The following is a 70,938-nucleotide window of genomic DNA, read 5'->3' on the forward strand; positions in this document are numbered from 1 at the left end:
TACATTGCAACAGACCAGCCCTCTGACCAATACAGAAGATGGGATTTGGGCAAGCTGGACTCTGCTGCCAGCTCCTCCTCGGCAGTGCCAGACATGGTCCTTTGATACCTGTGGTTTCAGAGGAGTGTGGGATATCACTCAGGACATCTGCTGTTTGAGCCACCTCATTGTTCTCTCTTAAAGTGGAGTTGCTAACACTTCTTTAGCTGAAGGAGAAAAAATAGCTTTGTAAGTCCTTTCAGAGGGCAAAGCTGTAAAAATACTCTGGATAATTAACAAATGTCATCTGGAAACTGAGCAATTAGATAAATACTTCCTTTTCGTTTTCTTATATAATAAAGCATAGGCCAAAAGCCAGAACTGCCTTTTTCATATGTGGGCCAAATTCTGCTTCTGCCTCTGCAATGCAGAGCTTGTCTGCAGCAGACAAGTCTGTTGTGCAGGACTGTCTGTCTTTCAGATGGCAAGTTCTCTCACTCAGGAATTGTTTTCCTCAGCATTTGTACATGCCAAACAAAAGCTATGGCTGGCTAATTAAGAGGTACAGTAATTCATTCTGATTTAACACTGTGCAAGTGGTTTGGGGAAGGACTCTGTGACCTATCATTATCATTCCCTAAGTATCTGTGGCTGCCTCCTGGGGATAAGATACTCTTCACATGAAAATGTGGCTTAAGCATAGGCATTATAAGAGTCAGAACTGTCAGCATCAGTTCTGGGACTAGAGCTATGGGGAGTCCAGCTGAGTACAAAAAAATCCTTTTCTTCTGCCTTTAATGAAGAACTCCACTAACCAGACTCTATTTTCTTAACCTGATTTTAACCCTTCTCTAAAAAAATGCCCAGAATAAAAGGCAAAAAATCAGATTAAATTCTGCCAGGTCTGTTGGAACACACTATGCACATAAAGGTAACATCAGTGGGACTGCAGACAAAGTGTACAAGGTAAAAGCACAAATCTTAAAAAGACTGGGGCTAGAGTATACTGATGTCTCTGCAGTTTTCTTTAAATAACCAGAAGACCAAATAAGAAAAGAACCATTTGGACACTGAAGTGACTGTGTTACAGAGCAGCAGTGTGAACTTTGCAGCTCAGCTGCAGAGCAGCAGCAGTAGTGGCAAAGAACTCTTTCTGAAAGCAAAGCTTAGACTTGTGCTACATGGCAATTAGGAAGTGAGTGTTGCATGGCACTGCTTTCTGAAAAGAGACAATTTTTACTTATCTCTGTTCCACACCTGATATTTTATGTATTTTTGGAAAGATGGAATAATTTGAGCAAAGCAAAGGCTAGACACTTGCCTTTAAAGTGTTATTTGGAGGTTAAAGTTGAGGGCATGAGTGTTCTCTGCAACCTACTGGCATTTGTGCTTTCAACTTAATGTTTTTAAAGACATATGACTGACTCCTTTGCTGCTGAGAGGTGATGGCTAGGACTTGGCTTAATTACCTGAAGCAGTATTATCTTTCCCAGAATAATGGACATTGAAAGATTTATAGTTATGATGGCATTGAAAGGTTTACAGATTGCTTTTTCTAAGATCCCACTGTTGTTTTTAGGGATCAGTCCTGGTTTCAGCTGGGATAGAGTTAATTTTCATCCTAGTAGCTGGTACAGAGCTGTGCTTTGGATTTAGGATGAGAACAATGTTGATAACACACTAATGTTTTTAGTTGTTTCTAAATAGTGTTTACACTATTGTCAAGGACTTTTCAGCTTCTCATACCCTGCCAGCAAGAAGCTGGGGGTGGGGGGGGAACACAGCTGGGACAGCTGATCCCAGCTGGCCACAGATTATTCCATACCAAATGGCACCATCCTCAGTAAATCAGCTGAGGAATAGCTGACCAGAAAACAGCTTGGGAACTGTCTGGGCATCAGTCAGTAAGTGGTGAAAAATTGCATTGTGTATCACTGGGTTTGTACAGATTATCATCATTATTATTATTTTATTTTCTGTCACAATAAACTGTCTTTATCTCGACCCACAAGTTTGAGTCTTCCAGTTCTCTCTCCTGCCCTGCTCGAGAGGGGAGTGAGCCAGCAGCTTTGTGGGGCCTAGTTGCTGGCTGGGGTTAAACTACAGGTTTCAAGGAGCATTTTCTAGGACCCCCAAATTTGCAGTTGCAGCTCTGAAATTCCAAATGCCTAGAAAGAATACGGAGAAAAAGAACTTGCTCTGAAATAACTCTCTCAATTAATGTTTGTAAGTGAAGTTGTGCAGCACATTCTGCTTTGAAGGTCATCCGTGATACAAACTGAAGAAATCATCACTGCATCATTGGGTAGGTGATGTTTTCATACATGTAGGTATGTGTATGCTTTTATACGTATATAAAAATAAATTAGCCAATATAAAGCAACAATCTGATCTAACATCAAAGTTAGCCTGGCTATGAGTAGGGGATTGGACTACATAATTTACTGAGGCCCCTTCCAACCTGAAGTATTCAGTAATTCTAACTTGCTTTTCTATTGTTATGGTTAAGATGTTACTTCAGGAGAGGTCCCAATGCTTATTTTAGCTGAGCTGCTATAGCAAATACAACTGCTTTCACTTAGCAGCTTGTCTGCTAAGGTATTTTTTCAATTTCCTTTTCATTAAATAAAATGGCATTTATGCCGTACTCTGGATTCCAAAAAGCTTTGTGTTCCACTGAAAAACTGCTGGTCCCAGCACTGAAATGCAGTCCAGATTTTTGATGCCCAGCAACATTTTCACTTTTTTTTAAAATCCAATCAAAGTAAGGAATGAAGTCCCAGCAGGTGTGAAGTGAAGCTGTTATTAACATTACTGGATTGACTCTTGCATGGCATGTGGGTGCAGAGGATTTTGACATAATGTGCAGGGGTTGGTTATAGAGAATGAGATGCTGTTTACTTAAGGGAGAAGATTCTATTTTTCATTACTTGTGCACTGGATTCTGCAAAAAGGAGAGGCATTTTCGTAACCAGCTCTCTGAAGACTGCTGGGGTGAAGAATCCCTCCTGTAAAGCAGCTGCTCAGGGCTGTGGGTTTAGATAGTGCCATGGAATGTCTGACATGAGATCCCTTGTTAACATACTCACGTTTAAATAAGTAGAGAAAAAAAAAAATCCAGATTGAAACAATTTATAGACGCATGCCTGAAATGATCTTGTGTGAAATCACAGAATCAGGTTGGAAAACACTTCTGAGATCATGGAGTCCAGCCCATGGCCCAACACCACCTTGTGAACCCCACCACGGCATGAGTGCCACGTCCAGGGACGGTGACTCCACCACCTCCCGGGCCGTCCGCTCCAGTGTCTGATCGCCCTTCCCGTGAAGAAATTCTTCCTAATGTCCACCCTAATGTCCCCTGGCGCCGAGTGCACTAATACCGCAGCATTATGTCCTATATCCAGCCGCTCGGAGCTTTTCGCACCGTCAGTGGATCGCGGGCTTTCGGCGGCGCGGGTGGGAACGCGGCAGCAGCACGAGGGCGAGGGAAGGCGGCGAGATGGCTCCCGCGTCACCTGCTGGTCCCGGTGGCTGCCGCGATCGCCCGCTGGCCCCCGGCCCATCCCGAGCGGCAGCGCAGGGCCCGCAGGGCCCACAGGAGCCGCGGCCCCCGCGGGGCTGGGCCGGCCCCGCCGCCCGGGGCTGCCCCGATCCCGCCCCGCCGCCGCCGCCGGGCCCCGCCCGCCGCCGCCATCTTTGTTGATGTGTCAGCGCGCCGGGCCGCGCGGCCGGCGGGGAGCGGGACCGCGCTGCGCCCGCCATGGCCGCGCTGCCGCCGCTCCTGCAGCCCGAGTAGCGACCGGGTGAGGGCTGAGCCGCAGCAAGAGCGGGCGGGCGATTGAGTGGGTGGGTGGATGCTCGGAGCCGGCGCCTTGGCACTGCCGGCGTCCCCCAGCCGTACGGGCACTGCCGGGCTCCTCGAGGGACCGGCGCGGAGCGGCCGAGGGCGCCGGCGCTGGACGGGACGGGACGGGACGGGACGGGCGCTGCCCGGCGGGCCCGGGAGGGGCCGCGGGGCCGCTGATCCGCTTCGCTGTCAGCGGGAGATAAACGCTGGGGGACGCGGCCGCGGGGGCGGAGGAAGGACGGGAGGGAGGCAGAATTCCCCCGGGTGGCGAGGGGCGCTCTCTGTGCAGGTGGGGGCGCTGGGCTGGCAGAGGTCGCGCCAGGGCCGTGGGCGAGGCGCAGGAGGAGGGAACGAGGTGACAGCAGGGCCGGGGGTGAGGTCCTGCCATAGCAACACCTTCCCGGTCAGGACCTCCGAGCCGGTAGCGCAGGCTCCTGTGCTGGCTCGCAGTCTCTTTGTTTCTGTACAGCTTTCTTTTCCGTGGTATTAATTAGATTGTGCTGTTTCATTGGCTGCGTGTTGGCTTTGCTGTATGGGTAAATAGTTCAAAAGCAAAGCCCAGCAGCTGTTATGAAGGTTATTTTTTAGAGCCGGCTGTGGTGTTGCGGTAGGGTACGTGTCCTTGTTTTTGCAGATGGTATTTGTAAAAGCTGCCTGCCCTTCTAGGTTTGAAAGAAAGACTTCAGCAAAATGATTATGATGTAGGCTTGTAGATTTTGGCTCTTGTCCCGGAAAATAGTCTGCACAGGTGAGTCTGATACATGTATACTTCCAGTGAGACTCTGTGCAGACCAAAGAGCATTTCTTAGGGAATTGAAATCTGTGAAGATGAGAAGTATGGCATTCCAGCTTTAGTGCTGCTTTGCTTTATCTTCTTGCAGAACTGCTTTTCAGAAGTTAAAACATTGCAAACAGAATACACTAAAAATCCAGGTATGGCCGCTGTCCCAGTATGTTTTGTTTTATAAAGAAATGGGTGAAACTGTGAGCCGCAGCTGTGTATCTCTGTGAACAAGGAAATGTAACCACTGGCTGCTATGAATGCTTATGTTACGCTTTACTTTAGGGAGGAGATGGTTAAGCTCTGGAGATACCAGAAACTGAAAGTATGAAGATGTTTCAGGAGGCTGTTAGATGACATTTGAAATGTCATTTGTTTTATTTAAAAAAATGAACTAGTTGTATATTGCCTTGAGCTCTTTCTGAAAATCTTCAATCATCTGTTCTTGTCTGATTTTAAAACAGTATTTTTCTGTCATTTTATAAGACTTGATTTGGAGTTGTTGGCAGATGTTTGTTGGCATTGTGAGGTTCACTGTTTCAAACTGTTGAGAAAAGGACCGAAGAACCAAATACAGAGAGCGGTTAATTTGGTCCTAATTAGCAGCTCTGTTGCTTAATGCTATCTGAAGCTAATACTGAATTTCCTGGAGCTATGAAACATATGCAACATGTTTCTGAATTTAATCATGTTATTAGGCATGTTAAATTAGTAGATGTGGGCTCCAGGAAGCAATATCCTGTACTTAGTTCTGGGCTGACTTGTTCTGAACTTACTTTCCAATTTCCAAAGACAATATTGGATAGCCTCATGGATAATACTTACCTTTGTGTTATAGTCCAAGAGCTGCTGCCTCAAATTGAGGGTGAAAAAAAAATCTCATCAGAAAGAAATCAATGTCAGAATAGAGGGGAAAATCATGACCCTAATTTCAAGAAGTACATGGAATACTGATACTGTAATAATATTGTCTATAGCACTACCTCTTAGATTAATTAACAGAAGTCAGTCTTCTGTAGAGCTCACACTTGTCTTTTTCGCATCCTAAAGGATTGAAGTGTTTACTTATTTGTTTTCAGGGATACTGGAGAAACTCTAAGAAAGGCAGGTTTGAAAACAGTAGAACTCTGCTATCCCCCCAAAATGGTGTTTTTCAGTATGTAGTGACCATACAGACAGTAATTCCGTTGCTGGAATTTTACAGCTTTTTGCATGTTCTGGAAAGAACATTTGAAAAGAGCTGTTGAAAGCAAGCATGCTGCAATCTCCAGTGCCAAATATGCCAAGATCCGCATCTTACCAATGCCATGACGCTACAGGTTTGTAAGAAGGTCTGCTAGAGCTCTGGCTTCTGTAGTGTGAACAAGAGTTATGGCTCTGTTATAGGTGTAGAAGAGCTGTCACAGAACGTGTGCTTTGTCCAGGTTGTGTACTCAGTCATAAACTTCATTTCTTCCCCTCCCTTATGACATTCTTCTTTGCACAGGTGATGTTATCAGTGTCAGAAGGTGAGTGCAAACAGGGTTCTAGTAAGGACAGAGCTGCTCCTGGCCTTGTTGTAAGCATAGCTAAAGGCAGGGTGCTAAAGCCTGAAAGGTGACAGTAGTGCTGTTGCTGGCATTGCATTCATTGGTTGCTGAAGTAGAGACTCATTTTATTGACTTGGAGGAATAAGAGTTATTCTGTGCTGAAGACACACAGAAGATTGCAAGTCTGTGTGTAAACCCTGAAGCATCCAAGCCTCATGTGATGCTCACGGTAAAAGGATGCTGTTGCCAATGTGTTGTTTTCCCCTGATACATGAGCTTCCAGTGTTGGTGCTCCTATGACAAAAAATAACACTCTCAAGGTGTACCCCATGACTTGTGTTATGGTGGGAGCAAATCCAGCCTCACTTGTTAAACCTTTACTGATGAACTTTATTTTGGAGTTGTGCTGTTGACTCCAGACATGTAGTTAAATTGACCATAATATTAACCACGTGCACGAGTTCCACAGAAAACCTGCTGCTGCCTTGAAGGAATGGCACATTTCTGTTCAATTATCTAACTTGTGATGTAAGTAACGGAAAGCAAATATAAAGTTTGAGTAAACCTTGTCTTCTAAAGTACTTGTCTCCTGTTCAAAGAATTGATAGAAATGCTGAGCTTTGCACCTTGGCACTGCCATTGGTGTTTAATGAAGTCATATTAAAAACCTGAGAAGAATAATTGAGTTGAAGTGTTAAACTGATAAAAGCAAGGAAATCCTGCAAGTACCCACTGTGTATAGTCACTGTTCCACCCCTTCCCTTCAAGCACATGCATCAAAGCATTTGTGTGAGTTGAGTCAGAAGCTGTGTCAAGTTCTGCCTGGGCTGAGGCAGCCCCTCCTGGGCTGGAGGACTCCATGTCCCAGTGTACAGCCAGCTTTTCACTTCTATTTGATCTTGGGCAAAAGTGAATTAATATTGGGACACCTAGTGTGGGTGGGGCTCTGGTATGTTTCTTTTGCTTCCTATTTGTGCTGTCTTTAAATACAGGATGGCTGTGAGTGTGTGAGACTTCGTAGCCATCCTCTTTTTTGTATAGAGCACAAGTAGTGGTGATCAGCATCATCTCTTCTTCAGCTTAAGAATTCTGTCTCTTACCTCAGTGTAATAGGTTGGAAATTGAATTAAAATGGCAACTGATTCTAACAGATGTCTGGCTCTTAATGGTTACTTTAATATCTCTGGCTTAGGAAAATATCTTTAAAGCTAATAGAAAATACTTTATTTTTCTGTTGTGATTCATCTAAGATTGTGTTTCTAATGGAATATTGTATAGCTTGATAGCTAAAGGAGACAGAGAGACCTTTGTGGAACAAACTGTTCAAGCAAGTTTTGTTCTTTCTAATAAATGCTGGGGCATTTGTGAAGGTTTTTTACATTGGGTTGCTGGTTGCTTCATATGTGTGTGACTTGTCAAGAAAACTCTACAAATCATTATTCTTTTCAGTATTCTTCAGCCAGTAAATCCTAGTTAAGTCTTTGAAATACAAAGTCCATCTCTGGTGTTAGACTGGATTATACTGCATCTCACATTAACTCTTGAATTTGCAATTGAACTGGCTAAAGCACTTGTACGCTCTCTTTTTGTTGCTCAGGAACGTGCAAGAGGGAAGTGGGTCTGTAACTGAACTGTGCAAATGGTGCTCATGTGCAGCTTTTGCTTTTACTGGGCTTTTCTGATGAGCATCAGAGTTTTATCATGAAAGTCTTTTGATTGTTGACATTTCAGTCATATGGCACTTCATTTCATGGATGCATGAGTGGAAATGTAAGGCAGTATAAAAAATCTCTTTAGCAGAGCCTTTAGTCTGTACTGCAGTGATTGGGAAGAGAACCAACCTATTACTGCACTATAAATGATAAATGTGCTTTTGGTAAAGTTATGTATTTATATTTGCTTCATGAGCTTCAGTAGCTGCTTACATGAAGAGAGGTGCTTCCAGGATGGGATTCTTGAGTGTAATGAACCATGTATAAAAATCAATCTGTGGATTGGAATTTAATATTATGTATTAATTAATGTGAATGAGTAGGAGGCAGAGTAGTTTAAATGGTGGAGTATATATTGATTCTGGGTTGGCATGTACACTAGCCTCCTTTTTAAAATCATAATTCTTGTTGAATAACAACTTCAAGGGTTAAATGTAAAACTGCTATCTCAGGATAGGTTTAGGGCATTGTTGATCCTTATAAGAATTTTTGAAAATCATGTCAGAAAAAAGGTATATTTTGAAACAGTGCTCAGTATTACTGAATAAAAGGCAGTCCTTGCTTGCATGTGAAGTAAATGTTAGATTCCATTCCAGCAGAAGAGCTGAAGTCTCAGCTCATCTCCAAGTTGTTGCTAAGATGGGGAACTACTTGTGCTCGGTACTTTTACAGGTCAAGACACAGAACACTGTAAGACATAGTGGATCTTTTATTTGTAGCTGAGTCCAGTCCATGGGTGTGTCTGGGCAGGTTGCTGAGAGCTTTAACTCTGGATGGCTGGAGTAATGGGAGGGTGATTTACAATGAGACTTGAGGTGTAAGTATGAATCTTCAAAATAGCTGTAAAATGCACATAACTTCCTCTTGCAAATTCACATGACTGCATTTTAATTTGCTATTGGATGATACAGGAAAAAAAGTCAGTATTTTCTTTGCAGTTAAAATTTTATGAGGATAATGCTTTTCATTGTAAAAAAAAAAAAAAAAATCTGTTTTCCAGACCTCCCAGTTCTAGATATAGCTGGTAGTTTGGAGTTTTTAGTAGCCTTTTGGTGTGTGTAAGGCTTTTTAACCTTTATTATTTTATTATTGCATAATCTTTGAAAGATTGTACAGCTAAGTTAAAAGTATTTCTTTTTTCTGATATCACGTGTATCAATGAACAGGCCTCTTGACTGGAGGGCTGTTAGAAAGCCAGAGTAATAAAAGTGAACAGTTCCTGGTATCTCTTTAGACCAGCTAGAGTTTCAGGTGCTTCAGTGCTCTACTTTGGTTTCTGAAGTATTGCAGGTGAACAAACAGGGCAGTCATTGTGAAAGCATTACATTTCTACCTGGTTTTGCTGGGCTGTAGAATTTGCTGTTAGTCTAGTACTGGGCTGTGCAGAGAGAAACCTCACAACTTTCTATACATGTAGGCAAGCTGTATGTCTGCTTTCCTAAATTCAATTTTGCTAAAACTGGAGTGATTCACAGATGTCTGCATCCAGCACCTTCAGTATCAAAATGGAGCTATTTTTACCCTTCTTGCTCCCACAACATTGGGATCAGCTAGCAAACAAAAATCTCTGTAAACCCATTAACAGGCATTTTTGGTTCAGTTGGAGAGAAGGATGCAGAAGAGCAGAGGTGTTTGTAAAATCAGTTAGAATGTGTTTCAGAGAGCAGTAACAGTGTCTGGGACAGACAGCTGGTTATTTGAGCTGTGTGTTGCTGTCCAGTCTTTTGGTGTGGTATTAGGAAAAAGAAGTCTTTATTTGCTCTCACTGGGGAGCCTGAGAATGTTAAGAATAAACCCCTTTTCTAGCTGTCTCCATAAGAAACTCTCCAAAGGACAAGCATCCCTTCTCCTGGTTGCTGCCATTGGACACTACACCTGAACTGCAGAGTTCAGAAACCAGAGCCAATATGGAAGGATAGTGAGTGTTACAGAGCATTTAAAGGGACTGCTGCTTAAGGATGTTTGCTTGGATTTTTATGATGAATTTCCAGTGGAACTTATCTTCAGAATGTACCATCTTGTAAAACAAAATAAAGAGTAACAGCAGCAATTTTATGACTTATCATCCAGTTCTTGACAAAGAACCAGGAAGTGTGGATCACAAATTACAGCATGAAGAGAATTTCTCTGAAGCAATTTCAAAGGCCTTATTTTCAAGATAGGTTTTTCTTGTAAGTACATGGACTTTGTTTAGAAGTGTGCAGTGATTCCTTTGCAAGTTTACAGCACACACTGCAACTCTAAGTCCTGAGGTGACATCAGTATAAGAGCAGTAAGGACTTCTGGGAACTTGGGCTGTTTGTGTTGGTCTCACCAGGTTTTTTTGTCACTGAGCTGCTTGCCCGGCCATGGTACTTTGGACACTGCTGAGTGTTGGAGTCGTTTGCCTGTGACTGCTGGAGCCCTGCATCACTCCTTTTCTTGTCCCCCACCTGCTCTCTGAAATGCATCACAACTCTGTGGCAGCTCTGAGTAGTTTTGATACTCTAGTCCATTACTAAAGGTAATTCGAGTACTCTCTTGTGGCTGATATGAAATGGAAAGAGGAAAGCTACTTGTACTTCTGTTTAAAAATTAGCTTATTTCATATCTTATTAAAACTGTCGGGATGCTTTTTACAAATCCAGAGGTAAAGAGCATATGTGGTCTGAGCTGGTGTGGAAATGCTTTTTCACAATTCTGTGGATTGCATGTCTACTTTTTTTGGAGAGTAGATGATTCCCAAGCACAGCCAGGGGTGGAAAACATCTGCCCAAAGATGATGCAAAACCCTTTCTTGTTGAAAGGAGTTAAAATAATTGACTGCTACTGGCCATTATGTTATGTAGTGTCTAGTGTCCAGTAAACTGCATTTGCTGTATTAAGTTTTTATTTCTCCACTTTGAGTAGGTTTTGTGCCTCAGAATTACTTATCTCAATGCTCTTCATTTCAAGCCTGGGTTGAACAAGGTTTTGTATATGCACACACCTGTGGAGCATTATTCCTTCCTGCTCTTTTTTGCCTCTCTCTCTGCAGTATTTTTAGGCATTGAGGTGTAAATATATACATTTTTTCTCTTGAAGCAGTGATTTTTGTTTTTCAGGACCTTGACCTTAAGTTTGCTTACAGAACCACCTCAGGCACATACATCTGTCATTCTTTAATCTGTTTGTTGTAAGGAATCCCATTGTGATAGTTACTAGGTGATAAGGCACACTTCCTTTTTTTCCCTTGTTGTTAGTGAAGTCTTCTAGACAGCCACACCTCAGTGAAAGTTTTCTATAGTTATAATTTAATGTGTTTCTCTAGCTTTCATCTCACATATGTTTTGAAATTGGCTGAAACAAAGTAATTTCCTCCTTCTTGAATATTTACAATGTAAGTATTAAGAGTTTGGGTCAAATTCTATCCATTTTATGAAATTAAATTCTTGCTTTAGTAGTGCATCTGCTTAGGAAAGGCCTTTGTAGTCAGGGATTTGAGAGAATCACGTTTACATTCAGTAGGAGGATTGAAAAGACAAGCAGTTTGAAATGGCATAATATTGAATTAAAACATACCAGAGCCTCAGCACGTGCCTGTACTCATTGGATAGCAGGCTAGAGCTGGGAAAGGTGGTGTTCCTAATTAGAATTAGCAGTACTGCCATGGTAGGAAGGATTTTCAACCAGTACAGTGGATGAACGTCCAAGGGTTGCCAACAGCTTCCTTAAAAAGTTAGGAGTGTAAGTACTTGCAGGAGAGAAAAGAGGAGGACTGAGTGTTGCAGAAACTGCTTTTCTCTGTGCCAGTGGATGGACTCTGAAGTGAGAATTTGCTGTTACAGCATAAGCTTCTCTGGACTGCTGCTGAAGTTAGCTGCAGGAAATTTTTTTCTTCCTTTTGTTGGCATGTTACAGGAGTGTGTATTGAGATTTTTGATGTTCTCCCAGGATAATCAATACTTACATTGTGTCAGATACTTCCTTGAAGAGCTTAAATGACTCATTGTTGTATTTGTTCTTATTTTTATCATTTGATTAGCAGTTAATAGAAGATACTTCTGTTGTGTAACAGAAAGTGAAATAAACAATTGCTGTTTCCTGAGTCTTTGTATTCCCTGCTGTACCTGGGAGACATTTGTGTTCAAAAGCTGATGTGCTGTTCACACACTCCATTGGCAGGCTCTCTGCTCCCTGCCTCTGATTCCAGTCAGTTTTGCTGTCAGCAATTTAGCAGATAAGCACATCTTAGTTTAAGTAGTGTGATAAATGGTTGTAACCCTTGCCAGTATTCAATGTTGCGTGTCCTGTGCCAGCTGTTTAACTGCTTACTCATTTTAGATGTTACACTGGAACTTGGAGATCATCTGTGCTGATGCAGATTTAAACTTAGTTTTGTGAATAATAATGAAAAGTATGTATGCTCTTTGCATCTTTGAAGAACACGTCTGTGATGAGAAAAAACAATGGCTGTTTAAAAAAAAAAAGGTAGTTTTGGTTTCGAAGGGTACAACTTGTCTTTATTCTCATGTATAGGGAGATGTTTTGCAAATGTGGCGGAGCTGTGCTCCTGTTCCTCATTCCTGCTGCTCTCATCACCAGGATCTGAACTGATGTATTTCCACTTGCATGTCTTTATGTCACTGTGTTGGGGGAAAACACAGCCAGCTGCCTCCTCTGCTGTGGAGCAGGAGCATGGGAAAGATGTGTTTGAGTGTCAGACTAATTGTGAGCTGTAAAACAGGAGGACAGCTGGTCAGACCAGTTACACGAGTCCTGTCACAGCATCAGAAAGTGTCACAGGGCAGTGACAGCTTTTCACATGCTGCCCTGGATGGATGGCAGTCAGTCATGGCATGTGGGCAAGCAGGCTTGGGCTGGGCCACTCTGCTGCTTTGAGAAGATCCTGTGGTAGAGGCACTGACACTTTGGGGTGAGGCAAACATCACACTTCTGCCCTGTTGACAAGATGATCATCGGGCCTAAAGGAAGGAGCAGAGCAGGTGCTTGAAGGTAGAAACTTTGCAAAACAGTGCAAGAGCCCAGCACTTTGCTGTCACTCAACACACTGTGTTCTTGTTTGATGTTTAAGCATATCATTACATAAACCAGTTCACTTACTTCAATCAAGATTTGCCTTTTTTGATTGTTTTTGATGCTTTCTGAAAACATCGTAAGAGGCACTAAACCATTTTGTTTCCTTAATGCAGTGTACATAACCTTAGTACATCCCTGATTTTGAAAAAGTAATTTTTAAGGATGAGTAGGGTAATACAAGATGGATATTAAACCTGGGAAGGCATGGAGCTCCTATCAGGTAGTGTCCAAATATTATCTGGAGTTTGATGAATTTGTATGTTTGATGTAAAACAGTCAAATATTAGCATGTTTCATCTCAACTGGCTACTGCTAGACTGATTGATTCTTTTGTCATAGAAAATGTTTTGCCTACAAACCATGAGCATTTTCTTTAGTGACATCACTGCAGTTTTCTGTCTCTGGCATTATATAGGAAGTAGCTGTTATATTCAGTTGCCTGAGGTAGGCAGAACAAACTTTGAATATTCAAGAGATATTTGACTATCAGTATGAATTTGCATTGACAGCTGCTCCAGATGAGTTCTTTGTCTGCACATTTCTGGTGTGAAAATAAACTGTGATCCTGTGATCAATTATTTAATTCCTGTTTAAGAGTTAGTAATTAGAATGTAAAAACTAATATTATTAATTGACAGTAGGGGGAAAAAAATCTATGTATGTTATGAACAGGTGCAGGTAGATTTGGGCAGATAAGGCTAAAGCCAGCGTATTGGAATCATAAAGACTGTGAATTTAATGTGGTAAATTATATTCTAGGTACCACTGAAAATAAAAGTACGACTGTAGGGAACACTGAATCATCATAATTTACTTTTCATGCTTTAACTGATTTGTATAATGATTACTCAGATTTCCTCATGTGTTTGGAAAAAAAACCTACACTTTATTTATGGTTAATAATAACTACGTTATTATGGATATGGAGTCAGTGGCTTTTTTTTCTCTGTGACTGTGTTGTGCAAATAATTGTATTTCTGCTTCCACGTAGTCTTTGTAATACTAATTCACAGTATTATTTACAGAAGGAAATAACACAATAAAAAGAAAACTTAGTGACCTTCCTAATGTACTCTCTTAACAGGGCTGTATTTTTCACTTGTTGCTTCCATATGGAGATAAATACCCTCCAGTTTGCTGACTGGACTGGAAATTTTATGTGTAACAGCCAACATGGAAGTTCATTTATCCAATTTTACCACTCCCTTTCTTGTAGTAAAGGTGAACTGCATCAGTAGGGCAGTCACAAACAGGTTTGAGGCAGTAGTATATCAAACAACTGCACATTTTGGGATGTTCCATAATGCTTCAGAAGGTACTTTAAAAAAGGCTTAAAATGAGGTAAAAAACCCACTCTGATCATTGCAGAGAAAGCATCATCAAGAACTTTGACTAGAGTAATTACTAGAGAGAAAACCATTTCCTCAGCTTTATGCTAATACAGTATCTTTTACAGCTGAGTGTGTGGATTATAAACTTCTTTTGACAAGAGGAAACAGATACTAGAAGGTGAATTTTTCTTCTGTCTTAACTGCATAATTGGCAAATTATCTTACAATTATTGATTGTTTAAAGTGCACTAGTCTGAAAGCATTGGTTTTTAACAGCATTTTAATTAAGTAGGAACTAATGTGTTCTGCAGCTATCAAACTGAATACCTTTTCTTGCAGTTATGTTCAGTTTTTCTTTCACATTAAGACTGTCAGTTGGGTTTGGTTTTTTTGAGAATAATAGTAGTACATTGTGAACTTTCCTTACTAGCAGAAGTTATCAAAGGATAGATGGGTTCCAGTAGAGCATTTGTTTGGATTGCACAAACCAAGTGGTGGGATTTGCTGGTTCCAGTGCTGACTTAAACATAAATCTTTGGAAGCAAAGGGTAATCAGGAATTTTAGTAATACCAGAGAACATGTTTGTAGAATGGGCAATCCTTGTCACATTGTACAGACTCTCTCATTCCCTATCTCTCTGCTTGTTTGTGCCCCTCCCTTCCCACTTGTGTTCTGGTTCCTGCTGATTTGTACTGGGTTAGAGGCTGTAGCATTGGGGTTTGTTTTTTTTTTGTTTGTTTTTTGTTTTTTTTTTTTTTTTTTTTTTTGTTTGTTTGTTTGTTTGTTTTTTCTTGGAAACCAGAAAAAGAAAAGTTGTTTGCTTGTTACTTAAAAAATGTGTGATTCTCATTTGCTGATTTGTGACTCTTGTGCAGTTGTGATATGTTCCCTTCCATACTCTCAGCTGAATGCTCAATTTTCCATGTGCTTCTCTTGTTGATTAAATGCCAATTGTAACCCAGCTGTAGGTTTCAGGTGCTTGTAGGAGGTGTTTTGTGGGATGGTATTTCCTGGTAGAAAGAGCTGGGCTGGAGCTGCTTTTTGTGTCTAGCAGTGAAAAGTGCCAGTGATAGCAATTGGTGACAGGCCTAATGGCATTCATAAACCTTTCTGTTTTAACAGTGTGAGCCTCGGTAGGAAGTGTTGGTTAATAAGGCAGCACTCTGGGGCAGTGGAGTGAAGCCAAACAGCATGAAGGGTTTCCTTTCAGGCTGAGGCAAAGGAAGGAGCATGGAGCAAGTACCTGAGGGGCTCAGACGGTCTGGCTGTGTAAGGGAGAGCTGAACAAGTCAGAAAGCAAGGATGGAAACAAGTTTGATGTGGCAAGTAAGCATTTCCTTTGAGATAGCTCTTGGAATAGCAGAGTTGAATTTATAAATGAAAAGTTTGCCTTGTTTATAAATAGCCTAAATTATCCAGTGTAGGAGGATAGGGTTGCATATAAAAGTTAAGACTGCTGCAATAAATTTCTCCTAATGGAAATAAGGGCTTCCTGTGCTTCCTAAAAATACCAGTAGTCTTTTCAGATATTGGACCATCTGGGATTCCTGAAAAAGTATTATAAGTAAAAAAGTATTATACCAAGGCTCTTCCATAATTATTCTGGCTATTTGGATCTCACTGTGGTGTCCTTCTAGAGAGCTTCTACAGAGTTTTTCAAGTCCTTGCTCTGCAGGCTACTGTTTGAGAGAGCAGATCTGCCACAGAGCATCTGTGCTCTTCCACAGGGGATTTTGGTTGCTTGAAAACAGATGGGAAAAGAGAATCTCACCCCTATCCACCCCCAGCCCCTTCCCTTAGCTTCCTACAGATGCATTTTGCTTTATGGATACTCAGTGAGGATGTGACACTGAGGAAATGGGATATTCTGGCTGGAGCAGGGAGTCACCCTATGTTGTAAAATGAGTAAGTCAAGACATATTGTTGCTTTCAAATCATGTATAGGGAAGTGAAAGCTGCAAGACCCTGGATGCTTAATCTTTTTAGGTTATTTATTGTCATTAAGTATTTTTTAGAAGTGATTACTTGGAATTTTTGTGGCTTTAAATGGTAGAATTATTAATTCTAAAAAGTTCTGGTTTTTTATTGTCTTGGCATTTACTGTCTCTCTGCTTCCTGTTTGCCATCCCTGATTTCTCACCTTCTCTTAGAAAAACTTGTATTGGAGCATTACTTAAAGGTTGGGCTGAAAGATCAACAAACTCTGTATAACATGTATCTAAATATTTTTGCACTTTGAATTTTACTTTCTAGTAGCCTTTATTTCCCCTATCTGTCTCTTTTGATATTGTATATAATATGTTGTAATATGAATTCTCCATCTAGATTTCCAAAGGAAGATTATGGAGGAATATTTACCAGAAATGCAGAGCACACTGGAGCCAGTCAATCTATCAGACGATGCCTCTTTCAAGTCCCCAGATAATGAGAAGGCTGATAAAACACCTGGAGTGGAGGAGTGCCCAAGCATCAGTTGCACTGGAAGTGATGCTGGTGTCTTGGAGAGGAACTTGAGTTCCTTGCCCTCGGATCAGGATGCAGCAGCTGTCAGCACCAGCAGCAGGGGGGCCCCAGCAGAAGGACAGCAGCAGTGTGGAGGGGCAGACTCCTCTGCCAGTGCCTACTGTGAAACAAAGGCAGAAGGCTCCACAAAACCAGAACATCTACCTAGTGAAGAACTTGAACGACCCGATCCAAAAGCTAACCAGACAGAGCAATCATTAATGGAAATATTACAGGATCTAAGGGAGGAGTCTGACTTTGTGAAAAAATCAAGTGATAAAATCTATTCAGAAAGCCCTTATGACACAGACTGCACAAAGAAACTTATTTCCACAATACATCAGACTTCCTCACAGGAGGATTTACTAAAGGAAATAGAGTCTGAACTGTTATCTACAGATTTTTCAAAAGAACCAAAGCTCCCCAATGGTGTGCAGAAGGGTGAACATGCCTTGGCTGTGTTTGAAAAATGTGTACAAGATAAATATCTACAGCAAGAACAAACTATTACAAAGTGAGTATTTGTGTATGTGCTTCACACTTGGAGGTTTGTACTGACCAATTTTGGCTGCATCTTGTGTGCACCTGCATACAACATTTTGGTATGAAGCAAGTTGTCTCAAGGTGATATGAGAATAGTTAATGAGATTTTTTTACATTGTTTTTAAGGAAGGAATAATTTTTAGTTGTGGTATGTACTTGTAAATAAAATTGTGTGCTTAGATGTCTGAATTCTTGCAGGATTTGGCAGGAACTGAATAGCCAACTGTGTCATTGAATAGCTTGCCAGTGTCTAGAATTACTTAAATACTGCAGCAGTAATGGTGATTTAAAAATAGTCCGGGATTCATTCAGTCCATATGTGTCTGTGGAGAAACGAATCTTCGCAAGTACTAACTCCCACAATGGGCATTTTATTTATGTTCAGAATTGCTTGTTTCTTTTTCCAGTAGTATTCAATCTCCTGTCATCATCCAGCAAAGTTGTTAATCAGATGAGAGTATTGTTTGAGTTGGAAGTAGCATATAAACTACTCTGCACATTTTATAGGAGGACTTCTGAAATGCATGGCTTATAAGTGTTGTTATAATTAACTGGGCTTAATAGTTCTACCAGGCAGTATTCAACATGAATATTTCTGTTCATCAAAAGCCAGTTCATTGCTTGATTTCATGATTCCTTACTTGGTGTTTAATACTCTGTTGCCTCTTTAGAAATGTTTTTTGCTAACAAAATGTAGCTTCTAACTTAATATTTATTCCTTTTTGCAGAACTGGAAATGAGAGTCCTGCTTTTCATATAAGGCTCTCCAATACCATGATATAGGAGGACATCAAAGGAAGGGAAACAAGACAGGGGGAGAGAGTCCCAGTAGGGAAAGTATTCTCTTTCACTTCACCAGTTAACCTCTGACAGCAACCATCCATGTGAGGAAAGTCAGCTGATGACAGGAAAGCTGGAGAATGCACAGTTAGACATTCAGAATGTACAGAGGAGGAGTGGGAATCTGAAGTAATGGGTGTGTAGAGCGAAGTAATTCCAGGAGATCATGAGGTAAAGAGCTTTACTTATCCAGGCAGAGGCATGGCAGTGTTTTCAGCCATGGACCAATTAGTTCCTTAGACCCAAATGTTTTTATATGTGTGTATGTTATATATACATACAGAAGACTTTATGTAAAAACATGTCTATTTCTTTTGGCCAGCTGCACACATTTGACACTTGGGAACTCACCTCAAGAGTGTCAAACTGCTGTGGAACATTTTATGTTTGGTCCAAAGGGTATTCTGGGTTGTGTTTGTTTTGTCCCTTACTTTATGATGAGCAGAATTTCTTGGAACATCATTCTGGAAATAGCCCAGTTGTCTCCTGTGATCCGATCTAAATATATATGTCAGCAGCTGTGGCATGAATTAAGCATTTGTAATCCTGGAATATTCATTAATAGATTAAAAAGCAGATCACAAGCACTAAGCTCTCTGTAACTGATGGTTTTGAATTCATTTTAGTTTAGGAGAATAGTTTGTTCAGAGTTGTTTTTTTTCAGCAAAGGAGAGGGGATAAAGGGATAATTAAGTATCTTTTTCATGTAAATGCTTGCCTCCCACAAATTCATGCATTTAGTGGCCTAAAATACCCACCATGTAATAGTATCTGCAAACATGTAAATACATGTGAGACTGTTCATTCAGCAGTTCTGACAGTGTAACTTTGGAATTTTATGTTAGAATGTCAAACTAGGTCTGAGTTGGTTTCAAACAGCTGAACTGGAACTATTGCTAAAAATTGAACTATATAAGGAGCATGGGCACGGATACTTGTTACCTAGTTAGGACTTAAAAAATCAGGATTGTGTTTCTTTCCAGGTTGTGAACTTCATGGGTACTCTCAGAAATCCATGAAATTAATAAAATACCTGTGTTTTCAGACAAATGACTGGTGAGACTATCTGACTGGAAGTTACTGTATTCCAATACCTTAAAATTACTAGCATTTACAGTTTCATAGTTTCATAAGGTTACCAAATGTCCCATGTAATTATGGACCACAACAACCCTAAAATGCTGGAAACAAACTCTTTCCTCACAAGGAGGTTGCTGCTTGCTGTTTTGGACTAACTTCACATGTACAACAGTCTTCTTTTTTTTTTTTTTTTTTTTTCTTATAAGGCTTTCATGGATTTTTTTTTTAAGGTTTCTGGCTTCCAATAAAACTTGCAGATCGAAGACCAAAAACCATGTCTTGAGATTGAAAGCAAGCGATACTGTACCTTGTTTTTAAATTGTTTGGGTTTTTTTTTTTTTTACAGATTGATTAAAGAAAATAAAAAGCATCAGGAACTGATTTTGGAAATTTGCTCAGAAAAGGACAACTTAAAAGATGAATTGAAAAAACGAACAGAAACAGAAAAGCAGCACCTCAGCATTATTAAACAGGTAGAGATAACAAAACAGAACTGCTCATTAGTATTTCATTTGTGCATAATGCCACTGTTGCCACTGTTGATTCTGTGTCACTGTTGATGCTTATTATCCTAAGCTTTTTAAGAGGATATATCTACTCTTGTATTCCAAGAAATTGTCTAAGAGCCTTTAGTGAATTTGGATAAACCTACTTTCTGGATTCCCATTCCTTAAGTGTTCTGTATCTGGAAGTCTGCTGTGGTAGTAGCAGGTACTAAATAGAGGCTTTTTCTCAGGGGTTTGTTAGAACCACAGCAGGCCAAGGAGGACCATGGTGTGTGCATGGTGGAGGCTGGTTTTTAGTGTGGGAGGAAAAGGTTTCACATCAGGCGTCACTGCTTGGCCGTAATCAGCTATCTGCTGATGTCCCTGCAGCTGGCTGGCCAGCTTTACAAACTGATTACAGGTTATAGCTTGGAAATCTGGCAAAAGAAACATTTAAAATATTAATTTCTGTTTATCCAAGTGCTGGTGAGAATTCTGGTTGTCAGGTTTCTTTGTTGGTGTCTGCATCACACAAAAATCTGTTCACAGAGTGGGGTGTCAGGCTTGAAGTGTTCTAGAGGAATATATTCATGTAATATATTCATATATTCACGGTTGATTTCAGAGAATATTTGCAAATGCATGATGTGATTGAAAAGTGTTATTTTTAGGCTACAAATTGGAATTGCTTGTGCCTGAATAACCAGTATGAGCAGCTCCCTCATTCTTTCTTGTCTGTGTTTCCATGATGGCTCTGTCATGAGTCATGTATGATTTCATGAAGCTCTATCATGCAGTAATTGCTTTATTCCATTCTGAAAAAAAGTATTTGTGAGGGTATTTGTGATACTACATGCTTGCAAGTGATTTCAGAAAATATTCTTTTGGACTATAATAGTTTTATATGGCTGTTGATAGCACCTGAGCTGTAAGAGACATTGCAGTGAAACACTTGTATTTTTTCATTTGTGAAGATTGTGTTTTATTGTTGGAATTTCTATATTAGTGCTTTATGGTTACTTTTATGTAAATGAAAGCTTGGCTGTACTCACAGCTCCAAACTGTACCTGCCTGCTTGTACATGTGAAGCTTTTTCTTTGACAAATGATCCATTTGCAGAACTGAATAAAGTGTGGTCAAGTAATGGTGTGGTAACAAAAGCAAATTAGGTGGTTCTTGTCTCTTACACAGCAGCTTGGGACTGCACAGAATTTACAGTACTGATCCTAGCATCCTGCCACTTCTCCCACAAAGCAAACAAACAAAAACAAAACCCCCAACCTGGGTGGCTTGGCTTTCCCTTGGGACAAGAGGAGAGTCATGAGGCACAATTTGAACGACGTTCAGGCAGTGTCACAGCCTTTGCAGCCACCATGCTGCTCCTCCTGGACTTGCATGACTTGGCAGGGAGCACATTCTGGGAAGTGTTCCAGTTAACACTGGGGATTATTCTTCAGCTGGATCAGGTCTCTGACTTGTTTCACTAGATGGCTAAAAAAAGTGCCAGCATGATGACTAAGCTCATCTTTATTTGCTGAGTGATTTTTTTCAATGAATTAATTCCCAGTCCATTTCAGTATGGATGCATGGCTGCTTTGCTGGCATGGTGAAGGATATGGCACCAAGGATAGGAACAAAAGGATGGAAGGTAGCTCTTCTCTAGCAGCTCTCTGACTCACTGTCAGTCTTTTATTTTGTGTAGTAAATTACTGTGCCTACTGTTTTACTTGACTTGAAGCATCTTCACTCTCAATGAAGATATGAATTGACATCTTTCATGCTTTTTCTAGTCATGCAAAGCTAGATGTTGATATAGGTGGTTGCAGCTTGACAAGTGTAAAATACAGGTAAATATCTGTTGAAGCATCTAATTTTGTGTGAAATATGCCTGCCTGTATAAAACATGATCAAAGAGTTATTTTCCTTTTAATTATATCATGATGTTGTATTTTAGCTGGAAGCAAGAATAGAAGAGCTTAATAAAGAAGTGAAAGCTAGCAAAGACAGACTTGTAACTCAAGATGCAGCAGCCAAAAATACTATTCAGCAGTTGCATAAAGAGATGGCCTTTCGAATGGAACAGGTAATATGGAAAAACTTAAACTATTGAACATCTACATTATTGAACAAACTTGGTTCTTGTAGGAAACATATTTGATCACGAGGTAAGACAGAATTTTCCAGAATTGGAACTCCTAGTGTGCAGTTATATATGCATTTTGAATATTTCATTTGGAAATTCAGCAGTGAATTTCCAAATAGCTGTTAACAATTCAGAGTGCCTGATAACTCTTCTAAAAAATACCTATTTTTATATATATTGAATTAAGCCCTTAAGGAAATCGCATTTTCTTTACCTGTAAGCTGAACTTGATTCAGAAGGAGCTAAAAGCTGGCAGTAGCTTTTTTCAGATGGGCTGTCACAAAAATAATATTTTTCTGAATTCCAGCACAAAGCTCTTATTTTGTCTTTATGTGTTACTGAAATCTGGGATTTTTTTTTCCTTTTTAATATCATATTATGCCAAGTATTTTCTCTGTTGCATGTACTCTAAAGCTCAGTGTCTGATTTTACTTTTTTCTAATTTGAAGCAGAACTTGTTAGTGCTGGGGTGGGGAGAACCTGTAAAAGTAAGCCACTGGAAGTGATCCAACTGAAAAATAAGCCACTGCATAATGATTGTGCAGTTGGCATGAGGATGAAGGAAGACAGAGTACCAGTACTGAGTATTTGCAAAATTATTTTGTTCCTAAACGTTATGCTTCTTTCCTTCTAAAAACCAAATTACTCATGTATTGATAACTCACTTGAGACGTTCAGCTGTGAAGATGCAGCTGTTAAAATATTTATTGTTAGAAGTAGGAGTAATTTCAGAGCTTAAGAGGAATTGAATGTTAGTCTTTGTCAAACTGGAGCTTTTGGGCCCTGCCTTGTTATGCTGCTCTACTGCAATACTAAAAATATCTGGTTAATTGTGAAATACAAGGTTTGATTAATTGTGTTTTGATATTTTTCAAGGCAAACAAGAAATGTGAGGAAGCTCGCCATGAGAAGGAGACGATGGTGATGAAATACGTCCGAGGGGAGAAGGAGTCGCTTGACCTCCGAAAGGAAAAGGAGGGCCTTGAGAGAAGACTGAGAGATGCAAACAAAGAAATAGAAAAGCTTACAAATAAAATCAAACAACTTTCTCAGGAAAAAGGAAGATTGCATCAGCTCTATGAAACAAAGGTACTCCAAGTACTGCTGTGTGACTTGATGAAAAGCACTGTCAGAACAACCTTATCACTTGTTTGCTGTTGTACTTGGTAAAAGAAACCTGTTCTCATTTAGTTTCTGCTGCACAGCTGTGAAAGTGTCTTCCTTCCAAGGGAAGGGGAAAAAGTTACTCAGTTCTCATTGCAATCTTTTTGAAGTTCCTTTTAATATTTCCCTGAATATTAATTTGTGAAACATTAGGAATTTTTTTTTTTTTTTACAAAATTGAGAGGACATCTTGTTTCAGTTGTCTAGATTTTGAAGAAATGTCTAGCTTCAGATTTTTCTAAAATGCTGCAGTGACATTAAATTATTGCAGTCTTTTTTTGTTGTTTTTCTGTGTTTTCACTCTGCATTTCCTCTTCTGTACTACTGAAATTGTTAATCGATAGAATTTTTCATCCAAAATTTTGCTACTCATTTTTAGAAAGCAGTAGGATTATTATTAAATGATCCAAGTCTTTTTGTAGTCCTTCACAGCTGTGTTTTACAATACTATTTCATGTGGAAGATCCAAAAACTATTAAATTACTAAAAACTACACTTCTGAAACAAAAATTGCTTCTGTGGTGCTTTGTCTTTTCACAGATATATAACATTAACATATACTAACAGTAATGCAACCTTACCTTGCTATTCAAACCACAACACTAATGGGTTTTTTTTTCCCCACTGGATTAAAGCATTATTGGCCATTCTGAAATATGTGCATGATTTTGCAAAACCGAGACATTAAGAAAAAAATAACTTGATAAGTGGACAGGAGTTCTGTTCTAGAAACACTAGATCATTTAATTCTATAAAAAACCTATGAAATTTTTCTCAGGATGGTGAAGCCACTCGACTCAACAGAGAAATAGAAAAATTGAAAGAAGAAATCAATTCTCATGTTATAAAAGTAAAATGGGCTCAGAACAAATTGAAAACAGAAATGGATTCGCACAAGGTGGGTGAAGTGATGCTGATATCGTTACATGAAAATATAGTCAGAGTAATGTGGTTGTTATAGTATTTACTTTTTATGTACTGTTCCTAATGTGGTGTTTCTGTTTAATTTGAATACCTGCAGCAAAAGTCAGAATAGTGCTCTCAAACAGTGATACAGAAATGGAAATGTTGAAAGGATGTGAAGGGAGGATGTACTGGAGGATTCTCTTTAATTTGGTCATCAAATTTTAATTTGTCGTTAAATTTGTGTTTTGGGAGGGGGCTTATTTGTTTGAAATAAGTGTTATCTTAGTTTTTAAGTGATAGAGTTAAATCTGCTGTCTGAAAATGTGCATGGCACATAAACAAGAGATCCTTTTGTTGTGCCTTCAGTGGTGGGTCAAATGGAATTACATAAATTAACAGATGAATGGAAGCAAGAGGAAAAATAGTATTGGATTTTTTGTGTTGTTAATTCTTTTCAGACTGAAAGGGGATTTTTATTATGAGAAAATGTGCTTGTCAGATGAAGTTAAGTAAATGGATTTTACTAGGTTTAACCCATTCTTTTAATTACTGTTTTTGTAGGAAACCAAAGAACGCCTCAAAGATGCAATGACAAAATTAACTGAAGCAAAAGAAGAAGGAGATCAGATAAGGAAAAACTGTCAAGAAATGATAAAATCATATCAAGTAGGCACATTTTCTCAAGATGTCAAATTATTGTTTATTGCCTCAGTCTTCTTTTTCATTTCTTTCTAGCTTCAGCTGTAGCAGGAAAGAATTATCCTGTGGAAGCTCTAAAGCTGAGTTGAATGCTGACTGGTTTTTTACTTTACTGAGAAGTTGTTAAATAAAAGAGAAAAAGTTTATCTTGATTGGCATGCAGTGTGGGGGTCTTTCTTGGCATGGTCAGGATTATCAGAGGTGTACTTACAGAAAAGACTCAGTGATGTGAAAAGCTGTCTGTACACTCATAGAATGGAATGGGAAACATAAAACTCTAAAACTCCACTTATATTTCTTCAATCCCTTTAGGAGTCAGAAGAAATCAAATCAAATGAATTGGATGCAAAATTCCGAGTAACTAAAGGAGAACTAGAGAAACAAATTCAGGAGAAATCTGATAACCTGGAGGTAAATATGTGGTGTGTGGAGTCCACTTTGTGGTTAAGAATTCCATGAGATAATAATTTTGAGAATCTTATTTTAAGCTTCTTACAGTTATGCCACATTCTTTGGGTTTTTGCCTTTTTTGGTGGTCTGATGCTAAATCCCAGGTGTCTGCCCTGCCATTATTGCTTTTTTTGGAGGATGTCTTCAGGTGCTACCTTGCATTCACTTTTTAAAAACAAAGTTAGGGGAAAAATATGATATAGTGAAGGTGAAATAACTTCTCATTTGTTCATAAGCATGAGTGTAATTAAAAGCACAAATTCAGTTGAGTCAGGCCTTTCTCTGACCAGTATTATGCCAAGATGCCTGGCAAGGAGAGAAAAGGACCAGCCTCTGTTCTTTAATGATGTGTCTGCTCACAGCCGTCTGTGCACACGCCATCTTCAGAGGTGACCAAGTGCCAGTTTGCTCAGAGCTTTCCTAGGGCCTGTTGTGCCATAGATTTGTGTACCTAAAACCAGAGTGTGCAGGCTCACTTTTCTTCAGTTCTCCTGAGAATAAAGAAGCTTTGAGGTTTTGTTTTCCTTTCTGAAGAAGTAAACTAAGCCTTTGGGGTACCTGTTCTGCCTCAAGCCCTCTCAGCTGTTGTGGTGACTTGTATTGGCCTAGATTTTTTTGGGTTTTTTGGGGGTTTTTTGGGTTTTTTTTGAGGTGCCACTGTACGTTTAGTTTTCTTCATGTGCATTTTACCCTCTAAAAAGGTCCATCATGCAAAGATAAAAGAACTGGAAGACGTGAAGAGAACATTTAAGGAAGGCATGGATGAGCTTCGAACACTGAGAACAAAGGTAAATTGTGCTGAGTTGGATTGGAGTGGGGCTGAAAGCACAGTGCTGGGTTTTTGGAGCAAGAATACATTCCATACCTAATTGTACTTTTAGTTCTTCAGATCTGACTTCAGATTGATTAGAGATTGGTTGGCATGAGACTAGAAAGAATACCAAATTGTTGACTCTGGGTAGCCTATTTTTAGGAAGTATGAGCTGATCTGTTACACAACAGTGTTTTCCTTCATTGTGTGCACCTCATTTGGGTGAAAAGCTGAGAAACATTTTAGATTTGTAATCCTGCAAATATTTTACATCTTCTAAATGTAGTATAAATAAAATACTTGCAAGCTTCTCCTACCTGTGAAATAAGTTTTGGCCTCTGATAAGGAGGTTATGCTGTCCATAACTCATGGACAGTCTATAGAATAGCATGCCAGTCCCTCTCTCCAGAGCAGCTCATCAGGACTGTGGAAAAAGGGAGGGAGACAGAGTAAGGGGTTGCCTTGGTAACTGGGGAAGCATCATATCTGTGGATCCTGATCCATTAGGCTGATAAGTTCGAGTCTTTGGACAAAAATAATGTTAAGCACACTTGTTGAATTTAATTTTTTTTTTGTTTTTCTGACTCTTATTTGATGTGGAATACTTTGGGATATTGGTCTAAGTTACTTGGAATCACCAAAAAATTAATACATGAGCTTTGTACAATAGTCTAGACATATAATCAGAGTAATTTAGCTCTGAAGTTTGTGAAACTAAATAATTTCTGGGTTTTTTTTTTTTCCATTTAGGTAAAGTGTCTAGAGGATGAACGCTTAAGAACAGAAGATGAGTTATCCAAGTATAAAGAAATAATAAATAGACAGAAAAGTGAAATTCAGAATTTGCTGGACAGAGTCAAAACTGTAGATCAGCTGCAGGATCAGCATCAGAGGTATAGCTGTGCACTTTGATGATTTAAGATTATCTGAGATGTGGAAGGGTTTGTTTTATTGAAGTTATTGATGCTTTAAATGCATTGTAATTTGAAGAATGCCTGTCTTGATTTAAATCAGTGTTGCTAATATTGAAGATAACATTGGTAGCCTCTTACAAAGCAAGGGGATTGAGATTGATAAATCTAATTTAGTGTCTCTCATTATTAGAATCACAAGTTATTCTAATATATCAAGTTATTCTAATATATGTGATAAGTTATATCACACACAAGTGCCTGATTTCCAGCATACTCTACAGGAAATTGTCATCTAGGTGTCTGCTCACTGCCTGTTTTATTGAAAGATGGAGGGGAGCAATTAAATTGGAAAGATAAATTACTTTAAAATTGTGATGGATGAATGGAAGTATTTAATGGAAAGAATTCTACTTATTTGACAGATGCTGTGTTCAGACAGTGTGAGACACTTGTCTTTCTAATGGACTGGAATTCATTCTGTTGTGTTGAAGTTCACTCATTTAAGAATGTGAGGGGAATAATCTCAGGAGAGGGCTGGGCTTGTGCACGATTCAGGAGTGTCTGAGCATGGTCCTGTGTCTGTGTGGTGCACATGGACTGGGATACAAAATGCTGGCCACTCTGCTGGTTCCACTGGTGCTGCATAAATGGAGATAAGCAGAACCACCCCTGTGTCTGTCCCTCTCATTCTGGTAAAAAACCCACTTTTTATTCATCTTTGTGAAGTATTTCCATAATTATAAGCCTTCCTCAGGGCTTAGCAAATCAGCCACTTTCCATGTGCTGTGTGCTGGTCACCTGTATTGTCACGGTGTCCTCAGCCTTTCCAGGGAAACTGCTGTGTGCTGGAAACTACTGGGGCCTACACTTGGATCAGTAACAGTTATTTTTCACTTGGAATCTTGCCAAATGAATTAAAGGGACTGTGATCAAAGTGTGAAACTACAAATGTGTGTTTCTACTTATCTTTTCCTCTCAGTAATTGAGACATGCTTAAATATGTCTTCATTCCTATGCAATTTGGATTTTTTTTCAGTATCCTTCCCATACAACATTTATTATCCCTGCATCAAATTTCATACTGTCTTTTATTTCAATTTCAAGGCAGACATCCTGAAATGTATAAAGGCTATATGATAAAGTGAATGTCCAGCTATGTTTGTTCACTGGAGGAATATGATTTTAGGTTGAATGCTGGGAAGAACTTCATGGCTGAACTGGATACCGATCACCTCCAGTGTTCCCTGGTCTCTTTCATTTGCAAATTTTTAAGGATAATCTAGACATCTCTTTTAGAATGATCTAAACCTTTAATTTTGTCTGATCCAACCCTGACTGCTAGGCAGAGATTTCTCCTGTCGTAATGAAACAACATATTTGAAAATGTAAAATACAAGCATACATGCAACCTTCTGGTACAGGTTTTTAAATGGGAGCTCCAGGTGAGATACTTTGCAGCACAAATGACTGGGTCTCAGCTCTTCTTGGAGAAACAAATCAGTCCAGAATTGTTGATTTAAAGTGAGTTGATCCTCCTCATAATTACACTGTCTGTCAGGAAATTTCATGAGATGTGTGCTGTTGCTTTGTATGATTTTAATTTTATTTTTAAATTTGAATATACACACTCCCTGTGAGAAAGGTGAGTTTTTTTCTGCTGGTTTTAGAAAAGGGGTATCAAATTCCATGATTGAAGAACTAATGAACTAATAATTGCAAGAGCAAATAAAAGCGCACGTTTTTAGTCTGTAACATTTTTAACAGCTGTTAATTTTTGGACTTAATTTCAAGCACTTTCTGTAGAATGTTGATGATAACTGAAGATGCAGCATTTTCCACTCAGATGGATTGGATATGTGAGTCTTTCAGTAGAAGTAAAAACTTGTTTTGTAGAGGGGCAGGACTTATTTTTGGGAGGAGGAGTAATGGAGTAAGACAGGCCCTTTGGTTCAGAGATGCAGGACTTGGAAAAGGATGTGTCAGGAATTGCCATACTCCTGTCCTAGAGAAATCCAAACTGGAGTATTTCCCTGTTTCCTAAAGAGAAGGCCTCTTACAGATTGGCCACCTTTGTTGGGTTTGCAAACCTTCCTCTTACCCACTAGGTCTGGTTTTGAGGGTTTTGTTTGTGCCGTGATCTGAAGGTCATATGGAGAATTTGAATATGGAGAGGTGGCCTTCCTTGAGGAGCTAATGCCCAAGTGCCCTTTGTGGGATGCAGAAATGTGTCATTTCAGCACTGCAGTGTGTTGTGAAACAAAGTGAAAACTCCCTTGACATTTAAAATGATCCAGTGACTAACAGATACCCCAGGATTGTTCCCCTGCCTTATTTGGACTTGACCGGAATGCTTTTATTGCAGTAAACTTCATATCTTTAAGCTCAGATTATCCCTAATGTGATACAATTGTTTTGACAGAGATGAACAAGAAATCAATGCTTTAAAGGAAGAAATAGATGGTTTCAATTCTCTGGTTGCTGATCTTCAGAAGGACATTGAAGGTAGTCGGAAAAGAGAATCTGAGCTATTGATATTCACTGAGAAATTGACCAGTAAGAATGCACAGCTTCAGTCTGAAAACAATTCCTTACAGAGCCAGTTGGATAAGCTTTCTTACAGTGAAAGAGAGCTGCAGAATCAGCTGGAGTGTGTTCAACAGACTAAAGATGATCTGGTGAGTACAGTGGGCTTTTTGCTTTTGCTCTAGTAAGATGTCTGATGCAGATAAAGATGCAGCACATGAATACCACCTTGTATCTTCATTTACCTGCAGTTTCTCCTTGAGTTTGCCATTAGTTAGCAGTGGGATATAGACACCTCATGTTCCCAGGCTGAAAGAAATCCTGAGGCACACTGCACTGGATTGAGGAGGTGTCACTGTGTTGCTCTTTCTGTTTTTTTGGGAGCAGAGAGTTGTTCACTTTCAGATAAAGTGAAACAGACGAAAGGTTCTAATTTGCCTGTGAAATTTGTTACTGTAAATTGTTCCTCAGGTCCTGTTTGTACTATGACATAAATGTCATTTTTAATAAACTTAGTGTGTCATGGAAGGTAATGCGACTTTGTATTGTATCATGTAGAAGTTTTGGAGGTAGTAGAGGGATCTTAATTTTCATGTGAAGTGCTAGTGTTCAGCCTAAATAATACATGTAAAGTGTGAATGATTCCCAGGTGAAAAGTGCAGTTAGGGATGTTGCACATGCACTATGGTTAGGCTAGAATTTTTTTGTGTGTGACTGAAAATAAAATCCTAATTCCAGGCCATCAAGTTACAGAAGGAGGAGGATCAGCGAAAGTCAGAGGTTGAGACCCTGCAGGCCCAGCTGGCCTCAGAGCAGGAAGAAGTGTCAGCCCTGAAGACCCACGTGGATGAACTGAAGGATGACCTGACTACTCAGAAGCGCAAGCACGCAGCAAACCTGAAAGACCTCACAAAACAACTTCAGCTAGGTGGAGATTATTTTCACTTGTGAGACAGCCCCATCTATGACCCCCTCAGTGTCTGTAGACATTCAGGTCCTGTGTGTGTGTGCTCACTGCTTGAGTGTCACCCTTCAAGCTCTCCCTGTCCCTGAAGACAATGAGAGTGAGCAAGTTACACCTTGTGGAAACTGCAGTTACAGACCTTTGTGTTAATTTTCAGTCTAAAATGTAACTTCTGAAGTGGGCTTAGACATAAAATGAAATATTTATTTCAAAAGAGCTTAGTCTTTGTTATGATATATCTGACTACTGAAATGTCACTGTAGTATATATGGATCCTGGTCTGTGTAGGAGTATATTCAGAAGCTGCCAGAAATTTCCTAGTTGCTGACCATATCAGGAATTTCTGGTTATTTTTTTAACATAACACTTCAGTTTTTAAAGCTGGATATGGAGAGACTGATGACTAATTTTGTCTACAAATAGAAGTCATCAAATACCCAACAATGCATATGCTCTGAAAGCAAATACATTTGAAGATAATCAAATGTTTGAAGTGTGTTTGAAAGAAGAGATCCTATTGGCACTTTGCAAGACAAGTTCCATGTCCCTTTTTGTGCATATAAGAACAGCTGTGTGCTTTCCTTCTTGATCCCTACTGAGTGAGTGGTGCTTCTGGCACAAGTACTGCTGTAGTGATACAGTTATGAGATGCTGGAACAGAGTTGCTGGCATCAGTAGTGATTTACATGGCAGACCTAATCAAAAGTAAGATCAAATTGAAGTCTTACTAGTCCAGGTTAATCCTGTATATGACATTACCCCTTCAACTGGCAACTACAGCAGTGTGTAGGGATCGTGCTGGGTGTTACATCCAGGTGCTGCATGGTTATTTGGGTTTTACTTTTAGTTGCTACCATTGTCTTTCAGTTGTCACACCATGTTAAATTAGTGCAGGTCAGAGATGATTAGAGGTTCTGTATGTTGGGTAACACTGTAATTTTTAGTTCTTACTCTGCTATTGGTAATCATCATTTTGTTAATACTTTTTAGCACGCAGGAAATTGGATCAGATGGAAAATGGTAATTATGACAAAGAAGTCAGCAGCATGGGGAGCCGTTCCAGTTCATCAGGTAATGGAGCACATAGCATGGCTGCCAAACAGCCCTTCAGTCTTAACAAGGTTGCCACAGTGTACTTGCTCTTTATGTGGTTTGTGCATATGCAGTGTGTGGGCAGCCTCCCATTAAAACTGACAAAATAGCCTCTAAGCACCAAAATGCACTTGGCTGACTGCAGTTGTAAGTGCTTATTATGAGATTAAAGTATAATGTTTATATATTTTGGTTCTTTTTTAAATACCTGCCTTTTTTATTTGATTGCTTTTATGTTTGGAGGAAGCTCAAGAGGACTCCAGTTTATACATGGTCCTTTTACATGCTGCCAGAGGCAAAATAAAAATGAGCAGTGGATTCCAACATTGTTTAATTGCCCTATTGACAGTTGTGACTGTAAATGAGAAATCAATTAGCATCATTAGAGACATCAGTGGGTTTATGTAATATTCATTACTTTCTATCCAGTTAGAAGTAAAGGAGTGATCTTTAGCACTGAAAACAGCATGTTTCCTTCCTCGATATCTTTGGCTTTTAATTTGGGTTAGTTCTGTCCAGATGTCCTGTAATCTCACTGTGTGAGAGAGACAAATGCTTAGAAAGAACAGCAGAAAGTAAATACTGCAAACTCAAAGTGATCAGTGCTGCAGAGTGTTTCTATGTAGGGCTTTTATGAGTCTACACAGTTTTCATTGTAGTATTGTAATTTTAGTTTACTCCAAAACGCACATTTAAAATCAACTGAGTCTTGTGCAAGGTAAATGGACATGAAGGTGTTTAAGTGGGCATAAGCATTCCTGAAGGGAGCACACTTAGACCAGAGGCAGTGCACCCACAGGAGGGGACTGCGCCGCTGTCCCAGCGTGTTCCATTTAAACACTGTAAGGATCCTTTAGGGAAAACCCCACTAACATAAAGGGAAACTGGCATCCCGGGGAAAGTATCCTCAGCTCCTGACAGGTTGTGAGTGCATGCTCTGCTCTGCTGGGGGCACTTCACCTGATGTGAGATCCAAAGGATTACAAACACTGGTGTGTTGGCAGGGTCCCTGAACGCGCGGAGCAGCACCGAGGATCGGTCGCCTGAGAACACTGGCTCTGCCGTGGCTGTGGACAGCTTCCCAGAGGTGGACAAGGCTGTCTTGGTTGAAAGAATACTAAGGCTGCAGAAGGCACATGCTCGAAAAAATGAGAAGATGGAGTTTATGGAGGATCACATTAAACAGCTAGTGGAAGAAATCAGGAAAAAAACAAAGTATGTGCTGTGTTCTTTTCATGCGGGTTTTCAGTATTGAGCTGATGCACTAGACAACAAAACTAATTGTCTAAGTGAAAATGTTTAAAACAGTAAAAATATTGCAGTGACAGTAGATTTCATAGATGGAATTCGTTTTGTGGGGTTTTTTTTCCCTTCTCTTTGCCCAGCATTTATAGTAATTGCCAAGTTTTTGGCAATTTTTCAGGAGGAATAAACTGACACAAGTGGGGTTTTGGTAGCAAAATGGTCAGCCAGTGGCTGATTTGAGGTGGACTGCTGCCACTGGCTAACAGAAAAGTCCATTCTCATCATGTGCTTAAAAGGGTGCTGATTGTGTTTGCTTTGGAAGGAGAATCTGCATTATTCCAGATGGTACTCTGGTATAGACATCAAACAAATAATATATCTGAGCTGAATGTGGTCAGTGGTTAATGTGTGAGACAAGATTCCACTTAAATGAAAATCTCATCTTACAGGATAATGTCTGGTACTTCAGTTAGGAGGGTAAGAAATGCTGGCAGAAAGCTGCTTCTGGAAGGTGCAGTTGCCTGTTAGGAAGAGCCCTTGCTTAATGAGTCCATACATTTGTGCCCAGCTGGTACCATTTCACAGAACATGATCACAGCTTGGGAAGACTCTTGGGAAGTGACTTTGTAATTTTTTTTTTCATGTGTAGAAAGCTTAAGATTCCATGTTTGGAGTCCTGTAGCAAAGAAAAGTAGATTTTTTAAAATGACCTTTCTTGTCCCAGTAGCTTTTCAGAATACTTTTAAATAAATAAATCGTGCACATTGTAGTCTCTTGGCTTACCAGCATTTCCTATATCACTATTGGTATCCCAGGTTTTCTTCTGACATAGAAATTGCAGGAATAAATTTTTACTGCTTTTTTGGTAATACAGTACTGCTTGAAAATAAAATTACTCATGTCAGGAATCTGAAGTTACTTCAGCATCTGACTCTTCTCTATCTTGTAATGCTATGATGTTGTTGGTTTGTTTGTTTTTTTATCCCCCAGAATTATTCAGAGTTATATTTTGCGGGAAGAAGCTGGAACACTGTCATCAGAGGCCTCTGACTTCAATAAAGTACACTTGAGCAGGCGTGGTGGGATCATGGCATCTCTGTATACATCTCACCCTGCAGACAGTGGGCTCACGTTGGAACTCTCCTTAGAGATAAATAGGAAGCTTCAGGCTGTGTTAGAAGATACATTACTGAAGAATATTACATTGAAAGTGAGTAGCTGTGCCAGTTCTTCTGCACATTCTTGTGGTTCTCAGATGCTCCCTTCACTGCATGCTGTTAAAGGCTTTTCAGAAGTCAGCTCATTTTGATTTGGTGCCACTGGTAGCATTGGGGTTAACCAGGGAGTTCTGTGACATGATGCCATGTACCTCCAGTTTAGGACCCTCAGAGTATGCTGCACTAATGGGCTCTGCTTGAAATAAGTTCTGGAGTGCCATGCTTCAGCAGGGCAGAGTCTCTCCATGCTCTCCCCTGGGCATGTGGAGCCAGGAGTGCAGGCTCTGCTTCTGGGGCAGCACATCTGCTGCCAGGGAGAGGTGGCAGGCTGGAAAATGGTGTGCAGGCTGCCAGCTGGGCTGCAGGGCTCTGCCCAAGCTGGAGATCTCCTCCTGTAATCATCATCATTCTCTTTGGATGCTAGGGGACCTGGCATTCTACCTTCCAGACATCCTGTAGAATACTGGTAACTGTAAAAAAGGACTTGCTGAGAGCTTTGAGTCTCTTATTGAAATGGTTATGTTTTTTTCTGAATCTAATAATTTGCATTTGTTCTGGATACTTGAAAGTATCAACCTGCTGACATAAACAGTAATTTTGACTTGCTAGTGCATTTTGTGCTGATGGACTCATTTCCCTGTATAACTTACCTTATCATTTTTCCCCCATCCAAAGGAAAACCTGCAAACTCTAGGAACAGAAATAGAACGGCTTATTAAACACAAGCACGAACTGGAACAGAGAATAAAGCAGACATAACTAAAACTTCTGGGGACTCACCAACCTGAAGATGCAGAAAAGGCAGGTGCTACAGACCACTGTGTTTTACATTCTGCCTGCCAGCACAAGCATCTGGGTTTTTGCAGAAGAAGCCTTTGGCTGCACAGGCTCACTCGTGTGAGAGATCAACAGGGTTTGGCATCTGTGTGGTTCTGTCTACCCAGGACCAGCCTGAGGCACTGCTGAAATTCATTGCACACTACATTTATCTGATACTTCTATTTGAAATACAGATGCTTTGCAGTGCAGACTGTTTGGAGTGTGAGTTGCCATGAGATTTTAATTTCTGCACTGTGTAATTAATCAGTCTTTTAATGATGGAACTTGAAAAAAAAAAATAAAGCCAATTATGTCTTAGTTGCTATTGAACATATCCAGTGTTACTGAGCTTTAAGGGCTTTAAGACATTTTATTTCCTTTCTTGCATATTATTTCTGATTGTTGGGTTGATTAAGCATTTTTGACACATGCATGGAATAATGCTTTGTTACAAAATTTTGGGTTTTAAGTGGTGGCCACGATATTGCATATTTTCTGCTTTAGATTAACATTCAACTGGTCAATTTCTTTATTCCAGAGGAGTGAAACAACAGTAAAACTAAGGAATTAGAAAGTGTTCTGATTCAGTTTTTGAGTTAATATAGTTGAAACCAAAGTCAGTTCAGCAAATCTTGTAAACCCTTGATCCTTAGACATATGATCAAAAGAAGTCTGATATCAGATAATTGGTTAATAAAGTTCTCTGGGCTTCTGCATAACTAACAGCATTTAAGGAGTTTAAGCTGCCCATTGTAAATCTATGTAAGTACATGTAGGCATGGTGATTGCATCTGTTTTCAAAGACAAATGGAAACCAGTGAAATTTTCTTATTAGCTGTGGCTAGACCAACTAGTGACAATAATGGTAAGAAATAAGAAATAGATCTAAATGCGATTTTAAGCTATTGTTGGACTGTGAAAGTGGCACAGGAGTCTGTGCAACTCCTTGACTTTACTGTTGTGAAGAATTAGTTGATGAAAATAACTGAAAACTGTTACTTAGTCCTTCAGTGGCTGAGAGGGTGATGGAGGAAGAGTATCAAGGTGACGAGATTTGGGTTAGTCACAATATCATGTTCACATTTTAATTCCAGGATAAGTAATATACATGATGTGAAATATCTTTATTCCAGCAGTAAATGTGTAGTTTCTGTATCTATCACCTTTTGACCAAAATCAGTTGAGCAGATCACCGTGTAAATACATACTTCAGGTTTTTATTAAATACTTGAACTTCCTATTGCCATGAAAAAAAGAGTCAATGTACATTTACAATAGCAATGCTTTAGCTACTTTAATCAAAAAGGGGGTGTGGGGAGAATCTCTTATGCAGATAGTGTTTGTATTGTACACTAAACCTGAATGAGGGACCTGAATTTGGCAGCACAGAGGAGGATAATTGATCAGACATCTGGGTGACTTAGTGGTGTGAACTCCATTTTCAGATGCCACTGAGTTGCCTGAGCATTGTAATAAAATAAATTGAGCAAAAGAGCCTAATTTGGTTTGAGTAGTTTGGTTCAAGACAGTGGGACTTCCTTGTTCGATTAAAGATAGGCATCTCTGAAAGTCCTTGTTGGGATCAAGACCTGGTTTGTGGTCCAGAGAGCTTCAAGAGTCTGGGATGGCAGGTCCCTTCAGTGTCAGAGGGTTAAGTATTACTTTGGAAAGGGAGAATGGGAGCAAATAGTTTAAAACCTGAGCAAGTGTTACATAGAAACTGCAAGCCTTTAATCTGGGTGGGGTTTTATACATCTATTTTTCTAAATCCTGAGAGCAGTGGTTATCTGAAATGTTAGGAAATTTGGGCCAGTCCAGTCATGGGACTACTTCTGCTTTACTGTTGTTTAAGCGATGTGAAGTGGCAAATACCTGGCTCTGCTGAAACAGGTTTGTCACAGCTTCCAGGAGGCAAACAGACAGTTGTTCATGACTGAGCTTGGACCTTCTGCTGAGAGAAAGTACTCTAGAACAATTTGCATGCTAAAACATAGCTTAGCTCTTGTATGTTTGTGTTTTCATGCTTTAATGTACCAGATCTCTGGATGTTTTCAGGCATTCAGCTGAATGATTCCAGTATTTTAGATACCATGTTAATATTGTAATTTTTAATGTATGTTCTCCAGGTGTACAGTGTGAATGAAGGAGGGATGTGGTGCAGATGGAATCAGTGCAATGGCTTTGTGGAAATTCTTATTTCTTTTTGGCATGGTTGTTCTCCTTTTAAGTTAAGAAGCCTAGTTAGCTGTCCTCCTGCCCTGCTGAAATGCTGCTTGCTCTTTGTAGCACTAATAACTTCTCAGACTTTTTTTTCCCCTTGGTTATGGAGACACACAAAGCAGCCAAAATACCACGTTGTTTTTTGTGCATGGTGTTTTCATGGACCAAATCTGTTATCCACAGGTGTTACTTTAAACATATCTGTTAGAGATGGAAAAATCATTCTGGCTTGCACATTGGCAAGTGACTCTCCAGTCAGCCCGGGGTGTGATGAGTACCAGCCAGCAACTTGGCATAAGGATGTTCCTCCTTTTTGAGAGGCAGTGATGTATCACCCATAAAATGTTCCTGTTCCCATGGGGTAGCTTGTCAGGAGTGTGATGCTGTTGGTGCAGTACTCAGAACACTTCCTGTGGAAAGGTATTTCTGTGGGGTGGCTGACACAGGTGAGCACCAGCTGGTGCAGGGTGGGTGTGAGCCTTGTGTAGTGATCTCATCCCACTTATCCTTGTTTTGGAAATTGTGTTATGAGCCTGAAACTGAAAACTGTCCTCAGATAAACTGAATTTTAGAGACAAACTGGTGAATTCATGAACTAATCATGAAGGCAGCCTGGAGCATGAAATGTCACAGTGACATGCCTGTCACTGAAATTCAGTGTCCATTAGACATGGAATTGCCACAGGCTGCTTTTGAAAATTCCAGGCTTGTGGCTGGTTGTGTCTTACAAGCTTAAACATCTGTTTCTTAAATACTCAGGGTGCTCTTTTCATTCAAACATCGCACAAACAGATGTTGTTAGAGGCCCTACAAGAAAGCTGCCTATGCTTTTCCACCCTCTGTAAAATCCCGCACTGTCATTGTCAGAAGCCAGACCCTTTGACCTGAAAAATACAATTTTATGCTATAGAAATCACTGGCTTGCTGTCATACAGACTTGTGCAATATTTTTAATTATAGTGTCCAGAAAACTGGAGATTGAATTCTTCCTTGAACATTTTCTCACTATCTTCACCTGTTGCTGGCAACACCTGTAGTATCTCTCTTAAAATATTTTTAATTGCAATGTTTTGGTTCATAACTAAAAAAGAAAAATTTAAAAACAGTGTGTCTGGCTTCCAGTGCATCAATTGTAAACCTGAGTGTCCACATGCTGCAGAGACCTGAATCTGGGGAGGGGTTCAGAGGGCAGGGCCTGTCCCAGGGGCCTTCACCCTTCCTGTGCAAGTCACTGTGACTGAACACCAGCAGTAGGTGGCACAAGGAGTCAGGTGTACCCTGTCTCACCTGTCCAGGGACAGGTGCCTGTTTGCAGAGGGAGCTGGGTGGTATTTAGAGCTTTTCCAAGATGGATGGGTGTTTCCTTCCCGTTTTCGTGTTCTAACTGAAACTGTTGATTCTTCCAATCTATGTGTGTAAGTCCTATACACAGAATGTCTTGTTGATTTCATTTTGTAGATACCTGTTTCTGTATAAAGTTTTCAAAGGTATTGCTATACCTTATGTATATACTGTACTTTGAAATAATAAACATACAAATGTATGAAAGCCTGGTTTGGGTCTGATTTGTCCCACTGTTTGCTGCTACCTGGCTCCAGTTGTGCTGGCAGCTCTCAGAGTGGGGTGGCAGCAGGGTGGCACCCAGATGTGCTGGGTGCTCATCCCTGGGAGTGGGAGCTTGTGATGCCTGTAAACAAACACTCTGGGCTAGAAGCAGCTGGGCTGCCTGCACCACCAAAGCCCTTCTTGTTCCTCTCGAGCGGGTCTGACTGTAGGCAGGAAATCCGAGCAGTGCTGCAGGTTCTGCCCCTCCCGTGCTCGCTGCCAGCCCCGGCTTGCCTATTGCACCCGGTAAACAGGAGGTGGCAGTGCCTCTTCTCCGGTACTGCCACTGGGAGGAACAGCAGAGCCAGGGAAAACACCTCTCCCTGTATTCATCCCTTGGGCATTTCGGTGGACGGGCGACAGCTGTGCTGCAGTTAAGGACTGCAGTCCCTGTCAGTGCCCTCGGTGCTTTTCCCTTCCATAAGCTGAATTTTGGGAATCCCACAATCCCATCAGCAAGGACTGGTTCCTTGGCTGCAGCTCCACGTTTGCTCCTCTGATTTATTTATTCTCTTGTAGAGATCTAACAGTTTGTTTTTAAACCATGAGAGTATTTTTTAATAAAAGTAGTCACTGTGATCATGTCTGGTTGCTGGCAGTGCTTCTATTAAAAACCTGGGAATGGGATTGATATGGGTTGTCCTTGCAGGGAACCAGAAAAAGGGAAAAAGAATACGGTGAAGGTGATAATTTATGGAGTTTATTCTAGTATCTCCCAGAGTACCTTAAATGAGAGAGGGGGCTGTCCTATATCTTGCTGAAATTTAATGGCAAAGAGCCTCAAGCTTCCCAGGACCAGGCCAGGGGCTCCCCGTGATTTTTCTGGTTACAGTTACCTGCATGACCCTATGCTGAAGTTGTTTCACAGCTCACAGCTTTTCTTCCAGCATTTTCCACTGAAAGCAGGTACAGTTGTTGGTGACAGATGTGACCAAAAATCAAGGTTTATTTGTGCTTCCTGAGTATTTAACGCTGCTGCTTGGAAACAACAGTGTGAAGCTAAGCTTCCTCAAATACTAATTTTGGCTTTGGTGGTATTTGCAAGTGGCCATTTGGCAAAACACTTCCCACCCCTGCTTTTGGGTCTGTGTCTGAGCCTGACCCAGCTGAGCTCTGTGCAGAGGAAGGGCTCTCATGGCACGTGTTTAGTGCTCGGTGCTGAAGTAAGCCAGGCTGATACTTGCAGCTACTGTGTGATAAATATCTAACCAAATGCTAGCAGTTATCTTCTCTGTCTGATTGTAAATGAGGAAATCATCCCTGCTATTTCTCTCTCTCTCTCTGCTTTATTTTGAGGGATTTTTAATAGCAAGCTCTGCTGGAGGTTTTGTTGCTGAGGTTGTTTTTAGGCTATTTTGCATCAAACCACAGTGGGTCTGTGCCAGATTCTGTGAGATTTTTGCAGGCATAAATGTAGCTGTTGCAGTAGCAGAGTGCTGCTGAACAAGTTGTTCTCATCTAACGTGTAGAAATAGGCTGTTAGATGTGTTTGTTGCTGTTCTGCTCCAGTGGGTGCCCTGTAGTCAGGAAATCCTCTGGCCCTTGGGTTTCACTGGGCTCTTGACCATGTGCAGCTGCCCACTGATCTCAGCAGGGCTGCTCAAATGCCTCGAGTGAAGCACCTTTCTCATTAACAGGCTGAGTCCTAGGAATGTCTAACATCTTCCTAAGAAGTTTCTATTTTAAAATAATCCCATGTGTGTGGAATAAGGCAAACGAAAGCACAAAGTCTGTGAGCTCTGACCAAAGTGCACTGGTGTTTGACACAAGGTAGGTGAGCACAGCCTAGCAGGCACTGCTGCTCTCTCTGGGGTGGTTGGTGTGTCCTTAAGCACTGCCCTGGGCCATCCAAGCTGCAGTTCTTTGGGAACTGCTGCTGCCTTTGGAGATGGATTGAAGCAGGGTGCGAATGCAAGGCAGTTTATTCAAGCTGCGATCTGCAGCAAGACAGAAGGTTTTGTGAGGCTGCACTGTGAAAGGAAGTGGTTAAAAATACTCTGAAAATTGTAGATCTTAAATTATTTTAACTCTAGTCAGTACCTAGCACAGGGGAGAGGAAGAAGGTGAGAATTACTCATTTTAACACTGTGGGTAAAAGCAGCATATGTCTGAAAAAACGGACCTTGTACTGTTCAGCCTAGACCTGTGTTTTGGTCCTGCAAATTCTTTGAAAACTTTTCAAGTCAAAGAGGTTGAAAAAACCAAACTTGGGCTCAGAGCTCTGACCTGTTCATGCTGTAAGCGGCTTGTACTAATCAACTGCCCTGGCCTCACTTTAGTAATTAGATTATCAGAGCAATCGTGATTAGATGGACTCTTGAAAATATTTAAGAGCTTCACGCCTCTCGAGAAGGGATCTTCATCCATGGTAAAGTGAGAAGTCATAATGAGCTGCTGTCAGCTTCTCATGGGCTTAACATGTGGAGTGACACAGGCTGCTGACAACCAGACCTGTGATGCCCTTCCCCTGGTCCCTTCCCCTGGTCCCTTTCCCTTGCCACGTGTCTGCTTGGACCCAGGGCTCGCTCAAACCCATGGGGGTGGCTGGCACAGGGAAGAAAGCTGTCCCACAGTGAGATTTTTGCCTGTCCACCTGCTCCCAAAGCTGTCCGAGCAGCTCCGGGTGCACTGCAGGTAATGGCTCAGCCTTTTGAGGCAAACAAGGATATTTGTTTTCCCTGGCAATGCTGCAGGTTGTCTGATGTGGTTGCACAGCTCCCACATGTCCTGTGCTGTGCAGCCAGAGTGCCCTGAGGCAGGACAGCTGGCAGTGAAACCCATCCAGAGCTCCAGGTAAAACCTCCCCCAGAATCCACAGCCCCTTGTTTTGCTTGGCTTTAATCAGACATTTCTGGGATCTAGAAAGACCCAGCTAGTGCCAAGCAGGTGTTTTCCATCAGCAAGGACTGGCAGAGGAAAGCCTCTGCTTCATAAACGAACCTGCTAAAGACAGCAGCCATCAATCAGTACCTGTGACCTTGGACACTGTGCTTGGGACCCCTCGTGATCTTTCTTGGGCTGTCCAGCCCCAAACCCAAATGCATCAAGAAGGTCTCCTGCCAGCAGGGCATGACTACCATGCAGGCACTTCAAAATACAGGCACACCTCTAAACCAGGACCTGACCAAACACAGGGTGGATGGAGTCATCTTTGCTCCTCAGGCAGGTGAAGCCCATGGAAAAGAGCATGGCAGATTTGGCAGTAGGCCTGTAGCATGAGGCTGGCACATTGCTTTTTTTTTGTTTACCTGAATTATGTCAAACTATTTCCCTCTCTCAGAATTTCCTCGCAGTTTTCCAAGGCTGCTTGTTGATGCTGAAAGATCAGTCAACTATTTCAAAGTGATTTGACCTTGCTTGGGTTGGTGACAGAGCCCAGACCTTGCAGGTAGTGGTCACCTTGTAATGCCAGAGCCACTGTGGCATGTCTCTCATTAAAGACAATGTTCAGGCAACTGCAAGCAATGCCAGGGCACAGTGGCAGGGGAGCTCCCTCCCATCACACTGAAGAGAGTGTGATTTAGCTTGCCTTGGCTTTGGTGGCAGCTGAAACAATAGAAATGTCCCCAAAGGCCAGGACTTGCAATCCAAGGGATTCTCTAGGGAGCAATAAATGGAGGTAGTTACGTTTCATTAATTGTGTATCAGAGCAAACACTGGAAAAACACCAACCAACCAAAGCAGTGAGTTTACCACTGACTGCTGGGGGGAGGCCTCTGCCAAGAAAGCTGCCTTGGATCAAAGAGCAAGGAAGTGAAGTCCTTCCAGAAGATGATTCAGAGCAGGCTCATGGGCTCCTGCACTGATGCCCCGTCACCACTGTGCTGGATGAGGCACAGAGGAGTAGCTCCTGTCTGGCCACCATCCTCTGTGTGGATGCCTTGGGACTGGTGAAGAGCCTTCCTCAGATACAGCTGCCAGGGAGGTCAGCTGGGGTTCTAATCCCTCATATCACAGAATCACAGGATCATTTGATTGGAAAGGGCCTTAAAAGCCATCTATTTCCAAGCTCACTGCCATGGGGACACCTTCCACTAGACCAGGTTGCTCCAAGCCCCATCCAGCCTGGCCTTGAACATATCCATGGATGGGGCATCCACAACTTCCCTGTTCCACTTGTGCCAGTGCCTCACCAACCTCACAACAAAGAATTCCTTCCACACAGCAAAGAACCTCACAGCAAAGAATATCTAACAAAACCTGCCCTCTTTCAGTTTGAAGCCATTCCCCCTTGTCCTATCCCTATAAACATTTATAAAAAGTCCCTCTCCATCTCCCTTGTAGCTCCTTTAGGCACTGGAAAGTGCTTCAAGTTCTCCCTGGAGCCTTCTCTTCTCCAGGCTGAACAATCCCAACTTTCTCCACCTGTTTTCATAGCAGGGGTGCTCCAGCCCTCTGAGTATCTTTGTTGTCCTCTGAACTTTCTCCATCAGGTCCTTTTCCTTCTTCTGTTGGTCCCCCAGAGCTGGATGCAGCATTCCAGGTGGGGTCTCACCAGAGTGGAGCAGAGGGGGAGAATCTGCCCTGCTGGCCACGCTCCTTTAGATGCAGCCCAGGACATGACTGGCTTTCTGGGCTGCCAGCATGGGCTGCCAGCTCATGCCAAGCTTCTCATCCACCAGCACCCCCAAGTCCTTCTCCTTGGGGATGCTGCTTGTCCACAAAAAAGGCCTAAAATCAACACACAGGGGAGAGGAAGGAAACTGGCTAATTGGTTAAAGACTGAGGGATGTGGAGAAAGAGAATTTTTTTTCTAGAAAAGCCATCCTGGCACAAGAGCAAACTCTAGTTGCTTTTGGAGTGTCATGGGTTTCCTTCTCCTCCGCAGAATGAGCTCAGGGTGCTGCATGCCCAGATCTGGAGTGCAGCTGACAACGTGATCTTAAACTTCTCTTTGTTCAACCCTGGGGCATCCAAACATGCACTTCTGAGTGGCTACATGTGAAACAGAAAAGTCTCTCTTTGGAAATGTGGCCCAGAAATGGCTTGCACAACCATATTTATTTTGGAGGTTCCTTCTGGGAAGTGTCTGCCTGTTCTGGTCTGTGTGTCGGCTTGCAGCCCCATCAATTTTCCCTTTCCCTCCTTCCTCTCCATGCTTCTGGGAGTGCCTGTGTGGGAGCCAGGGACCCCAGCCCCTGCCAGACCTCACTCAGATTCGTGATTCCTGACATGGTGTTTCCTCCAAGGAGCAGGACACAGGACCATCCCTGAGCAGAGAGCACAGAAGTAGAAGTGCATGGGCAGGGGGAGAGGAAAGGAAGATGCAGATTCTAATTTTTGATGAGTTTAGAGAAGAAAGAGGTTGTTTTTGAGGGGAGCTGATTGCTTTGTTTTTCTTTTACAAACAGTGCAGGCAAGAAATGTAATTGGTAATATATAAGAAAACACAACTCTCAACTGGCAAAACATACACATATGATTTGACTGTCAGCTCAGCTCATACAAGGAAGGGCAAACTGTGTTATAACAGTACTGGGAATAAAAAAATGTGAGGATTTGCATGAATCCATCAAGAGCCCTGCACTACTATTTTAGGATGCCTGTGTTGCTGGAGATACATTGAAAACAGAACTACCAGGAATAAGGAATGGCGTTTCTAAACAGCCCAGGAAAAAATACAACCCCAAACTCATTCTGTTGTGAAGATGTGCATCCAGAAAAGGATAAGTGAAATGGGACCACTCAAAAGTACCTAGATATCCTTCCAAGTTCCTCTGAAAAGCCTTTGCACAGCTGCTGACAAAGGTCTGAAAATGACTGTTGCCAAGCATATGCATCTATCATGATGGCTGACATTGCATCATCATTTCCTGATGATCCTATTTTCCTGTCCTTATCCCTTTGCTGTCCCATGTGAAGATTAGAGCAGAAGCTCTAACAACCAGGAGTGTTGGGTTTTGCCTGTGCAGAACAAATTCTTCCTGATCCTTGCAGACATCTTCTAGGCACTGCTGCCATAATGAAATCCTTAAAGATTTCACGTGGTACAGTAACAACTTTCTCAAGTACTGATACATGGAGATGAAAGGAGCAGAGGAGTGTGTTGGCCCTTGTGAACGGGCAAGGCGGGAACTGCAAAGCCACTCCTTTGCAGTTTGGGTTCGCAGGGGCGAGCGCGAGGTGCGCCAAAGGGGAAGCGGCGTGTGCAGCTATCGGGTGTCCATGTCTGCAGAGATGCCCTGACTGCAACGCCAAGAAAATCAAACCTGCGGCCAAGAAAAACACCATTAAAATGATGCAATGACATAAGCTGAGCGCCGCTCGTGGAACCCAAATTACACGCAGAACAATCAAGAAGGAAAACACCGACGACATTCGCTTGTGTAACAGGGGTGTCGACCTCCCAGCTGGCAGGCAAGCAAGGGCACAAGTGCAGGCACAAGTAACACCAGAATTAAGAAGAGGGGCTTGACCTTACTGAAAGCATCAACCAGGCCTGTCCCTTAGAGGTAATACTGTAGCAACCATGAAAGACTTCATGTTCAGGTTTGTACATTTGAAACTTGTTTAAAATCCATCACATTTAAAAACCCTACTAGGACAGACCTGCCTGATGAGGAGGGCAAGGCAAGAAAGCTGAAGCTCAGCACCAGGACACGGCCTCTTGCTCAAATAAAAAGCTGGATAAGGAAATACTTCGCATTTGTTAAAAAAGGAAGAAATACACTTCACCAACAGATATTTGAGATCTGTGTCAGGAGGGGTTGTACCTGTAAGATAAATACTGATGGTTGTGCTGCAGGTAGGACACAGGTGTGGGGTACGGTCTCTAGATTTCTGCTCCATGTCTTTTACGGGCTCTGAAAATGTTGTGATGCCAGCACTACGTATACTGGCAATGCAGTCAGGTTATAGAACGGCCATGAGAAAATGCAAATGTAGATCCACACAAAAATAAAAACATTCTGGCTCAGACCCAACACTAAATTATGCTAAAAAGCAGTGAATAAAAATTTCTCCATCAGAGAGTAAACGGCATTTTATTCACTCATCACCCCTTATTAATGGGATGTACTTCTGGGGTATCTACTGATGAGTAGCATTTATTGTTCATGCTTCACAGCTTCATCTGTATTTTGGACTTTAACATAAGCAACATGATCCAACCCCTGATAAGTGAGAGAGAGGAAACAGAGACACAACACAAGGTGTTCCCATCAAAATCTCAGTTTCTCTTAATGCACAGAGAACCTACAGGACCCAGTGTTGCTCAAAAGCAAACATCCTACTCAAGAAGCACCCCCTCAAATTGGGAAGGAGAGGTCATCTGGTGCCTTTAAACACAGCCTTCAGTTACCACATCCTCAGGATCTCCTGGTGACCGCTGGCCTCACCCTCAGACAGTGGGATGCAGCTGCAGGCTCATTTGAGGCCATTTGTGGTGGACCCCAGGCTGGACTCACAGCGTGGCCCTCACCCCACACCCAGAGAGCAGCTCTACAGGGGGGCTCTTGCAAGCAGCTTTTGGGGTGGCCTCCCCACAGGCTCAGACCCCCAGACAAGCCACTTCCCACCCTGCCTTCCTCTTCCCCCTAAAATGCCTCTTTTGCTGGCAGCTTTAGGATCTAGGTCTGTGAGCGAGAAAGAAGCAGCACCCAGAGTCACCAAGCTACACAAAGTCCCCAAGAACAAAAGATTAATTTAAATGTCCTGGCTTGGAGCAGCCTTGGCCGTTAGCTTCAGGAAGTCTTCATCAGTTGTGCGGAGGAGGAAGCACCTGGAAATCACAGAATTAATTTGATCTGAAGAGATTGCTTTCTGGAAAAAACATGTGTCAGTCCCCATTACTCAAGATCGCAGGGGCAGGGATGGGACAAGCCACACGTGGTGTGCGAGTATGCTGGATGCCAGTCCAGTGACATCAGCCGAACCAGGCGTTTCCTCAAGCCAAAGGCCCCGGGTCAGCTTGGCACCAGGCTGAGCTGTGCCCTGCCTGGCTGGGCTGACACAGAGCAGGGAGCCACCACCTCCCCACAGCCCTGCCTCCAGAGGAGGGGTGAGGTCAGAAACAACCAGAAAGAAGGAGGAGGTCTGGAAGGGAAGTTCTGAGCTTCTCCATGGATGGGGATCCCAAGTGAAAGCCAAGTCCCATGGGACACCCAAGTCTTCTCTCCACAGCCCCACAGTCCACATGTGAGCTCGGCAGCTTGCGCTGCATTTGACATAACGAGGAGCAAATGCAAGCCTTGCTGCTCGCTGCTGCTCACTGCAGAGTGAGAGCAAAGCCACAAGGTGACAGCTGCAGTGACAGCAGTGACCAGCCAGGGTGGAGCCGGGATGTGCAGTGCCCTGGGTGTTGTGCAGAGGTGTTTGGAGGTGGCAGCAGACCCTGCTGTGTCCCTCTCACTTCACAGCTGCTCTTAAAAACATTCAGTTTCTAGATCATTTATCCTGAACTCCACTCTCCATGCTGAAGACACTGACCCTGACCCCTTTTAAAGGGGATGTATCTCACCCCTTTTGCTAAATTTGCTTGAGTCCTTGCAGCCGGAAATGTCCACCTGGTCTCATAGCCAACATTTAGGATGTTTGCAGAGGCAGCTGCGGTGCAGCAGACACTGGAGAGAGCTGCAGCCTACCTACCGTGGCCAATATGCTCCTCATTTGAGCTGCCACTGAGTTGGGAGCAAACAGTACTCTTAATGTACAAGATTCCTTCTGTAGATTATATTGATGGCTTGGAAGAGAAAGTTAATTTGAACTTTTCTGTCTCCACAAAATAAGAGACTGTGTTTTGTTGTGTAACAAACAGACACAGGACTTCACAATGCCTTGGTGTCTTCTCTGCACACTCTGCCCCACCCATGCTGAAGTGCAAAGCCAGGACAGGGTTTGACTTTTGTTCTCAATGCAGGAGCAGCAGATTTTGGGAAATCAGAGCCAAGAGATTTGTCTAGAGGGGGCTAAGGGCATGTGTCCCACTCATGATTTTAATGATACTGAGAAGACAGGCTAATGGCCAAGTACCACAGTAGGTCAGGGAAGGAGGTTTGATTTCCCATTGCAAAGTGGGAAAACATTGCAGACCACCAAGCCTCACTTTTGGTGGGGTTGAATGCAGAAATGTTCCTCCCAACACTTGTTCTGGCACCATGGTGTGCCTAAGCAGTGCCCCATTCCTGCATGGAACCAGTCAATGCTGCACCTGCAACGGAGTTAAACAGACTTAGTGCAAAGCTAAACATCATGTGTGTGCTTAGCAGCCCTGTGCTCTGAGTGCCTACAAATAGGCTGTGCATTAATTCACACAAGTGGTAGCAGGCATTTGGGTCATGGCCTGGCCGGCTGCTGTAATTCAGTTGTACTTCCTGGCTCTCCCTTTCCTTGTGTGAGGGACTGCCTGAGTCCATGGCTGCCAGTGAGGAAGGCAAGCCTGAGGTGTGTCAGATAAAGGAAATGTGATGAAAATTCCTCAGTTTATCCACAAGGCCAATTTCACCTGGCAAATTCTCATTATTTGGAGCATCACCTCCGTGCTGGAATGGGCAGGGGAGGCAGGAGCAGTGCTTTTCACAGAACAGGGCTGAGACCACCCCTTCTCCTCTCACCCCAGGCTGTGGCCCCAGAAGAGTTGAGCACATTGCACCCATCAGGTTCGTGGTGATGGGGGCCCAGAGAAAGGCAGTGCCAAGATGGGCAAATGTCTTCTCCCATTTGGCACAGCTCAGAGCAGGATGCAAAGGGGGTTGGTGAGCACAGGGAGCCTCTCAAGCTGCTCTAACCTGAGAATCTGCCTCTCTCTCAGAGCAGGAGCATTTTGTAAAATGCAGCCACTGCTTGAAGTGACCCCACAGACATTTTCAGTTGAGTGGTCTTAAGTTTGAAGCAGTTGGACAGTTATTGGAATAAGTGTATGATAAAAGCCTTCCCGCCCCCATCCCTCCCACGCCTGCATTTGGATTCCATGATTTCTTCCTTGTTTGAAATGATTCAGCAGTAGACTCTCAGATAATCTCCATCTGGTTAAAAATAGTTACTTGCCTCATATGGCTTTAGCATGGTACTGTCAACTCTAAAATGTTCCACCTTCCAAAAAAGTAGAGTGAAGAATGAAAGTGAGCTTTCACACATCATTACTCCCGGCAGTTAGACCTCCAGAGCTCATTCCAAACCCATCAAAGGAGGGGAGGCGAGCTGGGAGGGCAGCGAGCAAGATGCTCCTGTTCCTGCTCCCTGCCCTGAGGGTCCTTGAGAGGCTCTGCCCTCTGCACATCAGCAACCAGGAAGATGGTTTGCTCGTTTCCCAAAACAAAACACCACCTTATTTTCAAGGAACATTTATTTGTCGGAGTTCTGGAATGTAAGAAGAGTTTAGTCATCGCAGCTGGATGTCTCCTGATGTCAGCTGGGGGTCAGTCAGCCAGTTCCCTGCTCCAGCAGAGAACCAGTACAGCCCAGTTAGCTGAGGAACATTCCACAGTCACCTCGTAACACTGAGGCAGGAGACCATGAGAGCCAGAAGTCCTCTCAGCCATCCCAGAGCTCTTCTCTGTAAGCATGGGGATCAGTGATGGGCTTGCACAGTGTGGCCAGCTGTGCTGAACTGCATGTGCTTTGGGGAAAAAATGGGTGACTTTGTGGCAGTACTGGACAAATGGTGCAGGTGGATCATTTCACCTGGCTCTCTGGGCTGTTGGAATCTTGACTGTGTTTACATTCAGGCCCTGCTGCTGGAGGGTGTGTGGTGGGGATCCTTCTGCCACAGGAGAGGCAGAAGCATCCCACTTCAGGGAGAGGACACTGAGGCACTGCAGAGCGATAAATGGGACATGTGTCAGGTCCAGCCCAGGAGGGGACAGACAGCACCTCTGCAGTGCCCTCAGCCAGCTCCTGGTGCTCCCAGGCAGGGAAGGAAGTATGGCACAGAGGGAAAGGCTGAGCTGCAGTCTGCCCCATGGCCCCTGGACAGAGGTGGGACAGCAGCTGTAGTGTTCATCCTGGCTTCTCCCATCGCTGTGCAGTGAACAGGCTTGGTGGTATCCACCTGCTCCCAGTGCTGAAGAGCTTCAGAGAAGCCAGAGGAGGTACAGAAGCATCCACTGCTTTTCACGGCACACTTCACAGCATCAGAAGCTGACTCTAGAGGCTGTATGACAAATTGCTAGTTAATACCCACATTAATTCATTTTTCCCCTCAGAGTTACATTTGCTGTGCCTGCAGAACCATCCTCTGCTTGTTTCCTCAAGGTGATATGCTAAATTCTGCTCCCTGGACCATGGCACTCAGCTCTTGCTGGAATGTGATCAGTCTGCAGATGTGGGCTGAGGGAATTGCAGGAATCTGCACTGCTGAGCACCACGGCCACATCCTGGCCTGCTCCAGTGGAGCAGGATTTGACCCCAGACTCAGACCTGTGACAAAGAGCTGAGTGAGCCAAGTGCTGCAGCCTGGCCGTGGGGTGCTCTGAGCACCCATCTCTGTGCCAGGCAGAGCTCTCAGGTGCTGCTGCTGTATCTGTGAGTTCCTGAAGCACCTGTCACACTGCCACACCGCCTCATAATGGTCACTCCATCCTAAGCTTTTAGTCTGGGTCACTCTTGACAATACAAAGGATGAGTCTAGAAAGTAATTACTCCTACAGAAAGGGAGAGTTTTGAAGAAGAGCAGAAAGGGACCAAGATTGCCTGTTTTGGATGCCTATTTGTGTACCAGACCGCAGCTGTGTTTATAGGAAGAGACATTTTCACATGCCAATAATTTTCATGCACACCAGGCCTTGTGCAATTTTTCTTTCCATTTATAATATTATGTATTTTATATGATAAACTTGAAGTGAGGCTTTCGTGCATGAATGATACAGTTTCCATAATATTTTTTCATATGCAGAGACATTTTGTTTTGATCTCATGGGGCATGAGTCAACTCCTATTTCGAAGCCACTGGAGTCCTTCCAGTGACTTTCCCAGAGCCTGGCTGACGAGGAAGATGAAGCCTGATGCATTGTAGGTGCAAGTCAGCATGCCCTGTCGAGGCTCAGAGCAGCTTGATAGAGTAGCTCAAACAAAAAAGTCTCAGTCAAGAAACTGTGTCAATAGCATTGAGGGAGCTTGGTGCAAAACCAGAGTCTCTGCCCCAGAAATGCACATGCTGTAACATCACGAGCCCCCTGGAGAAGTTGGTAGCAGTGAGTGCTCAGCACTGCAAGATCCACAAAGTGCCCATCCAGAACAGGTTCCAAGTCCCTTAACCTCAGGGCTGCAGGAGTCAGCTACAGAACTCATCTGCGTGGGACAAACATGACCCTGGGTTTCCTGAATTGCCCAGGCCAGGCTCTGCACCCTCACAAATGCAGCAGCCCTGTGACCTGACCTGGCTGCTCATGAGTGCTGCCTGCACGGTGACACTACACGGTGGCACTGCACGGTGGCACTGCACGGTGGCACTGCATGGTGGCACTGCACAGTGACACTGCATGGTGGCACTGCACGGTGGCACTGCACAGTGACACTGTACGGTGACACTGTACGGTGATACTGCTCAGTGACACTGCTCAGTGACACTGCATGGTGACACTGCATGGTGGCTCTGCACGGTGACATGTCCCGTGGAGAGCCCTAAACATGCAAGGGTGTTTCCCATGGAGACCTTCCAGACTCCCCATGCAAGTGTGGGATCCCACACAAGTTCAGGCATGTGCCCATCCCATATACATGAATTTTATTCCCCCTTTCTACAGACTGCTGGAAGAGTCATTTTGGTTTTTGTAGGAGGAAGTTTCGATGGGGAAATAACAGGTTCTCCAATTCAGCAGAATTTTAGCAATTTGCCTCAGAAAGATAACCCTGTTCTGTGGGGTCAGTAAGGAAGAGAAACAGACTCTGGAGGACGTAAAATGAGCAAGAAACAGGTCAGGTGCCCAAAGCTACTGACTAAGCTTCCTCCCTGCTCACAAGGCTTACATGTCCAGGGTTCTGTTAGTGACACAGGGCTGGCCTGAGGGGTTTGTGCCATGCACACAGTGCTCCTGCCAGGCAGCAAGTGGCACCGTGGAGAGGTTCTGAGCAGCACTCACCAAGGAGGGCCCAGCAGGTGGTAGCCTCTGCCTGGCTCTGCTGCCAGCCCTGGCAGGGACCTGGGGCTGGTGCCGTGTCCTCCATCACTGGCCCTGCTGAGGAAACCCTGAATGGTTTGGAAATTAAGTGAAGTATTTTGTGTTTATGAAACAACTCCTAAGAGTTTGAAAAGGGGACTAGTGGTGTTTACACACAAGCTGGACAGACTCTAACACGGTGCATGCTCTGTTGTGTCAACTCCTGCACCTGCATAAGATATTTTAAAATATCCCCGTGAAATGAGGGAGCCAAACAACTGGGTCCAGTCAGGCCTGCCTGTGCTCCCACTAGAGCCACACTGAACGTTTTTGCTAATGGAGCTGTGGGATGCAGTGGAAAATCTGTCTCCAAGGAGCCTTTGCTCCTGTCTGAAGCTAAGGCTGGCCAAAAGCAGGGTGTGGAGCTGCAGGGGAGCAGGTGCTGGAGCAGCCTGGGTGCAGAGCTGATGGAGTGCTCCTCCAGAAGAGGGAAGACCTTGGGGAAAGCCCAAGTGTGGCAGCACTGCAGCCCACTGCTGGCACAGGGAGAGCAGCAGCTCAGCTAACACCACCTTCATCTCCTCTCAGGCAAGGAGGAGGCTTGGCCAAAGAAGAATGAAGTTGAAGCACATTTTCTTGTGCTTTCCCAAACTACCAGAGTTACCAGTGTGCTTCTCATTGTGTGTTTTGGTTTCCTATGCCAGAGGCTCCCTGGACGCCTTCTTAGCAACACAAGTTCTCTTTTTTTGTACCACCTACAGAAGGTCCAGCCTGGCCTGTGTTTGCTTGTACAGTGACAGCAGGATTCAGTCCACAGAAGGTTGTTGACCTGGGAAGAGAGAGCTTCTAGAATTTAAGGGCTGGGCAATTTCTTGGAAACTGCCTTATCAGCACAACTGCAAGCTGGAGCTTTAACAACCCTGCACGTCCCTGGTTCCTCCTCCTCCTGCAGTGTCTATATGCTGTACACATATGTTTATTTTGTAGTTTTTCATTTAAAATAGCCTTGGGCCCAGATTGCCACAGTACCATGAAGCCAAGATCAGTTTCTGAGCTGATACTGAAATCAGGGGTCAGGGAAGTCCTGAAACAAAGCAGGAGTGGGGAGCAGGTGTCTGTGCACAGAGGCTGTGTGAAGGCTGATTCCAAGAACCTCACGTGCCCTTCCTCGCTGGTGGAGAAGGGAACCATAAGCGGGGGGCAGAGGTTGTTATCAGCAGAACTAAAGGTGGTGAAATAGCAACAGAGAGGCATTGGCTTTGCATGGCAAGGACAGTCACCAGGGTGCAGGCTGGTCTAAGAACACTGGAGCTGGCCTGAGAGGGGATGGATGAGTGCAGCAATCCAGGGATTTAAAACAAAACCTGACAATACATTAAAGTCTGCTAGAGGCATGAGCCTGCACTTCCAACTGCAGGCACAGGGTCAGGACAGGCTGGGTTGCTGCGAACCCCCAGGGTGTCTGTAGTGCCTCAAACCTTCCTGGATAGAGAAAATCTGGCAGCCCAGGCAGAGCTGCCACCCTTGTCCTCCCCCAGCTCCTCTGCCAGTGCCTTGGTCCAGCTAGGATTTGGGACAATGCACAGCATTGGGCAGTCTCTATCCCACATTGTCTGGGATTCTGGGGAAGGCATCTTCCTGGGAGAGCTGTAGAGAGCAGGAGCTTTGCATCTGGAATTCAGCCCTGATCCCTGAGGGGCAGTCTGAGTGAGAGCCTCAGGAGCAGCCAGCCAAGCCCACCTGGCTGCCCTCAGCAGGACAGGCTGCTCTGCAGAGCCAGCACCTTCCTGGGAAACAAATGTCCACAGAGCCCCAGGCACGCAGCACCAAAACCTTCATCTCCTGAATGGCTGCTGTGATAATCCTGTTTGCTCTGTCTTAGTGACTGAAGAGAACCATAACCAAGAAAAACAGCAGGATTATCCCCCAGCACCTGTTCCCACTGAAAGGATTATCACAGCTGGCTGCATCAATGACGTCCCCTGGGTATCACCATGAAAGCAGCCTGAGTGACATGGCAGCCCACCAGAAGAAGACTTCTCTCCCCTTCTGCATGCCCCTTTCCTGGGTATTTTTAGCTTCTGGAAACTCCTCACAGACAAAGGCCAGTCCATATAGATACAAGTCGGTGTCAGTGTTTTCATGTCTGCAGAGCTCAGGCTTGCTCTCCAAATAGCTTCATCTCTGGTTTGTCTGTCAGGGAGGCAGCGTGAGAAGTATGGGCTGTAAACTGCAGGGCTGAGAAGACAGACAGCAGCTTTAAAAAACTTTAAAAACAAGCTTTTTTTCCTGCTCAACATTCCCTGTGTTTTTGTTGTTCCAGCACAGTATCTGACCCACTCACCTCACAACCTGGTAGGGCTCTGTTGTGCTGCCTTTACATCTACAATACAATGGTAGCTGATGTAAGAGCTATTTACTGCAGAATGAAAAGGATTGATTGCAGAAAGAGACATCTTCCTCAAAGCTGTTTACATGGGGAAGCAGGAAAACTGGAGAGGGTCCAGAAAAATTTTGAAGGTACTCAGCTCATCGGTGGATGCAATGGGAATGCAACCCTCCTGGAGACGGAGGACTTGTGATTTCAAACTCACCTTCCAGATGTGAAACCTGCCCCATTGTGCCCTCTTGGCTCTCTTGTGGGGCCACCTGAAATCCCAAGATTTGCTTAATCACTGTGAAATTGCCAGTGGGCTTTGCAGCAGTGCCCTGAGGGCTGGTTTTTCTTCAGAGAGGTGCTGCAACTGCCCCAAGGCCTCTGTGACATGAGCTGACACCTCTTTCCATTGGTCTTCTCAAGGAAAATCCTTCCATCTCTTAAGCAGAGGCCTTGGAGAACAAATTACCACAGACACAATTTTTTTTTCTATAATGGAATGTAACATTATACTAAACACTGGAACATGGAGAAAAACAAAGAATAAAAAAAAAACCACAGAAATTATCCTTAGCTTCTAATGATTTTTGCAAAACACTGCTGAAAGTAGGTTTTATAGAAAAAAAAAGTATTTATCATATCTGTCAACACTGGAAAACTATGGTTAAATTCAAACTTTATTTTAAACTCTGACTACGATCCAGCAGTGATATGAAATTTATAAATAGCTTATCATACACCACAGTATAAAAAGGACATTTAGCCTCTTGTTATTGAGACTAATTCATTGTTTTATATGAGATGGGAATTAGCTTTACCACTCTGACCATCAAAACAGAGAAAATAATTAAAACCACAGGGAGGAGAGCAAAACCAACCCACACATCAGAGTCTCCTGTGAAAAGGACCATAGGAAAATGGTCCCTGTTGGAAAAAGCCACCCTGATGCTGAAGCTTGTCTGCATCTGGGCTGAGTCCAGGCAATACCAAGCAGCAGTGGTCTCTGATCCCCACCATGGTGCACAGGGTCTCAACCTCTGACCTGCATAAAAGCTGTTCTCAAGCCCTGAGCCAGCCAGGTCCCCAGTTTAAATCAGTGACACTGTGCATGGGTGGCTCTTTCCAAAGACTTCACCCTGTTGTTTTTGGCCATAGCTTTGACAGGATGGCTGCAGACAACTTCTTGTGCCAGCTCAGCTTCAAAGCAAAAAAAATCCTGTGGCCCTGGTCCCAAGGCACTGCAGAGACTCTCCTGGCACAGCTCAGTAACACAGGGATAAACTGGGCACTAAGTCTGACTGTGCAGCTGTTTTACTTGGCCAGGAATTTCCACATGGCTGATGATGCTGATGCCTCCCCTGTGTTCTTGCCATGCTCCTGGTGCTTCCCAGTGGTTCAGGTGCCATGCTCAGATACAAAGGGGTAGAGCCTGCCTGGGTTTTTAAGGTGCTCCTTGAGATCTCTTAGCAGCCCCATGTCAGTGGTGCCTCTGCCAGAGGGGAGCAGCAGCTTCCAGGTGGGACAGGATCTGAAGCATTCTCCTTGGATATTTCAGTCTTGGAACCTCAGATAGAGGAGACAGCATTCCTTTATCCAAGCTTCATTAATATCCCATTAAAAAAGGGCAAATGTTCCTCATTCATGGGGCCAGGCAGAGTCAGTGTGCTCTGCTCTGGCCACGGCTCTGGCCATACCCCAGACTCTGTACGTGTAGGGGGGGGATGCAGACCATGGGCTGTGACACAGCAGCACAAATGCAGCCCATCAGAATGCTGGCTGGCTGCAGAGCATGCAGCAGCACAGGCCTGCTGCTCCTGCATGCAGTGCAGAGGCCAGCACTGAAGTGGCAGGGAGTCTGTGACCACAGGGTGGCTGTGGAGAATGCTGTGGAGCAGCACAGAGAGGGAAGATGGGAAGCTGGTGGCGGGAGGCTCCAAGCAGCAGCAGCCAGGAGCCAAATTGTGACATGGGGAGATAAGGCTTTTGATGGATAGACCTCAGAAGGTTTGAAGGTTTTTGTTCTGCTTGGATAAGCAGTGAAATATTCACACAGATAAGCTTCAGAAATGCATCTGATCTGAAACCCTTTGTGTCTTAAAAAGCAGGTCTGGAAATAGAACAAGAGAATTCCTCTGTGGCTTTTGTGGCTCCTGGGTTTTCCTTCCCCAGCACCAGGTGACCAGAATTACTCACACAACACACCAAGAGCCAGGACAGCTCTAACAGCCAGACCTTCCCTGAACCTCAGGCATTCAACTGTGCCTGAGCACCAGCCTAGCTGAGGGCTGAAGGCAGCACTGAGGATGGCCAGGAATTAACCTGCTCTTGGAATATCAGTACTTGAGTGGAGTGCTTCTGGAGGGCGCATCACTTCCTTGGAAACAAATTAGAGTCCTGTACTGTACCCCAGCAAGTTTCCTTGTACCATAAGTTGTTTAAACTGTTTGTCATTATGCATTTCCCATTCAGACAAAAACAGACCACAAAGCCTGAGGCACCAAGGCTGGTAGGAAAACGGAAATCCTGCTCCAAGTGGGCAGAGAGCAGCTCCCTGGCTCTGGGCAGCGCTGGCAGACCCAGCAAAGGTTTGGGGCAGGAAGTAGCAATTTCTGGCTCTGTAGAAACCTTTCAGGTTCACCTTTGAAATATGACTCCGAATCAGTTCTGCAGGATTTCTGTCTGAGCATCCCCCAGCTTTGGCATGCCTTAGGGAGGAACCAGGTCCAAACCCTGAGGTCAGAGCAGCAGAGGGCTTCCAGCAAGCCAGAGAGTCCATTTAGGGTCCCATTTAGGGTCAGCTCATCTCTTCCTGTGTCTCTCCCTGGACTTTTCAATTTGCCATTTATTACTTTGCCCTAATGAGGGCATCTCCCCATCCACCCCCAGCTTTAACCTCTTCCCTGCCAAACCATGCCTGGAGTTTACAGGAGAGAGTTGTTTATGTTAAATAACTTTGTAACAGTTTCCTCCTCCGCCACCTCCCTTCCTTCCCCAATAAAAGCCCTACGGCATGTTTGGCAAATCCTGTAAACAAAAGAGGAGGGTTTGGAGACCCAACAAATATTTGGTGAACCCAGTGGGGAAATAATGTCTTTTTTGAAGGACGTTACAGCCTGAATTCATAATAGTAGGAAACTAGTGTCCAGCCTAGGTAAGGAATTGTCTACTTGCAGCTACCAGGTGTAAAATACAGATGCCCATGCAGCCAAAAGTCATCATTGGGTGCAGGGGGTTAACCCTGTGCTTTCCTCCCCAGTCAAGATGGTGCTGATGGCAGCAAATCTATGTGTTTGCTAATCTCCAAATACTTGAATTTGTGACAAGTGGGTAGGGAAAGGAGAACACAAAAAGGCAAGAGTGTTTTGAACTCACCTAGGCTGATGAACACAAGGCAATGAAAATCCATTAGCCTGGCTGCTCCCTGCAGAGGAAAACCAGGCACACAAAATCCAATTCATTATTCTCTTTCTTATTTAACGCTAAGTAAGTCATTGAACTTTACTACTTGATCTATCCATTTTCTTTAGTAGTAGGGCTGCAGGAAATCTTTCTCTTCTCAAAAGGGGTTTCAAGTTTCTCACTGATATCACATGAAAAAATACTTGGGAGTGTATGAGTGAAAAATAACTGCATTTCAAAGAGAGCTTGAGCCATGCAGATAATGATAATTTTTCTTCTCTGAAGCACAGAACAGAAGAGTGGAGGCCCCTGAGAGCTGGGAGCACCATTGTTCTTCTTCCAGGCCATTATCTGGAGACAGGCTCTGAGATAGACTCCAATGAGGCCATGGGAAGGATTATCTGCTCGGAGTGCTAATGGCATGCATTTGACAACATCAACCATTTAATTTATGAGGTGCCTTGTAACCTAAAGGCAAAGAAATTCATACCATGCAGTAGCCCAAACATATCCGGTGCAATTAAAAATTGTCTGATCAAAGCCCAGCCTGCTCTACAGCCCCACTTACCTAATTGCAGCTATGTAGAAAAGTTCCACCTTCCTAAAAGACACCTTACTGGATTTTGTACTGTGATGGCAGCGTTATATAACGAGAAATATATTAATGGAAACTATCCAGCACTGAAATCATTCCAGCCTTTTTATCACCACATTCCTTGCTCCCACATAAGTGTGCAGGAATAAAAGCTGCTCAACATCATTCACCAGCAGACACACATGATGGGGTTTGCTCACAAGCCCCTAACAGCTCAGTGGTGCCCATGAGTGTTGGGGTTCATACATATGCTCTGGGCAAACAGAGCTGCTCTTCCTGGGGAATTATTTTTCCACTGTCCCTGGCTTGTGGCCATGTCACCCTCTTGCATTTGAGGACAGTTTAGTGCTGTGACCCACATGAGTTACTCTTTTAGCTGCCTTGGTCCCAATCTCTGTCAAAAGTTTGTCCCATGCCCCTTGCTGTGGTCTTGGAAATAATCAGACTTAAATAATTTCTTTTTCTATTGCACCAGTATTTATAAAAAACTAAATTTATTTTGACTCTTCACATACGGTAGGAAGCGTAGTGGCTTAGTCACTAAGCCTCTGAATAGAATATTCAGAGCAACTTCTGAAAGGGAGGGAAGGTTTGGGTGGCAAGTCCTCTTTTTTCAGCTCAAGTTAAGCAAAACAATAGGCCAGAGAGGGTTGGTCTGGGTCTCAGCTTCTGCACTGGACATGAGATTGGTGATCACAGTGATGGATCCAAATCAGGGCTGCTACCAAAGCAGATGATCCCTAACCCATCTCTCTGCATCTTCCTATGCCAATTGTTACCTCTGTTTGTGCAACCTGCTGGGTGAGCTGAAACAAACCTTGTCTGAAAGGGCTGGTTTCCAGCCACAGCAGCCCACTGCCCATGCCACAGCACAGGCATGGAGCCAGGCTGGGAAGCAGGACATCGGATGGGAGTTGAGGGCTGGGGAGGAGAGGGGGCAAGCGCTAGCCCTGGCTTGGACGGGCTGATGTTGAAAACCACAGACAGGGATCTACCCTGTTGCCAGACAGCTGGTAACTGCCTGGCAGTGAAACAGGAACAAAACCTCTCACGTGGATGTTCTCAAGGTGGTTTAGAGCACTGCTACAACACCCATCGTGACTGGCAATTACTGCAGCACCTGCCTTGTGCTGCATATGAGATAAAAGCTCCAAAAAGCCCGAGTATTTGACACAAGCTGTTTTGTGAGCATCCCCACAGTTGCTCCCGTGTCAGATCCAGCCTGGATGCACTGGTGGTGTGGCTGTCCTAGTCTGGCGACGGGAACCCGCCAGGGTACCAGGTCGGGGCTGTGTGTGAGCAGCAAGTCCCACATCGCCCTCCTGCCTCCCGTGCCCACGGCGAGGATCGCTGCCTGCCAGGGACCGCTGCCTGCCAGGGACCGCTGCCTGCCAGGGACCGCTGCCTGCCAGGGACCGCTGCCTGCCAGCAAACACATCCCACGCCGCCCTGCGTGTCCTAAGTGAGCTAATTGAGATTTTATTTGACGGCTCCCAAGTGAGCATTTAGGGGAAGAACAGACAAACAAAACACCCCTGGCTGAAGGCGGGCTCTGCGAGCGGGCGAGCTGTGGAACAATGGGAGCTTTGTGGGACATCTCCCAGTTCACCTGCTCCAGCCCAAGAGGAAGCGCTCCTCCCTCCACTGCACAATGAGAGGGTGGCAGCGCGGGCTGGCACTCACTTTGTGTCTCAGGACACCTCTGGGGTCCCTTCTGACACTCGGGCAGGTGAGAGGGGCACACATTGTACACGCGAGCGGCAGCACAGGGAGGTGATGGGGGGCACAGAGAGTGTCCCTGGGGTGGCTGTGGTGGATGGCATTTGTCCATCACCAGGGTCTGTAACCCTCACTGGACCAGTCAGTGAGGGGCTCTCCATCTGCACATGGAAACTTTAACCCTGAGCACTGTTCTCCCTTCCCCACTAGGAATTCCTGCTGGGGGCTTTTCTCGATTCCTTCTTCTTAACAAGAGGTATCTAAATTTTGGCAGCAAAGCATTGTTCAAATTTTACCACCTGGAAAAATCGTTTGTGATGAGCTATAATTGCTGTCCCTGCAATTGTTCCTTACAGTGGCAGGGTCCCCCCCTGAGGGAGGGCAGCTTGCAGATTTTAAGGGGGCTGCAGCACTCACCTGACTCTGCAAAATGACTTGTTGGTAGCTGAAATATTTATACACCTAGCAGCTGCTGAGATTTTGAGCTCTTTAGTGTCTCTGTTTACCTCTTTGGTGTATACACTTAGATCTGCCTTTCAAAGTATTGTGCCAATGAGCTTAAGAGCAATTATCAAAATAATTTTAGTAGGAAGAAGCCAAATATCACGGCTTTGAGAGAGACACTGGGCCAGGCTTGCAAAGGTACATCACTGCCTAGAGACACACAACAGTTGCTAATGGCTAAGGCACTGAACTAGTAAAAAATCCTCATTTAATCTCATTAAGGACAACAGGATTTGGTGCATTACACAGGATCAGATGGGAAGGGTACACCATTACATCTGAGATGCTCTGCTAATCATGCCAGTGGCAAAAGTCTGCAAATGGTAAGCTTCTGCTTTCTTCTTTAGGTTGTGAACCTGGAGGTCAGGACTCATTTCCTATTTGTCTGGGAATTTTGCACTCTGGTGCAGCCCATATTAATAACTCTGAACATCAATCCTGAAAGGAATGGGTACAACCAAACCCAGACACTGCCCAGCACCTGGTACATTTCATATCTGGATTCAAACAGCTGCCAGGGCACAGACAAAAAAAACACTTGTCCTGCTGGGTGCTAAGGCCAAGCAGACAAACACTACAATGAAAAACCTGGAAGCTGAGTGGGGCAGGGCAGAAAAAAAGTTAACTTGTGAAGCAAATGTGAGTACCAAGCTCCTGGTTTTGGTGAACCAGGAAGCTGATTGCCAGTTTACATAACAAACCCAAACTCTGCTCCATTTCCAGCACGGCAGGGCCGATTCTGTGGCTGGTTGGAAGGACAGAGGATGAGTCAGGGCAGGGGCACGGCTGGCAGCCGGTGCCAGCACGCCTGGCACAGCCAGGGCAGCGTGGGCACACCCTGCACCCCACAGCACCTGCCCACAGCACTGCCACCCCCTGAGGCATCCAGGCACCTCCTGTTGGCACCACGGAACAGGAGGGTGGCTCCAGGCTGGGGGATGGCCCAGGTCCAACAAAACTCAGCTGGAACCACTTGGAGAGGAGGAGAAAATGCTGAGGGGGTCCCATGTGTCTGTGGCTGGCCAGGGAGCCTTGTGGCTTTACATCAGCTGGAAGCTGCTCAGGTGTACTTTAGTCTGCTGCTGTTATCCACAAAGAGTAAGAAAAACTTCTAGGAATGTTTTGGGCATATTTCAACTGCCAGTTCTTTGGTGGCATGGTCCTATATATGGAATGTCTAACCTCTCACACTTCTTAACCTGTGTTTCTGCAGTGTCTCTGGTGTATCCTTCTCCAAACCAATTACACTTTACCAGTAAAAGTCAACACCTACAGCATGGCCAAAGATACCCCAGTTTTCCTTTTTGCATTGACAATCCTGTGTTTGCTCACCAGCATCACCTTTTTTATCCTTTTCCCATCTTGGTCACTTTTCCCAGCAGAGTTTGGCAGGCTGAAGTTACTGAATTGCAGGGATAAATCACCTGCTGTTACCATGGGCGGCTGCTCCTTGCAGATGGGCGGGCATACAAACATCTCAGAGAAAAAGCAGATCAATTTCTTCTGCCACATGATTGTCAAAAAATATTGTTGATCTTACATTATGCGTGATTGTTTATATGAAGAGAAAGAATCCTTACTTCCTCCTGGGGCGTTTGGGAATTTGGCAGGGTCTGAAAGCGAGTCAGTGGTGCATAGGGTAATGCTCCACGGGGAGAGTGTGCTTAGTGCTATTGCAGGAGATCACATTAGTGCTCTTGACACAATCAAACAGAAAGTCCCAGCTGAACAATGAGTTTTTAGGATGAACAGAGAAACGTTAGCAAGGTGTGTACATCGCCGTGAATTTGCTTCATCTTGCTCGTTGATGTGGTGGTAACAGAACTATTTTTAGGTATAATCCTTCAAACAGAACATGACTTCTTTCTGATTAGTACAAAGCTGGCTGCTAGTCAAAGGATAATTATTTCCCAACACATCACCTAACACACACCAGCAAACAAAACACTCATTATTTGAACTATCCAGCACTAACTGTGATTTAGCAGTTAACATTTTCTCGACAGCTTTAAATAGGACTAATTGCTCCAGCTTCATTAGCAGAGGTCATTTGCTGTTGGTAACAATACTTTTCTGGAGATAGTCTCTTGTATGAGATTAGATTATCAGGTCAAATTCTGCTCCCAGTGGCAATGATGCCTGACCGCATTTGGCCTCACGAAAGCCTGCTCTTTTCAGTACATAGCTGCCCAATTTCCAGGCCTGCAGCTGATATATTACATAAAGGAAGTAAGTGCACTCCACCAGACGGGAAATTACAATAAATTAGGAAAGTGTGCAGCACAAGGAAGTTTTGCAAAATAGCCACTTCAAGGCTGTTAATAAAACCTCAGCTTCAGATAGGGTTTAGGAAAAAAAAAAAAAAAAGCCGATAAAGAAGTTGTCCTTATAGTTGATGACACATGGATACCCAAGAGGGAAAGCAGCATCTGCATAAGAACCAGTGCATGCAGCAACTCAAAGACCCAGCTGATGCTGTCAAATGCACAGGTCAAATCATAAGCCACCTTTTTTGCACATAGTTCCATGCTGCTTGGAGCTATAGACAGTGGGTGCTGAGGGTTGCAGTCTCAGAGTGCAGCGGATTTGCAGGAGGGCTTCTGTGCAGCTCTCACTGGTGGGGAGTCCTTCTGCAGAGCCTGCTGTGTGTCTGAAACAGCCTCAACCTCCCTGAGCCCACACAAAACTGAATCCAGCCCTTCAAGCCCATCTATTCCCATTCAAACACGTGGAGAGAGGCAGCCTTCTTTTCAGAAGTGCTGAGCAAACACTGCACCGAGTGTGGCCGGCGCCTTGGAGAATCAGGCGTCTTCCCTGTGGAAGTCTCCAGGCATCCTCGCCAAACAATTTTGGTCCTGGCAGCTGCAGGACATTTTCTCTGAGCGGATTTCTGGTTTACCTGTGTCTCCCTTCCCTGCAGGCCTGCAGCTCTTTGCTGTTGCTTTCCTGCCCACGTACGTGTGCAGCCGCATGCCTACCACCTTTTCTTTCTGACTTGCAGCTCCAACTGCTAATCCATGTCTGGTTTTCGTCAGAAAAAAATATTCATCCTGAGTGTTTGACTCATTGCCTCCAGAGTATTTCAGCTGCCCCACAACGCTTCCCAGAGTATCCTTCTTCCCTGCATAGAACAGCCTGTTCTGAGTGTGATCCACTGCAGACTGCTCGCCAGCAGCCTCCCCTTCTTTGCACACGTGTGTGCCACATGTCCTGCTCTGTCCTCACTGTTACTGTGCCACTGCCTTTTCCACGCTGTGCAAGATGGACTGGCATGCCCTGTGCAGGCTGCCAGTGGGATTACTTCAGCTCTCTACGAAGGCACTCAACGTGTCAGCCTCCAGACTCTTCCAGCAGGTCTTCAACTGGCAAAAATTCAACAGCAGACAAATCCTGACTGCTTTGCTGACACAGCTGGCCCTTCTGAGGTCAGTGGGCTAAACTCATCCTACCTCAGTGCCATTACACTTGTCCAGGAGATGCATCACCCAGTACAGTTCTTCAGCAGGGCAAGCAGAGCAAGCTCTGGCCATAAATTTCCCACCTAAGATGGACCCTGTTGAGGCAAAAATGTCACCACTTTTTAAATTCTAAGGACAGGAGTGTTTGGATAGTTAAAACTGAGTGTGTGAAGTGATTTATGAGATGAAGAGCCAAGTCCATCAGGCTGTCCTGCTCCATGCAGGAGGCCCTGTGCTTCCCCAGGATCTAGCACCCTGCTGAGGATGAGGGCTTGACACTCACTTCAGTTCCCAGACAGGTGTTGGGATCCTGCCCTGCTCTACCCAGCAGGCAGGAACCTGGCCCTGCCCTGGCTCTGTGGTCCATAACATGCACAAGGAGAGCAGCGCTGTCTGCCCATCCCATCCCATCCCATCCCATCCCATCCCATCCCATCCCATCCCAGACATGCACAGCCAGCATCTCGTTGCAGTTGCTGGCATCAGACATCACCATCCAGGGCACCCTTTTGGTCCTGTTGTGTTTGCTGTAATCAAAGATAAAACCAGATTTTTTTTTTTTAATTATTTGATGGCAGAGCCCACTTCACTTAGCTCCTGATCTGATGTCACCCCAGCATTTTAAGGACCCATTTCACTGTTATCAAGGAAGACACCATTAACTGCAGCTCACATCAAACTCCAGTGACATCAATGGAAAAGTATTATTTACTTCTCCAGTCCCTTTATTTTGTATTTGCATAAAAAGAGTAACTTTTTTTTTCCCCCTGAAAATACAACATTAGAAATTGCAAAGGACAAATTCCTTAACTTTGAAAACGAAGAAAAATGAACAACTGGTTTCCAAAACAAACCACGAGCCACCACCCTGAAGAACTCGCTTTGGGAAGTGCTGTTCCTGGGAGCTGATATTTAATTAAGCTATACTCCTGAGTTTAATAAAGTTAAAAAATACTTCACTTTTATTCTGCACTGTCATTTTGTTTCTCTGTCTGCTATTTACTCGTTTCAGTAATGAAACCACAAGGATAGAGCACACCTTCATAAAGCAATAAAGGAAGACAATCTTTCGGAGCAGGGACACAAAGCTGCAGCACTTCTGCTTGCTGTAACTCCTTACTCAGATCAATGAAAAATACAACATTCAGTTTTCATGACCTGCTTGGGCAGGATCAGGCCTGCTGTCATCATGAGGTGGACCTACTTGTGGTGTGGCATGTAGTGCTTACAGAGATTTCTTGCTACTCAAGACCATTTTAAGCTTTCAAATTAAGCATCCTCTGTAATCTTAAATATTCCGGTCTCCTGACTCCCAGCCATGTACTCCAACGACAACAACAACAAAAGAAAAAAAAAAAAAAAAAGAGAAAAGAAAAAAAAAAAGAGAAGAATATATTCCAGAAAGGAATAGTTCAAGAAAATGAGTATTCATTATCAGAGTGGAAACACCTTGTCTTTAGCCATTAATTTTTTCCCATTAATAAGGGAAGTTAGTGGACCTCACTGCAACAGGAACACAACCATACTGGGTTTCAAACAGGTTTTTTACAACGTTGTGTCAGGAAAAGCCATTAGATCAAGTTGTATTGGTAATCTGAGCCATCTTTGGAGAAAAACAAATGCTGTTCTTCCCATTATAGGTTGATATTTTTTCAAAACCTATAGAGACACACTTGCTTGTGCTGCAATGGTATTTATTGCACATAGACCAATTACTTACACAGTAGTAAATTGCACCAAAGTATAAATATGTTATAAAACACAAACACAGAGAAAAATGGAAATGACACACAAGTGCTAAAATAACAGCAGATTCACGTGGGCATTTGGAAATAAAAATAAAAATAATAAAGTCTCTTAAGATATTTTAATTTATAATATGGATATATTTACAGTACCTTAAAAATAATATTAAAAAAAGTCACTCTCTCAATAAAACTATAACAGATCAGACAAAACCAGAAATCAGGTTCAGGGTCGGTGTTATGCAAACCTCAGTTTCCTTTTCAATCTGCATGTATGTACGTGTGTGCAAGTAATATCTTCAAATAACTTTACAACTCTTTAACACTGTGCAAAAAAAGACTTTGTCGCCATTTTTTAAAAAAAGTGTGCAGTAAATTTTGGTTGCCAGGATTCTCCCCCCTCCCCCCGTTCATCTGTAATTACAATGAACAAGCTGCAGAAGGTTCCTCACCCCTCCCTCCCCGGCCCTTGTCCTAAAACCCTATTAGTGGTATGTAAATATGCTGTTTAATATAAACATGGTCCGTTCATTCCCCTGTACAATATGCACAGTTTGAGGTAGAAGTTTCTCAGCCTGACTGCTATTGTCTGGCCGAAGGAGATAAGCACAGTAACTCACTGCTGGCTGATGCAGAGGGAATAAGCTCAAGAGTGTGGGTCGGGTTGTTTTACCCCCTTTCAAAATATACCAGTGCTCCTCATTGCTCATTATTTTATCTCTCGCTACTCTGCAGACGAGGAGAGCACGGCTACTCCGAGCTTAAAACTCATCTTCCCAGCAGGTCTCCGTTTTGCCGGCCGCGCTCTGTGCCCGGAGCACCTGCAGCACCGACCCCGCGCCTCCCAAAATCCCGGTGCCCTGGGAGAGGGGATGAGCCCCGGGGCCAGGCGGGGGTGGCCGGACCCCAGCTGAAGCCGAACTCAGCCGCCAAGGGCCAGCACCGCCCGCTGGTTCGGCCACCAGCACGGTCCTGGGACAGTCACCCGAGCGCGGGCGCTGCCGCCACAGTCCCCGCGACAGCGCGTCTCCTAAAGACGCGGTGGCTGTCCCTGGGATGGGCCGTTTGTTTCCTTTGTTGTCCGGTCAGTGGGTTTCCTGTTTTCTGTAGTTTCGGATGAGGTATGTCGCACACCAGTTCACCTGCTTTTATTCCTAAGCAAACACCCGCACTCCCCCTGCCAAGGCAGGGATCGTCCTGCTCGCTAATAGCGTTACCACCGGGCAGCTGCCGGGGATTTCTGCTCCTGCGTGTCTCCCTGCCTGCCTTTCCCGCCTGTCCCGGCTCCGACGCGGCCCCCCACGCCCCCCTATACCTTGGACTCCGAGTCGGAGGCTTTGCTATGTCTCTCCTCCAGGCTGGACTCGCTGCCGCCCCGCGTGCCCCCGTTGCAGTCGGACCAGGTCCCGGCCAGGCTGCGCTCGGGGGAGCCCACGGTGCTGATGAAGCCCCCGGGCAGCCGGGCCAGCTCCCCGCCGCCGCCGTGCAGCCACCGGTCGGCTTTCCGGCGGCAGCAGAGCAGCCTCTTGAAGGCCTTACGAAAGTCGGGGCTGCGGCAGTAGATGATGGGGTTGAACGCGGAGTTGGCGTAGCCCAGCCAGTTGAAGAAAACGAAGAGCCAGTCCGGCACCAGGTCCCTGTTGAAGACGTTGACGATGTTCACCAGGAAGAAGGGGAGCCAGCAGAGGGTGAACACTCCCATGATGATGCCCAAAGTCTTGAGGGCTTTCTGCTCCTTCATGGCCATGATGCGGGAGGTCTTTCGCTTGCTGGCTCGGCCGTTGCCGAGGATGGGCTGGTGGTGAGGGTGAGCGGGCAGGGGCGTCTGCGGCTGCTCCTGGCTGCCGTAGAACCGGCCCTCGCACCTATCGATCTTCCTCATCTGCTCCTTGGCCTCTCTGTACACCCGCAGATACACAAAGATCATGATGAGAAGGGGGACGTAGAAAGAAATGATGGACGAGGCGATGGCGTAAGCCCTGTTGGTGACGAAGTCGCAGCAGCCCGGATCCTGGTAGCACTCCAGCGCCTGGGGGTCGTCATCCCGCCACCAGTGCATCATGATGGGCAAGAAGGAGACCAGGGCAGAGATGGCCCAGACGGTGCAGATGATGCCCTTGGCCCGAGCCTTGGTCATGAGGCTCTGGTAGCGGAAAGGCGAGGTGATGGCCAGGTAGCGGTCGATGGCGATGACGCACAGGGTCTCGATGCTGGCCGTCACGCAGAGCACGTCCAGGGAGGTCCAGCACTCGCACAGGAAGGACCCCCAGAGCCAGGTGCCCCGCACCACCAGCGTGGCCCCGAAGGGCACCACCAGCAGTCCCATCACCAGATCGGCGCAGGCCAGCGAGGTGATAAACAGGTTGGTGAGGGTCTGCAGCCGCTGCGTCCTCCCGATGGCCGCGATCACCAGCACGTTCCCGGCCACGATGAGCAGCACCACCAGGGCCATCAGCAGGCTCATGCCCACAGCCCACTGCTGCGACAGCTCGGCGGCGGGCAGCTGCCTGCTCCCGGGCGGCACGGCCGTCACCCCGGCCACGGAGCGGTTCTGGGGGCCGCAGTCCGGAGGCAGCCACCCATCGCCCATGGCTGTGCGGGGCGCTCCGGCCGCCGCTCCGCACCGCGCCGCGGGCAGGAAGGCGGCGCCGCCGCCGCTGCCACCGCCCGGGGGCTGCCGCATGGCCCCGCGCCGCGCCGCCGGACGGGCCCGCCCCGGCACCGCCCCGGCACCGCCCCGGTACCGCCCCAGCACCGCCCGCCGCCAATCGGCACCGAGGGAGCGGGACTGAAGCGCCCCGCCCGCGCACCGGCGGTACCGCTGCCCCTAGCCTGCCCCTAGCCTGCCCCTAGCCTGCCCCTAGCCTGCCCCTACCCCTGCCCCTACCCCTGCCCCTACCCCTGCCCCTATCCCTGCCGCTATCCCGCCCGGACCCCCCCGGACCCCCGTCTTTGCTCTGGCTACGCTCTGCCTGGCACATAGCTCCGGGCACAGAGCTCCCTTCCCGCACGGCAGCGTGGATGTCCTGGGAAGGGGTGCCTGTGCCCAGCAGCCGCAGGGCAGACAGGCGATACGGGCAGGGTGGGCTCCTACCGGCTTCTGGAGCAGAAGTTACTTCTCATTATCCCTAGAAAAAGCAAAATGCCAGCACTGTCAGCACCATTCTCCACTGGAAAGTAATCGACATCCCCTCTCATTGGATGTTCCCAGCAGGGACAAGTGCCGCGCTCGCAAGCCCCCTGTCCCCAGTGCCTCCTCTCCCATCCTGGGCAGCCCCAGAGCCCCCACGTAGAACCCGCTCCAGGGGATGATGCTGCCAGCTCCGTGCAGGGACTGCGGCTGCCGCTTGTCCCCTGCATCTCCCCATTGCGAATCCTCTTTTCCCCTTCTCCTCCAGCCCTGCCGGACCAAGCCACTGCTGGGCTGGGAGGGGGGAGCCCCAGCTCCCTTTTCTGGCTTTTCTCTGCTGCGTTGAACAGATCTCTCTGGACTTCTAAAAATGCCTGCAGTAGCTTTTACACAGTCTGGTCAAACCCACGAAATCTAGAGACCGCTCTAAGTATTAATGATGTTAAAAAAAAATTACCAGCATTAAAAATGCTGGTAATGCTGTACCATTATTTGGTAATGAGCAGTAAAGTACGTGAAACATCAGGAGGCTGCAATGCCTGGATAACCAACTGAGCAAATCCCTGCCCAGGTCCCTTGCTCTTCTGTGAAACCTGCTGCTAGGACCTTGTTTGGTTATATTTCCATTTACCTGCTTGGCTCTCTGTTCTGCTCTGAAGCTGTAAGACTGCATTTTACTGCATTTTACTGCATTTTACTGTATTAAACTTCTTAAAATAATGTGGAGCAACCACTGAGTAAATGAGAACAATGTCCCCTCTCTCCTGCCTTTTAAATCATTGGCATGTCTTTACAGCAGCACCAAATGTTCCCCACAGCACTCTGGGAGCAACTGGAAGTCACAGTTATTTTCTTCCCCCTATATATTTATTCTGCTAGGACTGCTCTGCTGTTCCAGCTGGCCCATAAAAATCCCTTCTAGGCTTAGGCTTGATTTACAAGGTTACAACCTGGGAAAAAAAATATTTATTTATTTACACACTGTTTATTTAACCCTGACTAAAGGCCACACACCAGCGTGGACCTGCTGCTTGGCAAACTATTCCCTCATGTTCCCATGGACTTTGCTTTGCTGCTCGTCATCTGCTGGACCAAAGCATGACCCTCTTTAGTGGGAAGGGAAGGAGGCATGACATCTTCAAGAACAGAGGGAGACCTTATGCCAAATGAAAAGCAGAAGGGCTGTTTCTAGGAGTATTTGGCCAGGTCTGGTATCTGTAATCCTGATCTAAAAAAAAAAAAAAGTAATAATATGAAACCAGGTTAGTGGAGCTGTGGGATAGAAACAATTTTTTCTTTTCTACATTTAGCTGGAACACTTAAAGTAAGTATGAGACCCATGGTGCATCATTGCACCAAAACCTTCACAGATGAGATGCTTGGATGAATTTTGTGAATGTGTACAGTCCATTTTAGCATAAAATCAGCCAGAAAAAATTCTGATAAAATCTTACATATTTTTCCCAAGATGACACTGAAGCAGTGGTGGGGATACCCTGCAGCTGTTTTACTTGCTATTCCTGGAGCACCATCCATCTGTCATCTGTCCAGATCCATTACTGCTGCAATATCTTTACACAGTTAATAAATACCATAAACTAATAAAATGCCAACTCTTTGCCTATCAAGCTGTCCTATCAGATCTCCAGCAGGAGGTCTCTTCCCACCACAAGAGAAGATAAGCTGAAAGGTTGGAGGAGTAAAGGAAATTATTAACAAGTATGCAATAAAGCAGAAGACACATAATTGTGTGTTGCTTCTCCGTGTCTGTGTTGGTTCCACACGCGTCAATCTGGAATGTCAGATCAGAGCTGGAGCCAGAATGTCTTTGGGAAACAGTGTATCTCCAAAGGAAAAAATAAGCAAGTTTACAAATTCTGTACAGAACATCCCTCTGGCCCTTGCAGCACAGAACAGCCAAATATTCACTGTGGGCTTAACCCCTTTCAGAGCATTACCTTTTGCAAATCTCCTTTAACTCCAAATGTCTTTGGAAATTTTTTTTTTTTTTTTTTTTTTTTTTCATTTCAGGCAGCTCTTTAACATGATTTAAATACTTCCATTTTGTTGCATATTATTTAGGGATGTTATGTTGGGTCAAGAGAAAAGCTTACAGCACTGAAATGGTTTGTTTCTACTTGCTCTCCAAATCGCAGTTTTTAATGAGCAACAGGTAGATCTGATGAGAACCAAAATGCATTGCATTTGAGGAGCCCTGTTGGCAGGAGCTGTGAAACATCAGCATTTCAGGAACTGAAGTGAGCTACGTGGGTGTTTTTTTAACCCAGCCCTTTGAGACGCTTTGCACAGCTTCCAGCTTGTCTTTGTGCACCTCCCTCCTTGCAAAACAGATTGGAAGATGAGGATCCTGTTGAATGGGTTCTGTCCCTACCAGCAGTGGGGCAGGAGACTGAGAATGGTGCTGGACACTGGCACTAACCCCTTCCCTCATTGTAGCTGTAGCTAGAGCAGTGGATTTGCTGTTGCCAGCTCTGACTTGCTGCTGTAAGCCAT

At 44.3% G+C, this 70,938-nt stretch overlaps 2 protein-coding genes across 4 annotated transcripts; one reads left to right on the plus strand and one right to left on the minus strand.

Annotated features, from left to right (window-relative positions):
* The first annotated feature begins 3,702 nt into the window (after positions 1-3,702).
* On the plus strand, positions 3,703-38,412 carry CCDC186 (coiled-coil domain containing 186). Of its 3 annotated transcripts, none has more exons than XM_053983708.1 (17): positions 3,769-3,785; positions 5,815-5,929; positions 16,567-17,257; positions 19,553-19,679; positions 21,646-21,774; positions 22,711-22,923; positions 23,777-23,896; positions 24,466-24,570; positions 24,916-25,014; positions 25,755-25,841; positions 26,615-26,757; positions 29,198-29,453; positions 30,040-30,229; positions 31,256-31,336; positions 32,362-32,572; positions 33,593-33,812; positions 34,495-38,412. In XM_053983708.1, the coding sequence occupies exons 2-17, from the start codon at positions 5,866-5,868 to the stop codon at positions 34,576-34,578; spliced, it is 2,820 nt and encodes a 939-aa protein (XP_053839683.1). In that variant the 5' UTR covers positions 3,769-3,785; positions 5,815-5,865; the 3' UTR covers positions 34,579-38,412. The 3 variants fall into 3 exon arrangements, with proteins under 3 accessions (XP_053839684.1, XP_053839683.1, XP_053839682.1); XM_053983707.1 differs by lacking the exon at positions 3,769-3,785 and adding an exon at positions 4,744-4,762; XM_053983709.1 differs by lacking the exon at positions 5,815-5,929 and having other exon boundaries at positions 3,703-3,785.
* A 10,353-nt stretch (positions 38,413-48,765) lies between these two features.
* Positions 48,766-67,898, minus strand: ADRB1 (adrenoceptor beta 1). The gene is made up of 2 exons (XM_053984199.1): positions 66,610-67,898; positions 48,766-49,552 (listed from the first exon to the last, which is right to left on the minus strand). Exons 1-2 carry the CDS (start codon positions 67,882-67,884, stop codon positions 49,286-49,288), a joined length of 1,542 nt encoding a protein of 513 aa, XP_053840174.1. The 5' UTR covers positions 67,885-67,898; the 3' UTR covers positions 48,766-49,285.
* Positions 67,899-70,938: the final 3,040 nt, after the last annotated feature.

Source organism: Vidua macroura, chromosome 8 (genome assembly GCF_024509145.1).
Source record: "Vidua macroura isolate BioBank_ID:100142 chromosome 8, ASM2450914v1, whole genome shotgun sequence".
Lineage (NCBI taxonomy): Eukaryota > Metazoa > Chordata > Aves > Passeriformes > Viduidae > Vidua > Vidua macroura.

Coding starts and splice junctions, on each gene's coding strand:
- CCDC186 (XM_053983708.1), top strand. CDS start 5,866: ATGCTGCAATCTCCAGTGCCAAATATGCCAAGATCCGCATCTTACCAA. Junction 24,571..24,915: donor AAATGATAAAATCATATCAA/GTAGGCACATTT, acceptor CAATCCCTTTAG/GAGTCAGAAGAAATCAAATC. Junction 26,758..29,197: donor CTGCAGGATCAGCATCAGAG/GTATAGCTGTGC, acceptor TTGTTTTGACAG/AGATGAACAAGAAATCAATG.
- ADRB1 (XM_053984199.1), bottom strand. CDS start 67,884: ATGGGCGATGGGTGGCTGCCTCCGGACTGCGGCCCCCAGAACCGCTCC. Junction 49,553..66,609: donor CCTCCGACTCGGAGTCCAAG/GTATAGGGGGGC, acceptor TTTGTCATACAG/CCTCTAGAGTCAGCTTCTGA.